The following is a 71,714-nucleotide window of genomic DNA, read 5'->3' on the forward strand; positions in this document are numbered from 1 at the left end:
CTCATCGCACCAATGATAACTTGTTACTTGAATTTGATTACGCGTCTTAACCTTTGGTTCAATCCAATATCGTACTGGATCTGAAAAATAGGACAGATGTCAGAAAGGTCGGAGTCCGGTAAACCCGCTCCGATGTCTCAACCAGTTTTATGATTGGATCGGATTGGAGGGTAAGAACAAGTTTAGAGATAATAGTTAACGTACTAAACCTTATGCTCATACTTGTCTATTTGTAGTGTTTGATTAGGTTAAGGTTGTCACCTCCTTGTGAATTCTTATAAGTTTAGAATTCCTAATGCCTAAAGGACTCTGAATCTTGAGAGGAATCTTTTATCTCGTAGGATTCTAGAAGTTTCTCTTGTGATTTGGCCCAAATCCATATGTGTTGGTTTTGGGCTTTGATTTTATGTGGCTAGGATGTTTATTGTTAGCTTGGGCTGCTGCTAATAGTTATGAGCCTTGCTTTAGGTATGACACGACCTTTTATTCCCAAAGGAGGGTGACCATGACGCCATCTGTATGATGTCATTCTGTATGATATCAACATGCTTTAAATAATCATGCTTTTGTAATGATTCAATAAAATTAGTATCTCTTTCACACTTTAATGCTTTTATTCAAATTAAATTCTAAAGCTTGTTTAGAATTGTTAGATTGATTAATGATAGTTAACGAATGTTTCTTAATTGCCCATTTTATGAGAAGAGATAAGTTGTTAAAACTTTTTGATAACCATATCTAATTTATCGAATCCAGTTGGAATTTATATTTTTCATGAGATATGATTGATTGATTCAATTCAAAATTTGAATCTAACCTCCAACTGCAATCACTTTCTTGCAGATTTACTTCCAATTTAATTGTTTTTACCTATTTACCGATTCAATTCAAAATTTGAATTTAACCTCCAACTGGAATCACTATCTTGCATATTTACTTCCAATATAATTGCTTTTGCCTATTTAATCATTTATGCTATTTTATTAAACCAACAAAAAACGTAATTTCATCGGTCTTTATAGATTTGATCATACTTCATATATAGATTTAATCATACTTCATATTTATTACAGTTTTTAGTTCTAAAAGTATGTATTTTATTTTTGGTGAGTTCAACACTGATAAACTGTTTAACTGAATAATATGTTTAACTAAATAATATATTCGCAACTAAGTAATTTGATGGGAAAAAGTTCAAGAATACTTAATGTGCCAAATTGTATGCCAAATTGAAAGATGGAGGGATAAATCAGTAAAAATTAAAAAGATAAAGGGCTTAAAATGTTTTTTCAAAAGAAAATTGGGAAGAGATAACATCATAGGGGGCTAATTAGCAAGAAGAAAACACCACAAGGACCAATTCACGATTTCTTCCCATATAAAAAAGCTGAGAAACGAAGATAATAAACCATTTAAAGCCATCGTCGTCATCCATCGAGGAAGAATCCCAATCAATCAAAACAGCAAAAACCCTAATATTTGAAGAAAATTAGAAAAAGAAGAACAAGCAGATTAGAACTTTTAAAACACACAAAAACAATGAACAACAAATCGAGAACCACATAATGATGACATGAAGAAATATTCATGGCTAAGGAACACGAAACTAGGGCGGAGGAAGCTTGGGGCACGCTAGAGGAACTATTGCTGGCTTGCGCCGTGAACCGCCACGGCACCAAAAGCTGGGACTCAATCGCCATGGAAGTACAGAACCGGTCCTCTATTTTCCCCTCCCTCACTTCTCAACACTGTATTGATAAGTTCAACGATCTTAAACGCCGGTTTAAGCCCCTTAACGACGCATCTGCTAGCCTTGTACCTATAATCGATGAACTCCGTAAGATTCGGGTCGAGGAGCTGCGACGTGAGGTTCAACGACGCGATGTTTCGATCTCGTAATTTTCGCGCTTGTTGTTGAAGATCAGATTCTAGATGGTCGGAGTTTGTTGAGATCTGAAACTTCCTTTTTCTCTGTTGCAGGTCTCTTGAATTGAAGGTGAAGAAATTGGAAGAGGAAAGAGACGGGTGCGTTAAAGAAGAGACAGATCTGGTGAGAGAGAAAAAATCGTCTCAAGATACAGTACCCGGAAAGACAACCGCCGGTGAAGAGTCAGGTGACGAGCGCGAGAATCGATCGTTTAATGAGTCTAATTCGACAGACCAACAAAAAGTTGAAGCAACAACGGCGAGGCTTCAAAACGACACCGTAGATGGTGAACCCGCTGTACAACCCGATCCACAAATTAAAATAGAAAACGAACCGGTTCGATCCGAATCCGACCCGAGATCTGGTCGGGATTGGTCCTGCAACGGTAAGTCGGAGGATGTTGAAGACGACGGCAATGGTAAAATAGAAAAGGATAAAAAGGAAGCCGGGTTAAAATTGAGTCAGACGACGGGTGGACTCGGTGAGTCGAACGAGTTAGGAGAGTCAGTTGGAGAGTCTAAGCGGGAAGAGAAAGAAAAGGAGAAACAGAACAGTGATGTGCAAAGCTCAGCCAGCTTATCTTTAAAGACTAAAAAACGGCGCCATAGAGGAGGAGGCAGTCGTAGAAGAGTAGGTAGTAGCAGCGGAGATAGTGGTGGCGGAAGCGGTTTGGGAATAGTGAGCAGCAGCGCTGAGGAGCCGGAGGGCGGTGACGAGGTTTCTCCCGCCACAAAGAAGCAGGTTAAAGCCGCCGTGAAATCTGAGCTGATGACTAAACTTATTGAGACAATTCGTTCTCATCGGCTTGGCTCCGTGTTCGAGCAGCGGCTTAGAAGCCAGGTACTTATTTTTCCAACTTTTACTCTTAATTTTTCCGTTTGGGATTTACAGGCAAAGGGGGAAAAATGGGGGGAAATTTTGGAGAAGAAACGGTGCGTATAGACCCCCCGTAATTAGAAACAAATTTGCTGTTCCATGCAATCGTTTTTCCTTCACCCCATTTGGGATTGTAACACGTGTCCCCATATCAGATTTTATGACACGTGTTACAATCAAAACGGGGCCTTAGAAGACCGCTTTTCTTGGAAAAAAAACCCACAGACATAGTCCATATAATAAGGAATATGGAATTTTTTTAATAAACATATCTAAAAAAAATAGAGTAATTGACTTTCTAGAGGTGCCTAGCCCCTCGATCGGCGGAATCACTGCTATATGGATGATTTCGGCCCTCCAGCCGGTGAAATTACCTACCATGGGTGATTTTGATCTTCTGTCTCCGTCGAATTAAAGTTGAAACTATTTAATTAACTCATATAATTTGTATTTAATTATAAAATCTAAATTCATTAATATATGATAAGAGAAATGAGAAGGGAACGATTAAATTTTATTTTTATAGTTAAAATCTACCTCAATTTTGAGATGTTTTATAGTAGTTCTGAAAAATAGTTCTGGATCACTAGATAGTAACATGTATATAAGGATAATAAAATTAAGTGAGTTTAATTTAGAAAAATAAAACATTTATAATACATAGATAGAATTGGTCCCAACGAAACAATCATATATTTACCGCTAGATACACATAATCATATTATAACAAAAGATGACACCCTGTAATCTATTTCGAACAACACAGCGATCAAGATCCGAAAAAATGAGGTAGCAGTTTTGATCTGGCTAGGGTAATTGATTTGTTTAGTTTTGCTTGCTTGCTTTATTACAATTATTGATTCATCCATTCATGTTGTTTTTTGTTGAAATTTTTAAAAAATATAAATTTAATTTTCATAAACCGGCACTTTCTGAATCTTTTTGACTAATAATTTACAAGCTATAACTAGGCTTGGGTTAGTACTCATTTCTGGTATGTCAATTTGGGCCCTTTTCGTTATTGCTTTTAAAATCAAATGGCCCAATTTTGCCCAATTACTCCATCATTGAGCTTGATTCACAAATTCAACAGTATTTTTCTTTAATGTTTCTTTTATTTTTAATAGAATACTCTCATCGTAATTATTATATGACTTTTTAGGTTTATTAATTTTTATTATATGACGTTTTCTACTACTACTTTTGGTGGGAAAAAATATTTTAATTTGTCTTTATTTATATTAAATTAGAGGTTTAATAGTAATGTAAATAATAATATAATTAAGCCTTAGAAGAAAAATAATTTTGGTATGAAAAATAAAGGTTTTAAGAGATAAATATTAATGGTAACAATCATTTTAATAGTTTAACTAGTTATGATAAAAAAAAAAACTTAAATGACATAGTGAGTACATTAGTAGTGTCTTTTCTGTCACAAATGATTATAATTTTAAAAAAAGTGGCACAAAATATGGTTTATCCTTGATGTAATTTATATTTATTTAGTATAAGGTATCAAAAATATGTCTATGGTTTTTGGAGAAATATCAATTTAGGCTCTACGTACAAAATAACATTAATATAGGCTTGGTACCAATCTAGGTCTCGATAACGGAACGAGACACGTCATTGATATTACTTCGTTAAGTTCTGTCAATTGTATGTGAATGGAGAAATCAGAACTTAACGGAATAATATGAATGATGTGTCTAATCTGTTCTCGATGTCTAAATTGATACATTTTTTAAACGTTAAATCTGTATTGATACTATTTTATACGTGGAGTCTAAATTGATACTTCCTTAAAAACCGTAGACCTATTTTGATACCTTACTCCTTATATTTATTAAATCGTAAGAAAAGATTCCAATTGAAAATTGTTATTATGCTATGCTATTTTATACATGAAATCTAAATTGATACTTTCCTAAAAACATAGACTTATTTTAATATTTTTTAAAAGCGTAAGAAAAGATTTCAATTGAAAATTGTTGTCGTGCTTTTCTATTGCATGACCCAACAGATACAAAAAAATCACATGTTTGATGTTTCTATTTTTAGAAGCGTGTGATGAATTAACTAGCTTGTGAAAATAGGTAAACCATTATCCAGAAAAATAATTCAAAAAAAGAAAGAAACCGATTTTAAGGAAATATTTATCTTTAATTAATTGAAGACCCGAAGAACATGAGACATCTTTGGACGTTTTCATAATTGAATAGTGGTTTATTTATAGTTTATTTAATGTGCCAAGTAGGGCCGTATTTGGAAATCGCACTCCAAAAGTAGCCTGAGGGGCGGCGGATTAGGGAGAAATTGTTGGGTAAATTAAATAATTTATAAATTCCAACTCCTTAAGTTAAAAGTAATTATTCTATTAGTTTGATATAAATTAAAATTAGGACTTGACTGATATAATTGTAGACAATTTTTTAATTGTGAATTTACACGTAAATTTCTCAATTAATAAGTTGTTCTTTTTTCTATTCTGGTATATAATTTTTAATTTTATATATATATAATTGTATAATTTTCAGTTTTGCATATATAAAAGTGTACAATTTTTTTTGATGACTTCTCATTAAAATGTACAACCGGTAATTGGGACCAGTTAAATTGAAATCAACATGCCACATCAGAATTTTTTATTCTACACATTTAAAAAAATGGGACCCTTTCCTCATGCAATTATTAGTATTACTCTTATCTTCTTCCTTGGTTTTCTACAATTCTTCTTTCTATCTTATGGAGAAACCCAAAGATAGAAAGTGGAGTTTGAGAAAATGAAGGAGTAAGATAATGGGATTTTAATAGTTGCATAAAGAATGAGTAGATGCATATGATGAAAAATGCTGATGTGGCATGCTGACTTCGAGTTGACTGGTTATAGTCACCGGCTGTATATTTTAGTAAGGGTCATTAAAAGGTTTTGTGTGCAAAATTGATTAAATATGAGAGAGGACAAATGTTATGCACACTTATGTACCTAAATTTTTTACTATCTGTCATGTCTAACACGTCATCTGGAGCCAGATCAATAATTTAATACCGTATCATATATTTTAAGATTTATAAACTTTATAATTTACATTTTTAGGTCTAGAATTTTATATTTTAAGATAATTTTATATAAATAATTAACATATATAATACTATAATTAATTACATGGTGTTTAATCCTAAAAAAAACCGTGATGTTTAATTTAAGTATATCTTTTTCTATTAACTTTCTTAGATCCTTCTTGCCACTAAACCTGCAATTATCTCTCAAAACTTGTAAAATATTCCAAATTTATATAAAAAGAAACATTAACATGTGTTGTTATTTATTATATACTTTTTAATTAATTAAAATATGAGTAAATTCTAATTTGTAAACTCTAGACTCTGAAACTGTTGTTAAATTATTAGGTCAGTGTATGGATTACGTGGTGGGTCGGTCTTGTAGACTAAAATGTCTCTGAATTTTATAATACTATTTTAAATCCATTTTACAGGAATCTCAAAGGTACAAAAACTCAATCCGACAGCACATAGACATCCAAACCATTCAATCTAGGCTTGATAAAGGGGTCTACTCTACTTCCATCCAAAAATTCTTCAGGGATCTCCTGCTTTTATTCAACAACGGCGTCGTTTTCTTCAGAAAGAATTCACCGGAAAACATTGCCTCTTCTGAACTCCGGGCTCTAGTGTTGAAGGAAATGACAAAAAAGCTTGGAAAAAAACGAAGACCTGAAACTACCACAACCGAACGTGAAACCAAACAAAAACCACAACCAACTTCATTTTCAAAGCCCAACAAATCCTCTTCTACCATAGTTGTCTGCGCCGGCAAGGGAAGTTCTGCCAAAACGACAGCGTCGGAGAGTGTCTCTAAGAAGGGTAGTAGCGGCGATAGGAAAGAGAAAGAAGTTGAAGAGAAACCCAAAGTGAACGTGAAAAAGATTGAAAGTAGCTCCTTTCCAAGAATTGAGGAAAAGGGTATAAGAAAGAAAAGAACAAAAGATCAGAGATCAGCCTCTAGTAATGGCAGAAACTCTAACAAAAATACAGAATCAAAACATAAATACGGCGGTAATGAGCTTAGTTCACACGACGCGTTGGAGATGAAGGTAGAAAGGAAAGGAAACAACACCAACAACAGCAACAGCAGCAAAAGACAAGGAGCAGCAAGCTTCTTGAAAAGAATGAAGCAGAACTCGCCGAGCCGTAACACGGTTAACGAAGACGGTGGTGGTTCTTCTTCTTCTGAAGAGGAGGCGGCGGAGGAAGAGGAAGAGGAAGAAGAGGAGAGGAGGAGTAAAGAGAGCAAAGGGAAAGAGGATAATAAAAGTAAAAAAGGGAGGAATAATAGAGAGGAGATTACAGAGAGGGTTACAAGAAGCTCAAGGGGAAGAAATGCAAAAGAAGAGAGTGGAAGAGGGAAAAGAGCGGTCGGAAGACCACCGAAGAAGCAAGAGAGTCCCCGTCCGGCCGCTGTGACGGGGAAGAGAGGGAGAGATAATGGTGGTTCTGATATAGGGAGTGGTGGCGGTGGTGGTGGTGGTGGAAGGGCAAGAAAGAGGTCTAGGAGGTAATTGTTGTAACTTGTGACTTATATTATATTTTCACTTCTTTTCTTTTGTTAGTATTTCCTCAAGATTAATTATTTTAGCTAGGAAGAGAAAGATGAGAGAAAACATAGGATGAGACCTCTAGTGTGAATTTCTTGAACAATGTTTTTGTGGTAGCCCTTGCATGTACACAACATCTGTAGAGATAACATGAATTATAGATTTTTTTTACTTGTTTTTGTAGATTCGGTAGGAGTAGACCTGTTTATGCGCCGCCTATTTGCTAGGCCCGTGTCTAATAGGCCGATTTGCATATGGTAAATAACATTAGTCCTGCCCGGTCCCGTCTAAGCCTGTTCATCTTTGCTTATTTTTGTGTTGGGTTTGAGATTTATAAGAGTAGGATAGATCGGGCTAATATGATCAATTAAATATTAATTATTATATACTAATATATTAAATGTTATATTGTATTATATATTTTATAATATAATTTAAAAATAAAAAACATACTAGGAGGTGACCTTATTTGGGGTGGGTTAAAGATTTTATTTTTAAGTTTGATAATACGGAGCCTGCTTAAATTGATTTTGGGCTTGATTGAGTGTTTTTAGGTGTAAGTCTGAACCATAAACATATCTAGTTAGGTGGAAAGGGAAAAGGAGAGACAAAGGAAGAACAGTGTTCCTATAAAATCAAAGGCTAAATGAGAAAAAGAATAATAATTAGTTGAAGATAGGAATAGTAACAAGTAAGATGATCTCTAACGGTCTTTTTAGTTGGGCTTTTAAGTTAAAATTTGAGGAGAGAGATAGAAACGAATTCCAACAGCCTTCCAGTGACTTCTCAAATTATTAAGAGTCTCTACATCTTTTCTATTATCGAGGAGTCTCTCTCCATTCTTAGTTCCTATCTTATTTCTTTTTTTTTTTTTGTTAATAATTTAATATTGAATACTCTCTCTCCTTTTATTATTGGTAAATATAACATCATTTAATAATTTTAATGATAAAATAATAAATAAGAAGTATTGTTGGAACCCAATGCAACTGGGGAAGTAGACAAGTGATGAAGGAAGCTTTTTTTAGTTACCTTATTGTTGACTAAGTTCTTCTTACCCAATAGCTAGATGATGGACTGGCAACCATGATACCTGAGCCAATGGCGATAAGTGAGTTAGCCTTAAGATGACGGTATGTCGAGCCAACGAACGAAGGAGCGAGCCACATGAAGAGATTTCATCCCTTTCATCTCCTACTCAAGCCAAGTCGACCTCCGTCCCATACTTGCCTTTCCTTGCTTTACTGGATTGATTGCTCTTTTGCGAGAAAAAAGATCGGGCAATAGCAAATTGGATTGATCTTATCCTAAATGTAGTCATGAACTATAGAGCTCTAACATTTGTTGATGATCTTATTGAGAGCTGCAGTTGATGGTGAATAAGTGGCGCATCGAGATTTGGTAAGTGTTCAATTAGGAGCTGCAGATATGATCGTAGAAGCTGGGAGTGAATCCCTAACCAATGATATTGAAGAAGCAATATATTCAACACACCACCTCTAGCTATCATACATACGAGATTACATGATGCGAGAGCGCATGGTCCAAATAGACCCCCCCCCCTCCCCCCCCCCCCCCCAAACTCATGCTCAAAGAAAAAGACTGGTGAAAGAAGCCCTCGTTCCCACTCTTCTTTCCTCCTTAGCGATTGTCGACTTGCCCCAACGAGCCTCGAAGAGCCTCAAGAAACGACTTCCATCTACCAATCAACAGACCGAATCGGAACTCTCAGGTTCTCACTATGTCTTTAGCTCCTTCAACATCTTCTATATGTTTTCCGCGTGAATCATTTAGAGTTCCTAGAGAAAGAGGTGTAATAGTCACTCTTCAAATTAGTAAGAATCTTCAACATCTACTATGTGTTTTTCGCGTGAATCATTTAGAGTTCCTAGGGAAAGAGGTGTAATAGTCACTCCTCAAATCAGTAAGAGTCAATTGTTTATATTATTTTTAGAGAGTGGACTAAGAGTCAATTGTTTATATTATTTTTGGAGAGTGGACTAAGAGTCTTTTAAAGATGCTCTAAGATATACGTGATTAATGTCTCCTTTCATATTTTGAATTAATGTCTCATCTCATCTTATTATTTTGATGAGTACACAATCTTATGACCCGTTTGGTTACTTGCTGTTACGGTTTGCTATTTGCTGATTGCAAAACCTAAAAAGAAGGGATTTCCTGCTATTGGAAAATGTTGTTTTTCATGTATAAAACATCAACAATAGTTTCCTAACCAAACACCTAAAGCACTCTTTTTTTTAGTATAAAAACGTAAACATGAGAGGAAAATGGAGTAAATATACACTCGTCAAACATAATTTACGTCAAACATAATTTACGTCAAACATAATTTACGGGTATCTGTCATATTCTTTCTAGTTTAAATATATAGAGTGAAATAAATAAATAAAACATACTTTTAATAAAACTTATATAAACTTAATGTTTCATAATTTTAGAAAAGTAAATTAAATTCTTAAAGTTCTATCATAATATACAATTCAAGTACAAATCATCAAATTTTTATATTAAAATTTTTCATTTTTTCTCTTCATTTATTTATTATTATGCATTCATTTACTTTTAAAATAGTAAATATAAATTAGCAAATACAATTTTGTGTAGTTGGTAATTTATGGGGTATTTATATTCTTGTCACATATTTGTGGCATCTACTTTTTTTTTTTAATCTCATTTCCGTCTCAAATCATTTTATACAGATTGGTGTAGTCTTATTAAAGTGGAGTAATAACGAGTATCCACAAAACATGTACTCGTTGCCATCCATAGTTAAAGATAGAAAATAATAAATTTTATTCTCAACGTTTTCAAGGTAGAGAAATTTTTGGTCTAGACAATGGTAACATCAATTTTTTTATTTATTATATAAAAAAAGGCTTAAGAACCACTTCAACAAGCTGAAAGAAAAGAGAAAGCCCAAGACTATATCATTTTGCCTCTATAAACTCCACACTGATCATTATCATGAATGTCTTGGATACATGCAAGAGACACATCACACTCGTTCACAATCTTAAACCCCAACTCCTGTGATAAATGTAAATGATCAAGATAAGCCTTATGTGCCTAAGTTTCCTATAATCATTACACACCCGTCGCCATGTTACCTTTCTTATGGGAATTAATTCCCTTTGATCATTTTCCGTTACCATAGTGCCATTTTTTTAGGGACGCATTAAACCGGACTCACCCACTGATCATTGGAGATAGGATAGATAATACATACATCGAGGAGTTTGATTACCTCGGCCTTCACTACCACTTTTATGTTGGGGTTCAACTGACATTTTGGTTGCATACTAGGTTTGACCTCATCCTCTATGAATATATGGTGAGTGTAAATAGTTGGCTAATACCTTTGATATCGTGGATCGTCCATCCAAAAGCCCCTTTGTGTTTCCTTAGCACCGTAAGCAACTTCTCCTCCATTTCCTCTGTCAGAAGAGAGCATATAACAACAGGTAAGAAGTTAGGGGTTGCAAATCAGCATACTTCAAGTTAAGAGGCAAAGGTGTAAGTTGCAAAGTTGGTGGTTCCTCTAGAGAGGACTTTGGTTTTGGCTTGTTGTCCCGGTCCAAACCCTCGGACTTGTTATTTACCCATAAACATCTCTCCATTTTGGAGAAGTATTCAAAAGGAATGTCGGTTGGCTCCTCCTCCTCGTGCTCGACTTGCTCTAGACTCGAAGATGTCTCCATTGGGTACCTATCACATATTTCCTCAACAAACATGTCAATAGAATCTATTGAATTTATGAAATTACAATCTCCCATATTATTAGACGGGAATTTCATAGAATTATACACATTGAACACTACCTCTTTGTCTTGCAATCGAAGTATCAATTTACCTTCTTAAACGTCTATTAGAGTTTTTTCGGTTGCAAAAAATGGTCTCCATAGGAGGATTGGTACCGTATCCTCTTCTGCCATGTCAAGCACTATAACGTCTACGGGGAGGATGAATTTTTCCACCTTCACTAAAACGTCCTCCACCACTCCTTTAGGTGGGGCGATCGATTGATCGGCCAACTAGAATGTCATGTTGGTAGGCTTTGGCTCCCCCAACCCAAGCTTCCTGAAAAACAGATGAAGGCATTAGATTTATACTAACACCTAGATCATATAAGTTCGACTAAATTCAACATTTTCAATTGAACATGTGATGGAAAATCTCCCTAAGCCCTTGAGCTTTGGTAGAAGTTTATTCATTATTATTGCGGAACATTCTTCCGTTAGCGCTACCGTTTCATTTTGTTCCAATTTCCTCTTCTTGGTAAGAATTTCCTTTAAATTTTTGTGTATGTTGGCATTTGTTCTAATGCCTCCACAAATGGAATGTTTATGTGGAGTTTCTTGAATATTTCCAAGAATTTAGAATATTGGTGATCCAATTTATCATTTTTCAATCTTTGTGGAAAAGGTAGTTTCGGTACGTAAGCTTTAATTGGATCATAAATTTCTTCGATTTTGTCCAAGGAAATTGGTGTTTTTCTGAACAGAAGTTGCTTACCTCTCTTGTTCGTTACTTACCTCTAGAGCAGATGTATATTAATTCGCCTTGGAAACCGATGGTTCCAAATCCTTACCACTGCGGAGTGTTACTGCTTGCGTAGACTCCCTGTTTTTGGGTCTTGATTTTTGCTTGGTGTTGGTTGGGAGAGACCCTTGTTGTCTCTCTTCTTGTTAGAGATTCAATTGGGTCACTTGGTGGCCCAAATACCTGCTCATTGACTCATTATTGAAACTGGATGGGGCTTCAACATGTTTTGATTATTGTCATGCGACAAGTTTTAGTGTTGGTGTCGAGGCCTCTATCCGTTGTTATTATTATTATTGCGGTGGTATGACTTACAGTTAGAGTAGTAGTTGTAGTTAGAATTATACCTTAGATTTCCTCTTACATAACTTACAGTTTCGGCATCACCGATGAATGGATTATGTGTTTGACAGTCACTACCGTGATGGTCGTTACCATAATGGTTGCACATTAGGACATGTGCAGTTTTATTGAGACTCATTTGTGTCATTAAGGCATCTAGCTTTCGGTTCATCTCAACCATGGAGTTCTTCGGAGCCTCATCCTCCACGGTGAATGTTGATATCTCGATGGTCTGGCAAGCTGATCAACTTGCAATGGACACTTTTCCTAGCAAGCTCATTTATTAAATCGTACACATCGCTTGATGACTTCCTAAACTAATCTCCACCTGCTGAATCTACAGTTTCATGGTTAGTGGAGGGTTAAACCATGGTAAAAGTACTTACCAAGTCGTGTTTAGGAATATCGTAATGCGGACAATTCCGGAGCAGATGTTATGTCGTTTCGTAACATAACCGTCTTGGAAGGTGGGAAGTAGTAGGAAAGGAACTCCTTCTCGAGACTTTCCCATGTAGTGATCGATCCCACTTTCAAGGACCGCAACCACTCCAATCCTTGTCCTATCAAAGAAAAGGGAAATAATTTCAGACAGACCCCGTCGGTAGGAACACCATTTTAGCGAGATGTATCAGCATATATAAAAAATTTATCAAGATGTTCATTAGGATTTTCGTGAAGTTCCCCTCCAAACTATCCACTTTGTTGGATCATCTAGATCATGCTTGTCTTAATTTCGTAGGTGTTGGATGGAATGGTTGGAGCGACGATGCCATGTGGAGTTAGGATCTCCATCATTGTTCGTGTATCGTTGCCTCCTCCATTTTCGGTGATGGTAGTTCTCGGGTTGGGTTTCGTTGTTGATTCCGGCCATTTTTTCTCTTCTTATCCTATACAAAGTACATTCAATTTCAAGATCAATAGGAATAAGAGTGTCACTCCGAGATCGGGTGTGCATAAACTAGGAAAAGAAAATATTAACAAAAAAGAATGAGGTTAGTGTATAGGTATATATATATATAAAAATTATTCACAAAAAATGCTTAGACTAACAATAGAACGTTTTGGTCTAATATTGCAAGAAAGTAAATACCCGACAATGGTGCCAAAAACTTGATGAGAGAATAGCCTGGGCTAATTCTCGAATCGCTCAACTTAGGGTAAGTGTACACTGTTGTTAATCAAGTAATAAATCTGGTTAAGCTCAGGTATCGAATCCAGGAGCTTTATACTCACATGTATCAAACTACTTGGCTTTACAACATTATCTAGACGGTGAATACTTTTGGTTTTATTTGTGTAACAACTATGAACTACTATTAAATTATAAGTGAGACAATTTTTAGCGTACAACCCCTTATGGGATGATACAGATTGCGTTAAGTTACAATATGTAATAAACAATATTTCATATTATACACAAGTAACAATTTAGTATTGCAAAAATGATTATATACAAACTGACCAACTCCATCAAGTATTTAGACCGTGATTTCCTCTTAACGTGATGCTAATTCTAATAGATTCAGAAACTAGGGCTCGTAAGTATCGTGCTTGTCAATTCCTACAGTTTTCGAGTTGTCAATCCCAGTGAGACAACACCTATATGAATCCTAATGAATTTCGGAGTTTGTAATCAACATACATAATAATCAATTATAAGAATCAAAGCAAAGAATAAATATCAACAAGTATAGTGAAACTGAAAATCGTAAATCATATATTGAAACTGTGAAAAGCATTAAAGCGGATTACAACCGAATCTAGCACATAGAAAGAATACAAACTAGTTAACAAGATAAAAGGGAAGAAGAATCATCCCTTAAAACTAGCTAACTGGACTCGAAGTCGTCACTTTGGATTCAAAGGTGGAACTCTCGAACTTGGGGAAAGAGCATGGAGGAAGTTTGCTACAACAAGATCTCAATGTATAAGGTGTTTTTATTGCATGAAAACTGAATATCTAATTGGGTGCCAAACACTCTTATTTATACAAAAATCAAGCTCATGGCATAATTGTAATTTATAGGATTATTTCAATTGTACATATTTGGCTAAAGACCTTTAGTCCACACGACGTGTGGAACATGTCACACGTTGTGTGAATTGATTTTCTTTGCAGAAGCGGCTTTCACACGCATGACTTGAGATGGCTTTTTGGTCTGATTTGGTCCACATGACGTGTAGACATATGATGTGCTATGCGGGTCTGCCATTGGTTAGAAATAATGTTTTGTGCGCATAATTGACCCTTTGTGAATGCGTTTCACACGACGTATGGGACATATCACATGTTGTTTGACTTGTCCTTGATTGGGGGACAATTTGCCGATTTCAGAGTTAAGGGTCTTCGTTTGTCAACTCTGGGCCACATGCCGCGTGGACTATGTGACACGATGTGTTGTCTAAATTACTGCCTTTGGATTTTTTTCTTACGTTGCCCCTTGCGTGCGTTCGATTGGCCTGTAAAACACCAACATAAATCCGAGATTACTTGATTTATTTATTTTATTTATGACGAAAAAAATTTTAAAATGACCGAAATTAACTAAACGTGCAGACTATTATTTTTGTTGTTTGATTGAAATATGCGTAAAATAAGTATTAAATATAATTATTTGCTCAAGAATGCATCGTAAATTATCTCAAAAGATAGGGATAAAACATTCATATTAGTTGTTAGATAGGATCTTTATTTGTCTATTTAAAGACGTTGGAATTGTCATTCCAAGAATCCAGTATTCATATCCAGTATTCATATGTTAAACTCTTTCTTCCCCCTTGAGAGCAGTCTGAATTTCTGCAATTTTCCATTTCCACATGCAAAAGCTTCCATCCTCCGTTGATACACAAGCAATCAAGGTTCTACCTCCAATTCAAGATGACAATTTGCTTGAGTCGACAAAGCTTCAGAGATGAATAATTTTTACTTTTTTTCTTGTCAACTTGTAAGATCTTTCTGGATTTTCTTGTCAACTTGTCAACTTGAGTCGACAATTTTCAATCTTTAATCTGAATTTTACTCCATTTTCATTCCTCTTTTTATGTTCTGATTATTGATTGTATTTGGGTATTTGATTAACTGTTTCATAAATTTGAATATTTTTCATGAGTTCATATTGCGAGTCTTAACGGTATTCCATTTCGAAAATTGAAGGTATTGACAACACCACGGTAAACAGACTCGAGTTTCTGAACCAATTGAGTTAGCTACATGGTTATCAAAACTGGACCGGTCAAAGAACCGGAAAAGACAAAGGGTCAAGGGTTTAAGATTCAATCGGGATTCAACCGTTATTAAAAAAATAATGTGAAAAATAATATTTTTATCCACATTTTACCTTAAAAAATTATATAAACAAAATTAAAAATATTAAATTTATAAATCAAATAGTAAATTAAAAATATAATAAAATGCAATGTATATAAAGACTAAAAAAAATATAAAATACATATTTTTTTAAACAAAATAATTAGCATTGTTATAAAAACCGGATCGGTTAGTCGGACCGGTCGAACTGAAAACCAGCCAGGAGTCTGGTCCGAGACAGTCCAGTTTGTTGAATCTTCAACAAACCGGACCGGTGCAACCCTGATTTTTTAAAGATTTATTTAAAAAAAGAGTAAAAAATAGAGATCCGATGGACAGAAACTGGAAGGCACAAAGAAATTATGGGATGAAATTGCATAGGAAATAGATGATGTGCGGCCAAAGGAGATCTGCAAAGAAAATGAAGAAATGGAGATCTGCTGCTTATGAATTTTTTTCTCAGCAAAAATCGAAAATATGGAAGTTAAGAGGAGAGAGGAAGAAGGAAAGGCTGGTTTAGAGCAACTCTAGTAGTCCTATTTTGGACCACTTTATAATTTTTAGGGAGTCTCCAACCAGTAGAGGGGAAGGCTGGAGACTCCCCAAATCCTAGCAGGTCGCTCAATCCAGCGTCCTGTTTGGAAAAAAAATGATTCATCACATGTTAAGAACAAAATTTGGAATTGTGATACACTTGCATGTGTTGTGAAGGAAAAAGTAGAAGCGTGGGTATCAATTCTGTAAAATGACGCGTTAAACTTTGAAAAGGAAAAGAAAGTGGCCGACAAACCTGCAGTGGCACATGTATGTTTCCTTTTAATCATGTTTTCTTTTAATTTAATGCATTTACCTTGTTCGTTTTTTTACTACTTGAACGTCGGAAAATTTTACTCTTTTAATCATGTTTTCCTTTTAATTTAATGCATTTACCTTGTTCGTTTTTTTCAAATGTATGTTTCCTTAATGTAATGCACTTTTGTTAATTACTAAAACCGATTAAAATTCGGAGAAAATAAATTATATTTACCTATTAATTTTTAAATCCAATTAAATAAATTATTCAAATTATATAAATTTATTCGATTAATATTAAATATTAGTAGATTTTTATTTTATTATTATTATAAAATAGGTTAATTGATTAAAAGTAATGAAAATTAAATATTATATGACGTGTGGGACCCGTGATTGTGACTAACCACTAGAGAGAATTTTTTTTGGAGTTGTTTTATTGAGAGGGTTGTTAGAAATTGGTGAGGTGGAGTGGTTGGAGGGTGTATAGTTACTCTTAGAGATGTGTGAAGTGTAAAAACTAAAGACATAAATAATGTTGTAGGACACGTAAATGAGAGTTCAAAACCACCAATTCTCTCTCATGCTCATCTTTCTCTCTCTTATTAAATTACTATCTTTATTATTTATTTTGAATAATAATACAATCAAAAAATTCAAAAAGTTATTCATTCAAATTTTTTAAAGAAAAAACTAAATAGAACAACCTTAATCATATGCCATTTTAATAAAAAAAAAATGAAGAGAAATAATTAGAACCATTTTATATTTAAAAAATATTTCCTTACATACTTAAATTTTAAATTGACCAAAAAAATAACAAGTCAAATTTTTTTATAATTTATTTTGGATATATAATTTTATAAAAATAAATTTAAATTAATTATATATATATATATATATATATATATATTATTTTTTATTTATTACGTCATTCGGTCTGATAAATCTGAACCATCCGGTCCGACTAAATGATTCGTGACCATTTTATAAATACGATTTAATATCCGGTCCGGTTCTGATAACATTGACAATTTTCTTCTATTATAATTATTAAAAGATTATTTTTAATTTTAACTAAACACTTTTATATTTACTAAAAAAAAAACAAATGGATACTAAGATTTTGTTTGATTAAACTATTGTTATTTACTATTTGATTTTATTGTTTTTTTATTGTTAAGTGTTAGACATTCATTGATTTTTCTTCCAAAATAAATGTAATAACTGATAAAACATTCTAAATCTTGTTTAGTAGAGCAATAAAAAATATATATTTACTTTATCAAAAAAATATATATATATTTACTTTATCCAAAAAAAATATATATATTTACATGCACCGTAATTTTTATCTGGTTAGTGACTAACTAAATGAATTTGGTCGGACACTCTTACATCTAGGCTTATTATAATCATAAGTTGTAGATAACTTTAATCCTAAGGATTAGTTGTTTTTTCGATACTAAAGGCTCATTTGGTTCACTTGTTCATGTTTCTTGTTGTTGTTAATTGTTTGTTATTGTTGATAGCTAACAATATTAGTTGATTTTTCTGTTAAAAGCACTTGTTTCGAATTTTTTATCAAACACTTCTTATCTCATATTTAGAATTAAAAGGTAAAAAATAATTCCGAAAAATGAAACCAAACAGACAGTAAGGTTTGGATTTAATAAGTCTAGATCTAACGATCATTGACAAATTCCTTTGGTCAGTTATTGACTAGGTGAAAAATATCGTATGTGTATAGAGGTTGGACAGCGGTCATAATATAAAATTACATATAAAAAATATTTTTTCATTAATGAAACTTGAAATTAGACGTCTGTTAAAAGTTAAGTTTAAGATTGCATTATTTGGTAACTGACGCAACATCCAACCTCTAACGAATAAGTTTCTACTTTAAACCATCTCCAACAGCCTATGGATTCTTAAGTTAAAATTTGAGGAGAGAATGTTAAAAACCAACTCAAAAGTCTCATAGTGACTCATCAAATCACTAAGGGCCCGTTTGGTAAGATGTAATGAGCTTTGTAATGGAATGCCCATTACATTGAAGGGTCATTACCATGTTTGGTTGCACTTTTAAAATTTTGTTGTAATGGAATGAGAAATCCATAGATTAAATTTTGTTTAACAACTATTGTAATCCCCATTACATAAAAAAATGGATTGAATTCTCATTACATCCAACAAGTAATCCTAATTTCTATCTTTAAAGTTTCATCTAACCTCTCATTTGTCAAATCTCACTTCTCATCATTCTCAAAAACGCAAAAACTAGAAAATCTAAAAACGAAAAAAAAGAAAAAAATGAAGAATGAAAAATAAGAAAATGAGAAAATAAATAAAAAACGGTGAAAATGGAAAATGAAAAACGAGAAAAATGTAAAAAAAATACTATGAAAACACGGAAAATTATATACTAATTTCACGATTTTCATGTTTTTTTGTTGATTTTAATTATGTAAATAAAATTTTACGATTATATTTAACTAAGCAAACATAAGTAATGTAATGCTAATTACATTTCATCATTTTTTTTAACCAAACATGGTAATGGAATCACCATTCCATTCCATTACATTACAAGTTTGATTACATTACAACTTTGATTACATTACATTGCATTACGTCATACCAAACGCACCCTAAGAGCATCTGATGTGATATTGGTTATGAAAGAGAAATAATAACCAAATCAACAAGTTTTCCCGATCTATCTCAAGGAATTAATATCATCAAATAACAAGCATAAATTGGTGATAACAAACCAATCCCAAAGAATTAAAGACAATGAAAGGAGATCTAACCTTACACCTTCGAATAATTAAATTGGAACCTGAGTGTTTGGCGATTCACAAGTACCTTACCAAAATACTTGTTCACGATCAAGATAATATTGCAAGAATGATGACCCGGTCTCTCAAGCTCACAATAAAGAATTCAATCCCGGATTGAAAATAATTCCCAAAGGAAAAGAAGAACTTTTGTTCATAAAAATATTGATGTATGATTGATGAAAATAATGAAGAATACAAGCCTTTATATAGGCTACAAAATAAACCTAAACCTAAACTAAAAAGGAAGTTGAATCCTAGTGCACCAAGATAAAAGAAATCCTAATTAGACAAGGAAAAACATTAAATTCGTTTTTGTCCTTTAGAGCCCAATTTCAGCCCACTAATTAACATTATTTGGGCCTTTTAATTAGCTAGAAATAAGCCCAATCAAACCTATAAGGTTATAGCATTAATTTTAACTAGTTTTTGACCCGTGCGATGCACGGATTCATCTTAATATATAAATATTAACAAAAATATAATTAATAATTACAATTAATGATATAAAAAAGGAGGAAATGACACCTCAGCTCCATCGTTACTGTTTTATATTATATATAGATATGCAAAGAAATAGAGAGATTTTAGGGACTAATTTAAATTATGTAGAACTTTTAAATATAGATATGCAGAGAATTAGAGAGATTTTAGAGATTAATTTAAATTCTGTAGAACTCTTAGATATAGTACGGATAAAATAATCTTTTTATAAATAAATATAATAATATAACTAAAGTTAATATATTATATTTTTTATTATATTTTTTATTAGTAAAAAAGGAGGGAGTGACACCTCAGCTCCATCGTTACTGTTTTATATTATATATAGATATGCAGAGAATTAGAGAGATTTTAGGGATTAATTTAAATTCTGTAGAACTCTTAGATATAATACGGATAAAATAATCTTTTTATAAATAAATATAATAATATAACTAAAGTTAATATATTATATTTTTTATTATATTTTTTATCAGTAAAAAAGGAGGAAGTGACACCTCAGCTCAATCGTTACTGTTTTATATAGAATATAGATATGCAGAGAATTAAAGGGATTTTAGGGATTAATTTAAATTATGTAGAACTTTTAGATATAGATATGCAGGGAATTAGAGATATTTTAGGGATTAATTTAAATTATATATAACTTTTAGATATAGATATGCAGAGAATTAGAGAGATTTTAGGGATTAATTTAAATTATGTAGATCTCTTAGATATAGTACAGATAAAATAATCTTTTTATAAATAAATATAATAATATAACTAAAGTTAATATATTATATTTTATATTATATTTTTTATCAGCAAAAAAGGAGGAAGTGACACCTCAGCTCCATCGTTACTGTTTTATATTATATATAGATATGCAGAGAATTAGAGAGATTTTAGGGAGTAATTTTAATTATGTAGAACTTTTAGATATAGATATGCAGAGAATTAGAGATATTTTAGGGATTAATTTAAATTATGTATAACTTTTAGATATAGATATGCAGAGAATTAGAGAGATTTTAGGGATTAATTTAAATTATGTAGATCTCTTAGATATAGTACAGATAAAATAATCTTTTTACAAATAAATATAATAATATAACTAAAGTTAATATATTATATTTTTTATCAGTACAAAAGGAGGAAGTGACACCTCAGCTCCATCGTTACTGTTTTATATTATATATATAGATATGCAGAGAATTAGAGATATTTTAGGGACTAATTTAAATTATGTAGAACTTTTAGATATAGATATGCAGAGAATTAGAGAGATTTTAGAGATTAATTTAAATTCTGTAAAACTCTTAGATATATTACGGATAAAATAATCTTTTTATAAATAAATATAATAATATAACTAAAGTTAATATATTATATTTTTTATCAGTAAAAAATGAGGAAGTGACACCTCAGCTCCATCGTTACTGTTTTATATTATATATATAGATGAGTCCCAATGGGTTTTGCACATGCCAAACACATGCAAGTCTAAAGCTTCTCTTAAAACATGATCAACCTTTTTACATATCACTATTATGGGCTTGGGCTTGGATACAACACAAAAACACACCATCTTTAATGACTTTGCTAGAATTCATTCCTTGCTTAAAGAAGCTCAAGATGAGTCCATTAAGCATTTGTTGGTCTTTCTTTGCACGATTCTTCGTCATAGGTCCAATTGACAGCTCCAATGGATCCCTCATGCTTCTACTGGGCTCCTTAACTCCAAGCTCCTTTGTTCCATGCTCTTGTGCTTTTGATATCACATCAGCATCTCAAACAGCTTCTTAGTTGGGCTATTAAGTTAAAATTTGAGGAGAGAAGGTTAAAAATCAACTCAACAACATCTTAGTGACTCATCAAATAAGCAGTGAATATGAGTATTATGCATTCGGTCTTCCATGTCACTCGGAGCACCCCCAATTCACATTTGGACACTTGTACTGTGGTCTCACTTGTTAATTAAAATAATGGAGCCTCTTATAATATGTGTGGATCCATGTTACACGTGTCCAAATATGTATTGGAAGTCCTCCATTTGACATGGGCGAATCGGGTGCTTCTAATAATGTCCCCTCCTCGAATCACTAAAAATCAATTGTTTATATTATTAAGCATTCGGTCTTCCATGTCACCTGGAGAACCCCAAATTCACATTTCGACACCTGTAATATGACTCCACTTAATAATTAAAATAAGGATTAAGGTGCAAAAATACCCCTAACGTTTTGGATCAGGAGCAATTTTACCCCTAACGTCTAAAATGGTGCAATTTTACCTCTAACGTTTGTAGCCACGAGCAATTTTACTCCCAATGTTGATAATTTGGATCAATTTTAGATACTATTATAAAACACAAATAATTATATTCCTTATTTTGCATTAATTGCATATCAATTCGTTAAAAAAAAAAATTCATGTTTTTTGTAATTTAATAATAGAATTGGAGATTAATATTTATACATTCGGTGAATTTTTTGAATTTTTTTTGTCTAATTCGTACAAAAGACAGTATATTTTTTTTATTTTTTTTTCACATTCCAACATATGTTTGTGATTTTTTACTGATAAAATGACGCACGTGTGAAGTGTAGATGACAAGATTCATGACCGAGAAGACAGTTTGATGAATTATTTCTCGAATTGACCCAATTTATTAATGTTAAGAGTAAAATTGCTATTGGCTTCCAACGTTAGGGGGTAAAATTGCACCATTTCAGATGTTATGGGTAAACTTGCTTCTGGCCCAAAACGTTAGGAATATTTTTGCACCTTAACCCTAATTAAAATAGTGGAGCCTCTTATAATGTGTGTGAGTCCATGTTACACGTGTCAAAATATGTATAGGAAGTCCTTCATTTGACATGGAGAACTGGGTACTTCTAATAATTTTCCCTCCTCGAATTACAAAAAATCAATTGGTTATATTATTAAGCACCTGGTCTTCTATGTCACTTAAAGAACCTCAAATTCACATTTCGACACTTATAGTGTAATTCCACTTAATATTTAAAATAATGAGACTTTTTATAATATGTGTAAGTACATGTTATATATAAACAAATATATATAGAAGGTCCTCTATTTAACGTGGAAAATCGAGTGTTTCTAGACAACTAGGGGTTACTAAATTTCTATTGGACCATTCTATTAGAACCGTGCCACATTAGAATTTCCTTTCTTTTTTTATTTGGTTTAATACATCATTCGCTACCTGAATTTGTTCTAAAATGTTGATTGACCCTCAGAACTTTCAACGTATCTTGATAACCCCCTGAACTTGCATAAATTCAGTTAGCTCTCTAAACTTGTGGAAAATATAATCAATTAATCACTCAGTTGTAAAAAAAAAAGGTAAGTTAAACGTGGAAGATGTATTGCACGCATCTTAAAAAATAAAAAAATAAAACGACCAAGGTCAGGCTATACGATTCTAATACTAGATAAAAAAATGTTTTATAGTTGAAAAAATAAGAACTTCATTTTTAATATATTTTAATATATTGTATAAATTATATAATAACATTAGTTTTTGACCCGTGCGATGCACGGATTCATCTTAATATATAAATATTAACAAAAATATAATTAATAATTACAATGAATGATATAAAAAAGGAGGAAGTGACACCTCAGCTCCATCGTTACTGTTTTATATTATATATAGATATGCAAAGAAATAGAGAGATTTTAGGGACTAATTTAAATTATGTAGAACTTTTAGATATAGATATGCAGAGAATTAGAGAGATTTTAGAGATTAATTTAAATTCTGTAAAACTCTTAGATATAGTACGGATAAAATAATCTTTTTATAAATAAATATAATAATATAACTAAAGTTAATATATTCTATTTTATATTATATTTTTTATCAGTAGAAAAGGAGGGAGTGACACCCCAGCTCCATCGTTACTGTTTTATAATCTTTTTATAAATAAATATAATAATATAACTCAAGTTAATATATTCTATTTTATATTATATTTTTTATCAGTAGAAAAGGAGGGAGTGACACCTCAGCTCCATCGTTACTGTTTTATATTATATATAGATTCTAAGACACGTGTAACACATATTCCGTATTTAACTTACTTTTTTATTTATAACCAGGTGATTAATAGATTATATTTTATGTAAATTTAGGAATTAATTAAATATTTTATGCAAATTGAAATGGTTAAACAAGGATTTTGAAAATTCATGGCCAATCAAAGATTCATTAAAAAGAGATTATTTTCCTAACCTTGCTTGAGAATGAGTTTAAATGGATGTTATTTTTCTAACATTGTTTGGGAAGGGGTTTAAGTTTAAATGAAGATTAAATGAAGGTTAAATGGAAATTCAAAAATCTTAAAATAACCTCAATTTCAATCCCACCAAATATTGATGGCGTCTGTATGTTCTCTAAATAATCTCCTCCCCCTTCCTCCTCTTTTTTAACGAACCTTATGAAACCTCCATCCAAACACACCCTTAGTTTTCATCCGTTTCATCCACCAGAAATCTATTTCTGCCAAACAACCAACTCCCAGACTTCTATGACCAAAGTCTTTAATACTTTCAATAGTTTTCTTCATCTTCATCTTCATCTTCATCTGCTTCAACCAACGAAATAAAATCATATCAAATCTCATTAATTCATCAATTACCCATTCCCGAGCTCTGTTCCCTCCCTTTCTAAAACATGTCTACATGTATAGTTGAGTCCACAACTGTAGATTCCAGTGACGGAGTGAAGCTGAAGACGAGGATTTTCAAACCCAAAGAAGACGATGAGATCAAAGACAAATTGGTCATCGTTCTCGTCCATCCGTATTCAATTCTCGGTGGCTGTCAAGCTCTCTTGAGAGGAATTGCAGTTTCCTTGGCAGAAAAGGGTTACAGGGCTGTTACTTTTGACATGAGAGGTGCTGGAAGATCCTCTGGAAGAGCTTCTCTTACTGGTTTTGCAGAAATCAAAGATGTGATTACTGTTTGTAGATGGGTTTCTGATAATCTTTCTACTGACAGGATTTTGCTTGTCGGTTCCTCTGCTGGTATGTGGGTTTGTTTTTTCTTCTTCTTTGTTCATGATTTGCAATTGAATGGATGTTATGTGAAGTTTTGTTAATTGGTTGGGAAATTGATTGAGTTTGTGGACATGATTTATGATTTGATGCCTTTGGTTAGATGATTTGATTAGATCTAGGAAATTGGTAATTCTTTCTTAATCTATCACAGCTATTGAACTTTTTTGTTCTGGAGAAAATGGGAAATTGTTCAGCTGATTAGATTTTGTGGATAGGGTTTGCTGTTTTCACATCTACCTAAAAACTTGTTAAATTTGGGCTAATTTGTCAAATATTACCAACTTCAAGAGTGTATTTGAATTGATACCTAAACTTCGATTCGGACTAAACTTAACCTATCTGCCAACTTTAGAGGCTAAATTGACCCTTAATTCGAATTTGCTGATTAGAGTTAGTCTGGAATTCTGTGCCCTTCGGTTCTCTTTTTTAGCTACTTTTTAGACAGAGAGTGCTCGGTTAAGATCGAGAAAATAAGTGCAAAGGGTGATAGTTATTTTGGAAGAAAAATTAACTATATTTATCGGCTACTAACAACAACAAATAGTAAACAGCAACAGTTGAACCTACTGTCTTATTTTTCCAATAGCTGTTGGTTGGGATTTGGTGTTTGTAGATGAACGAGCAACTGCTGTTTTGGGTATTCTTAGATGTTTTCATTATTTCCTCTGCTACAGTCATATAGATATTCTTGATGAACAGTGGTGATAGGTTTAGTTAAGTATGAGATTAGGCAGTTTTGGGGAAGAATACTTAGCAAGTTGGGTGTGAATCCCTTAAATATCATAAGGGAATACTCATATCCTTCTGAACCAAGAGAAATTTTGCTCTTAAAGTTACCTAAAATTAGCAAATTGACCTAATTTCAGACATCATTAATGGGACCATATCTTCAGTCATGAATCCATTATCTCTATTGTACCTGTATGCCATGTTATCACCATCGTTAACCAATAAAAACACAAACACGTGTACACGTGAACAATTTTTTTTAAAAAAAAAAAACTAAATATTCTGTCGAGCTTAAAGGAATTCCATCCCAAATCTATTTTGAAATCGGAAAACTATTGCTTTATGTACTAAATGATATGTAACTAGTGTAGAACATATGAACATAGCATATGGGTTTTTTTCTAATGATGTTTGAAATTGACCCAACTTATTAATGTTAGGCCCTTGATTATATCATTTATGACGTTACAGATAAAATTGTTCATGGTTGGCAATTGAAAGGGTATTTTAATATCTTATGCCATGTCATAATCTTTTCCCAGTTGAATATGTTTCTTTGAAGTGCATCATGTCATTGTCAATATTTGCCTGAATTGGTGATATAATTTGTTTGGGAAATAACACCTGAATATGTATATGACAGTTGGATGAGTTTGATAAGAAAAGACAGTATAAAACATTTCTTGCTTCATTGCTTTCACATGGCTCAACAAAATCAGTATAGAAAACTGAAAACTTAAGATCAGTTATCGTGTTATAATCATGTTATGTAAATCTATTTATCCTTATAATTATATATAATATAAATCACATAAAAATGATAATTGTGTCAAATGGGTCGTGTCAAGTCGATTGTCTTTGAAAATCATATTGTCATGTCAGAAATTGACAACTCTAAATAAAAAAATACGAAAAACACTCTCAACTTAACACATTTCTCGCTATGTCTTCTACTTCTAAACATGTCTAATCCATAGCAGTTGAATTCAGCTTTCGTAGCTTCTTTCTCACATTATAGTAGTTTTACTTCCTGTTATGCCTTCCATCTATGTCTCTTTCTTATCAGGTTTCTTGGGTAAAAATTAGAATGCACCAGTAGTCACTGAAATTTAGGGTATGTTTTAGAAAGTTCATTGAATTCATTTTCTTTCAATAAAATCACTGAACTTCACATTTGATTTCAATCCAGCCAATTTGTTTACAAAAACTCACCGGAATATTGACTTATCATAGAAGACAATTGACTATATACCAATTAAGCGTCATATCTGAATTTTACTGCAGATGCGTGGCACATCATGAACCACAAGAAGAATTTGAAAAAAATCACATTATTTGTCTAACATGACACTTACTTGGCCTATAATCAAAATTTTCTTTTGTGCCACGATATTCCAGTGAGTTTCTATACACAAATTGATCAGAATACAACAACAACAAAGTCTTAGTCCCGAAATGATTCGGGGTCGGCTAACATGAACCATCATATGAAACCGTGCAATCAAGTCGTGTCACACAAATTCTCTCCCTCCACTCTGTCCTATCCACTACCATATTCTCCTCAATCTCTAATAAACTCATATCACTCTCGATCACCCTTCTCCAAGTTTGCTAAGGTCTACCCCTACCCCTCACCACTACATCCCTTTGCCACTCTTTAGTCCTCCTAACCGGCGCATCAAGCGCTCTTCGTCTTACATGGCCAAACCACCTTAATCGGGTTTCCCTCATTTTATTCTCAATAGATGTAACCCCTACTTTTGTCCTAATTATTTCATTACTCACCCTATCCTTTCTCGTATGACCACGCATCCATCTCAACATACGCATCTCCGCCACCGACATCTTATGGATGTGACAGTGTTTCACTGCCCAACACTCCGTACCATATAACAATGCTGCTCTGATTGCCGTGCGGTAGAATTTTCCCTTCAATCTATTAGGCATGCGGGGGTCACAAAGGAACCCGTAGCACTCTTCCACTTCGCCCAACCAGATTTAATCCTATGAGCAACATCTCCATCTACTTCTCCATCTGTTTGGATAATAGATCCTAAATACCGGAAACACTCCGAGGCCTGAACAACTCTCCCATCTAGGGTGATTGTCCCTACCTCCCTACTCCTATCATTGCTAAACTTATACTCCAAATATTCTGTCTTACTTCGATTCAACTTAAAGCCTCTAGATTCTAAAGTTTGTCTCCATAGTTCCAACTTCCTCTCCACACCTTCTTTCGTCTCATCAACCAACACAATATCATCTGCAAACAACATGCACCATGGTATACCATCTTGAAGTGAACTCGTTATTTCATCCATAATGATGGCAAAAAGAAATGGGCTTAGTGCAGAACTTTGATGCACTCCAATCGTAACAGGGAACTCTTCAGTCTTCCCAACACTGGTACGTACACTCGTGCATGCTCCCTCATACATGTCCTTTATGATGTCAATATATTTCCGCGAAATGTCTTTCCTTATTAAGGTCCACCAAAGTACTTCCCTTGGTACCTTATCATATGCCTTCTCCAAGTCAAATATAAAGTTCAGTAATTTTATTGAAAGAAAATGAGTTCAGTGACCTTGTGAAATATACCCCGAACTTCAGTAACCTTTAGAACAATTTACCCTAGGTTTCTTGTAGCCTTCAAGAACATGGCCGCCAGGACCGTCTAGGCGCTCAAAATTGAGAATATGAGTGGCGATCAAAGCAAAAAAATGTTTTTTTTTTTGTTATTATTTTGATTTTTTTGCTTTATTATAATTCATTCTTGAATTTGTCGCATGGTTTTTGGTGAATTGTGTTTATTATTTTCGGATATTTTTTGTTTAATTGCATTCTCTACTTATTTCCATGATATGGTTGAAGACTTTAAGGATACTATTTCATATTTTTCGGTTAATTATATTACTTATGTACATTATTTTTTTACTTGTTTCAATGATATTGTTGTGTAAATGTTTTCTTACACGTTTTTTAAGAATACATGTTATAACTATACATGTTTTCCTATATTAAATCATTTTATATTATTATTTTTAGATAGTACAATGCATATTTTATTAGCATTTATATAAGAAAATGTAAAAATACAAATCCGATTAATGCCCAAGGCCCTGTCCGCCCGACTAGCGCCTAACGTTTCTTTACAACCTCGCTTGTTAGTCACCGACAAATGTCTATCACAGCTGTACATAATGCAGAGACTTCTGCTTGTTCCATCTTGTGCAGGTGCACCAATTGCAGGTTCTGCAGTAGATGAGATCAAGGAAGTAGTTGGATACGCAAGTCTTGGATACCCTTTTGGCTTGACAGCCTCAATTCTTTTCGGCCGGCATCACAAAACCATCTTACAGTCTCCAAAACCGAAACTCTTCGTAATGGGAACCCGAGACGGGTTTACGAGCGTTAAGCAACTGCAGAACAAGCTGCGTTCGGCTGCCGGAAGAGTTGAAACATATCTCATTGAAGGTGCAGGCCATTTCCAGATGGAAGGGCCTGCTTATGATGCTAAGATGGCAAATCTTATTATAACTTTTGTTGAATCATTACAGGACAATTAGGTTATTTCTATGTTGTGATTGTTTGATATGCTGATTGTTCTCTTTCTTTTTTTCAGTTTGCAGGATGTTCTTGACCTTGTTTATGCATACACTGTGCTGTCATTGTGAAAACGGAGCACCTAGACAGAAAAATATTGAATGCAATTAAATGGGAAAAGTTCAAAAAAGAAACTTGTGGTTTCATGCTTCGATACTTTGAGGACTATGGAAAATTTTCGCGGTAAATGGTACATATAGAATTAAAGTTAGAGGGCATTTTTTTTCCTCTAGGTATTATTACATCTAATATAGACCGTTTTTTTTACGGATTGAGAGCAGACAATAGATTTTTTCGGCTATTATTTTGAAAATCTTCTTCTCTTTCACTTTTTTTTTTTTTGTAAAGAGATCCTTCACTACATCAATTTTGATAGTGAGAAGGAATTTTTAGTAACATTGTTCAGACGGAGAGGAATTTTTTGGATAAAGCACACACAGTCACTAAATTAGAGAGTATTTTCACCTTCCTTTCCTTTCTTACCAAAAAAATAAAAAAGAGAGTATTTTCACCGGTGACCACTAAAGTAGCACATCTCTGTCAATAAAGTCAGTACATCTGAATCCGACGACGTGCTCCAGCAGAATGCTAACGACAGCGACATGTCATAAACATAATTAGAGTAGCCACGTGTGCCAACCACATGTCATCCATATGGTTGCTAAGTGTCTAAAAAGGAAAAAAAAAATCACATTAACTGACATTCAACAGCCATGTGAACAACATGTGGCTGTCACATGACTGCTTCTCCAATCATGTCTATAATGTGTCAATGAGCTGTCGTTAGCATTCTACTGGAGCACATCGCCGGATTCGGATGTAGTGACTTTAATGACTTAATGACCATGGACGCTTTTTACCTGGAATTTTTATATCACAAATGATTGGTAAAAGTATTTTTATTCCATCAATCTTTTCTCATTTAGAAAATAGGACAGTATATAAAAAATTCAAACGAACAAATTTGAATTACTGTAAAATTAGCAAAGCAAAATACTTGCGCAGATATTTTAATTGCATTATCGCAAATTCCTTCGAAAATCACAAAAAATTCATAATCCTCGATCGAAACACGAAACTACTAAGGATTTTTTCATTTTGAACTTTTCCCAAATTAAATAGGGACAGAGCTACACACTTCATTGACACATTCACACTTCTAACCAATAAACTTAGCAAGTCATTAAATTAGTAATATGATACAAATGAGGGTAAACATAAGTAATTAATTAAGCTCCTAATCATTACATGCCATCATCACCATTTTCTTGATGTTCAACAACTCTGCTTTCTCTTCCCATTTTATTGCCATTTGAGCCTTCAACCAACAATCTACTACTATCTCCACCACCCATCTCATCATATCCTCTTCTTCTCCATCCTCTTTCTTGGTCCATTGATTTTCCATGTGAAAATGGATGTTCTCCATCTGATTCAAAGCCAAAGGTGTGAAAAATAACAGAGCACATTACTAATTCTGTGCAGTTTTCTAGAGTAAAATCCATATCATGAGCAAATTGTGCCCAAAAATTCATAAAAAGGGCAGTCCGGTGCACTACGCGTCTCCGCTAAGCGAGGGTCCGGAAAGGGGTCCCCACCACAAAGGTGTATTGAGGGCAAGCCTTTCCCTACCATTTTTTTGACAAGAGGCCACACGGCGACAACGTTTACCGTTGCGCCAAAGCTCGCCCTCAAAAATTCATGTAGTTCATATCTCAGAAATATTATCAGCATTGGAGCTTAAAACAAGAAGTTAATTACAGTAACAGATACAAAAATTGGTGAACAATTTGGTAACATTCTCTTGCATTGAATTGAAACAAGACTAGCAAAATGGTATAACAGTAGAAAAATATTACAGGCTAATCTGAATGTCCATAAATAAATTGGATGATACAACATACTTCAAATTTGTCTATTTCAACGCTATAATATAAGCACAAAGATCGCTATAATATGATATTATAGCACAAAGATCGCTGAAGTTTGAGGTCTATTTTACAAATATCACTGAACTTCGTAGTCTTTCAATCAAATCACTGAAAGTACATTAAATTTCGATAAAAACATTTCGGTCAATTGTGTATAAAATCTCACCAACATGTTGACTTAGCATTGATAGCTAAATACGCGCCACGTCAAACAATGATGTAATTTTTATTTATTTTGTTATGGCATAGGATGTGCCACATTGCACAAATGTGGTTGTCAGATTTCAGCTATAAAAGTCAAACTTATCTGCCATGATACAGTCAATTTCTTCCGAGTCACGTTAACGTCAACATTCCAGTGAGCTTTTGTACAAATATTGGCCATAATGACAGTATTGAAACCAAAGGTGGAGTTTAGTGATTTTATTAAAAGAAAATGAAGTTCAGTGAACTTTGTGAAACAAACTCCAACTACAATGACCGTCAAGCACATTTTACCCATATAAACACGGTTATGTGCAGTTAGTTATTACCGCTTTCACCATCAGATGCATCTTCGAGCCTTGTAATGGCATCAAGCAGAGATTGTTCGTGATCCTGCATCAAAGAAAGCATAAGAATCCTGCAAGAGAAAGCCATATAATCAAACAAGATATTTCGTTCTCACTTTCAGCACTTTCTTTGCTTTCTCAATTTCCATTAGATCTGGATGGTTAGCACCAAAAATCTTTTCCACCTGCGGAAAAATTGCAATGTAAGTGACAAGTTACACAATTGCGAATTCATTGGAAAGCTCAGCCGTGCTCTCTCTTACCTCCTTGATCAGAGAATCTGTGTGAAGTATCTCAATATCACCTAATGCCTTCTTTCCAATACCATTTTGTGTTAAAGGGAATTCTTTTTTGGAGTGTCCTTTCATGGTTCCTCTACCTCGTCCTGAACCAAATATTGCTGCGGCCCGTGACATGGGCTTCTTATTCCCACGGCCCAGTCCAGGTTGGCCTCCTCTACGAGCAATTCCTGGATCCTCGCTGTCCCACCTAATATCTTCTGGAGATATCTGTTGAGTAACACAAATGTTTATGAAAAAGATAGTACCTTTTCAAAATGGAACATTTTCAAGATAAGTTGTTAATCACTAAACACGTGGGAGAGAAAATATTTCTTTTTAGTTTTTTGGTTCAAGGCTCTGATTAGTAATCACACTTGCAACCCCAGTCATAGAGACGACTTCCGTATCATTGAACCAAATGCCAATTAGTTGTGTGTGCAACACCAGTCATAGAGACGACTTCTGTATCATTGAACCAAATGCCAATTAGTTGTGTGTGCAACCCCAGTCGTAGAGACGACTTCCGTATCCTTGAACTCAGTGCTCCCCCATAAAATCAATACTTGGGAAGCCATATTACCAAGAAAAGATGACTAACCAACATGGAAGGTTTTATCCTGAAGATGCCACAGTGTAATTTACTATGCAAGGTAAAAGAGATCCATGGCCCCTGAACTATAGTGGCGCTACTAATATTATGAGCCTTAAAGTTCATTTCTTGACATAAAAATCATTGAACTTTATATTCTGTAACAGTGAAGTCCAAATCAACAAGAATCCATAAAAAAAGATTTAACAAAATGATGACATGGACAAGTTTGACTACATCATTAACTCTGTTTTTTATCCATGTCACCAAATAATGGTCAAATACCTAATTTTTCCTCATCATTTCGTTAATTGTTTAATGATGTTTTGTTGATTTGGAATTTAATGTTACAAAATGTAAAGTTCATGGATTTTTATGTCAAGAAATGAAGTTTAGGGGGCCAGAATGTTAGTAGCACTATAGTTCAGGAGCCATGAATGTAAGTTACCCTTACTATGCATCAAATTCCTCAAAAAAAAAATTATTGCCATATAAAAGTTAAAAATGCCCAAAAAATTATTGACATGTCAAAAGCTGTAGCAAAACTCAATATGAAATATGCATAGAGCTTGGGAAGCTGGGACCCAGGCAAGATCCAAACAACAAGGACCACTCAACTACTAGTCTAGTTTAGTAGTAGTTTTTTCTATTAGTTGCGATGCGAGGCTCCTTTCACTTCTCAACGCTAAACTTTCTTACAAAGAAACTAAAGCCTTTTAAGCTCCGTAAACCTGTATTCTTGCTTTTTCTTTTTTACCAAAGAGTTGAGAACAAAGTGGAAAACGGGTGCGTAATGCGTGGGAATCTGCCGAACAGTTCAGGCCAAATCCTAAAGAAAGCTAAATAATGCACAACAACTTTCATAAATGAACCTCCCTTGGTCGCACATAAAGAGAAATGCAGGGGGGGGCATGAAGTTTCATTTTAATAATTACTTTGGTCCAACTATTGTATTGTTTATGCCTTAGTATCATATCAGCACTCAGCACTCAGCAACAGCAAGTAATATAATAGTAGCAGTTTATCACAACAATTAGTTGTCCTGCATGGTAACTCTGGCAATAAATATGTACCATTAAGGCTTCATATAACATCATATCAGGTACGACCAATGATGATTGACATTTAATAGAACTTCGACTCAACTAAAGAACATATATAAATTCCAACACCCTACATGTTTACAAAAATCATCATTTATAGCTTATATTTACATGAGAACAACTTAAGTAAAACGAACCATGTAGAGTTATTACTATTAGCTTATAAGAAATGGCAATAACTTTACCTCTTTGAGATTAACCCATTCCCATGTCTCATCTGTCGTGTTCATGTCATAAACCAAAGCATGTCTTCCCTGTCAATAGGTGGAATATGATCATGTCAAAAAAATAACCATAATAAACTGATCGCTGAACTGTCAACAGGCAAATAAAATGCACCTCAATTGGATTGTAGTCGGTTATAACAGCTTGATAGAAGTGATTATCTTCAGGCCACCGTGTCCATACTTTCCTTCCAATCAATGGATCGTAACTGGTTGCCTCTGCAGGTTCATTACTTACAAATGCACCTGATGAATTTCGGTTGGGACCTTGAGCTCTCCCAGTCAAAACTGTAGAAGGGTACTGCATGGACTTCATTGAAGTTGCAGCAGACAACTTGTCATGTTAACCAAAAAAAATGAAGGTACTAATGGAGCAACATATGTAAATCAACTTGCTGTTTTCCTCATACTAAACAGCTATTTGACTTACTGATTTAGGTTTCTTCGTCCTAGGTCCTGGTGGAGGACCTCGTCTTAAAGCTGATGAAGATGGCTGCATAGATGGTAGTGCAGGAGATGGCGCACCCATGGACAATGAAGCTACTGATTGTGATGTTTTCTGTTTCTTCCGTGATGCTGAAACAGTTGGACTAGGAATGGGATCCAGAGCAGGCTGCACCGCGCTTGGCATACTGGATTGGAGCCCATTTTTCTTTCGCCATTCCCTAGCATCAGCAAATGTTAGATTATTTTTTTTAAAAGCTGCTCCAACTAACATACCATGAAATAATTAAACCTTATCCTCTGTATTATTTCATCAGCATTAACCCTGGACAGGAGCTCTCTGTGCTCCTCATCTGATACTCGTAGCTCTCTTCTAAGTTCTGTAATTAAACCCTCCTTGTCCTGGTTAGAAAAACAGTGGAGAATAATCAAACTTTAACATTTAATAGAAAGCAAATAGAACACATGAGAACTATACAATACCCAAGTGATAGCATCTGATTGAGCTTTAAATGCCCGTAAAACTGAAGCATATGCTTCTTGCTCGATGTTGTGTATTTGTGTCTCCATATCACCATGCATCCTAGGTAATGGAGCAGAACCAACACCTGCTCTTCCATTTCCAGGAGGTCGTACCCCACTCTGGAATCTATTTCGATGTGTTGGTGGAAGGTCATCATCAGTTCCTGCGATTACAATGAAGAAAACAAGCTATATCATAAATGAAAATGCACCAGTGAAACAAGAGGATACAAATGTAATTGAGAACTATTACAATTTAAAAGAACAAAAATCAAATAATACATAACTTAAGCAACTGAACCTCATGCTCTCCATACGACAGTCAGCACAACTATTCTATGCTTATGATTATTTGCGTAAATGTAAGTCCAAAATGCCTGGTGACCTTTGATACAGCTATATATGCTAACAAATATTGTAACTGATGACTTCAACAGTTCAATGTGCATGAAAGTGCGACTCATTATTACTTGACAATGTTCTTCTTTCCAAGTCACCATTCAATGCTTTTTCTATATGAGGTATCTCCCGAGAAAAAACTTCCTTTTGGAAGTGGTATGTGAAAATTTGTGACTGTAAACTGATGATATCACATCATTTACTACTTGAGCCAAAACATAGGATAACTTAATTCCCATATTGACATCAGACATAACATAACTACAATGATTTACAAGCTATTAACATCCCGGTTTAAGAAATAACTTCAAACATAACGGACACCTCTTATTCCTATAATACAATCAACAACAACGTCACCCAAAGAATAACCTGTGGAGTACTCTGAAACAAACTTTCGAGTCTATGAATTCAAGCTTGGAAGTATAATTACTAGTTTCTCCTCTTTACTTTGAATAATGAAACAAACCTCACATTAACGGTAAACAATGATCTGTGAAATTTTCCAGAGCCCACAACCAAACTACATTAAAAGATTAAAAAAAACTGTTAACTTACCGCTGCTATCAGAAAGCTCGTAGTCCATTGCTACAGGTCAGAACCAAGCCCTCAAAACTTGCAAGTAAACTCACCAAATATTAAAAATGAAAAAACGCCAATCAACTCCTTCAAATATAAGCAACAAAAGACCTGAAAGATAAACCAAGCACAAAATTCATGAATTTCCCATTTAAACTTCAATAGTAAATCTCAAGTATTTAAGCTCCAGGGAACTATAAACGATAAAAAAAATTACTAACAGCCAAATGCAAAACTAAGTCTCGCCAATCTTGTCAAATAGTATTCCATTTAAATACAAACATATACCTTATGAGCAGAACTTGAAAACAAATTCAAGAACTTAGGAGCATAATTCACAACATGAACCTCCTAAAATCTCGAAAAAAAGACCCACCAATAGAAGCTATGAACAAAGGCCAGAAAGTCCATAAAATACCTCCTACACTAAAAAGGCTTCAATAACCTCATTGAGCACTGAAATTGATCTATTGCTTCAAAACAAACACGAGCTACTGGCAGTTCAAGGAAGTCAAGGACCGTAATTTTCACCATACCTCTTCGACTTTGGAGCTTAAATGTGTCGCATTACTTCGATGCTTGCAAACCCTTGCAAAGAGACTCCAACTATGAGCTCCCCGGAGCAAGCAGAATGATCAATTTAAAGCCAATTCCACGTTATTCAAGCCAGACTCCAATTCCAAAGCTGCAAAGAGAGGCCGGCGCCGTCTTCAAAAACACCAATTGGGCGTTTAGTATGTGCCCTCGGCAGCGATCTCGAGATGGGTCTAGAACTTCAAATTTTGAGCTTGAATCGTAGTTCTAAGGATTGTGCCGAGTAATTTTGACGGGAAATTAAGGGATTAATGGAGGAATTGAGTGTGAATTGGCTTGATAAATTATTAGAGATTTGATCACACGGCGAGAACGATGAGTGTAGGTTGAATGAGAGGGAATGCGGACTTCAAATTCCTTATCGCGCTTAATTTTTTTTCGTTAATGATTGAGTTTGAGTTCCGCAACGACTACCAAAATGACGCCGTTTTGACTTTCTTTTCATTGTCTTCGATATTTCTTACAACGGTCAAATATGAATAATATATTTATGGGTTAAGGTGCAAAAATACCCCTAACATTTTAGGCCAGGAGCAATTTTACCCCTAACGTTGGAAGCCAAGAACAATTTTACCCCTAACGTTAATAAATTGGATCAATTTGAGAAATAATTCATCAAACTATCTTCTCAGTCATGAATCTCGTTATCTACGCTTCATATGTGTGTTATTTTATCAGTAACAAATCACAAACATTCGTTGGGATGTGAAAAAAATAAAAAAAATATACCATTTTTTTGTACGGATTAGACAAAAAAATTCAAAAAATCCACCGAATTTATAAATATTAATCTCAAATTCCATTATTAAATTATAAAAAACATGAAATCATTTTTTAGAACGAATTATTATGCAATTGGCATAGAATAATGAATAAAAATATCTGTGTTTTATAATAGTGTCTGAAATTGACCCAATTTATCAACGTTAGGGGTAAAATTGCTCTTGACTTCTAACGTTAGGGGTAAAACTGCACCATTTTAGACGTTAAGGGTAAAATTGCTCCTGACCCAAAACGTTAGGGGTATTTTTGCACCTTAACCCTATATTTATCGAATATATTTTTTTTCTCAAAGAATGTATGAAATATATTTGGGATATTTATCCTTGACATTTTAAGAAAACTATATGTTATGAAATTGTGTAAATTTAGTTTTAATGTTTTAAAGCAAGATCAATTTTAATCGTACATCATCAAAAATTAGAAAAAACTAGTTCGATTGGTATTTATCTACTACTTCAGACCTTCCAAATATTAATTATATCTAAGATATTTATTGTATTACTAACAAATTAAAAAAAAAGAATTGTTAAAATGCTAAAAGCTAAATATGCTATAGATAAGTTAATCACAAATTTTGTTGTTAAACTGTCTCAAATATTTACTGTGTTTTTTTGAAACATTTACTGTGTTATTAATATAGTTACACAAAACTTGTTTAGAATGTTCAATGTGACAGTTAAATAATAGTCAACCCAGTATTTTCTAATTTTTAATAATACAGTGTTAAAATTGATCTTACTTAGAAACATTAAGATTAAATTTACATTATTTTATACGTTAGGATAAATCTACACTTTAAATTTAGTCATTATCCCAATATATAAATCTACCTTAGCATTGCGTTCTAGTATGGATTGGGCTATACAACAGGGCTACAACTCTGTTATTTTCGAAACAGACGCAAAGGTAGTGGTGGGTAACGTAAAACAAAGGAAGCGCGATCTATCTGAATATGGCTCGGTAATAGAAGAGGTTAGAAATTTTATTCATAACCACCAAAATTGTTCGGTGGAGTTTACTCCGAGGTTAGCGAACGAGGCGGCACATGTTTTGGCTCGTAATGCTCGTTTCTATGCTAATTATTGTCGCTACCGGATTTTTCAAGCACGAACACCGGAAGCTATATCGGTTAATAGTTTTTTCTAATTAAAACTATTTTTTAGAGTCGCCACCAATCAGAATTAAGGCGTGATTGGACACCGGAAATGGTTGAATTTTAATGGATAAGGGGGTCTGCGAAATAGTGATTTTTGGTTCGTTTGTCGGTTACGTGTAGGGAAGAAGAACTTGATTAATCACCCTACCCCGCCCAAATATTAGTACTAGAAAGATGTGGTTTTTGTGTTAATTGTTTGTTATATTTTGGATTGTTGATGCAAGCCGAGTACTCGTGTGCTTTTTAAAGTTATTGGGTTAAGGTTTTTTTATTTTATTTAGAATTACGTATATAAAATACACGTAATTGTATTTAGCGAATTAAAAATCTAATCTCACCATAGTATATCACATATACCATAAGTAAAATATGAATTTTAATAAGGAATACTTTAAATGTATTATTGAATTCGAATGACATTTTTATATCGATTTAAATTAATTTGATTAATTGATTCGAGATAACATCTCGAATTGGATTGTTTTTTGTTTGGAGTTACGTGTATCACATATACGTAATCATGTTGGATTAAGATTCAAATTTATTTTACATATATCACATATACGCGAAATAAAATATGAACTCTAGTAAAGAACATTTTAAATATTCTTAATAGATCTGAACAAGGTTTTCTCATCGATTTGGACTGGATTTGATTTATAAAAATTCAAGATATTCATCTTGAGTCGATTTATTTTGGTTTTAGAATCAGGTATATCACATATACACAATATATTTATATTATTTAACGAATTAAACTAATTATGCGCGCATAAATTTATAAAATAAAATTAACGTGAAGAATCTAATCCTAAGACATGGTATTTGGCAATGAAAATAATTTAGGAGATATTTAAGTAATTAATATATCTATGATTAAATTTAACAAAATAAATTATATATGAAAAATTAACCTTATAATAAAATAAATAACATTCATAACTCGTAAAATTTATATAATGCGCTATGTTAATCGCCATAAAATACACGTGCATGAAAATAAATAGATTGAGCCATAAAAATAGTTAATTCCAAACTATTGGGATTTGAAGCAGTCCATAGAAATTAAAACTCAACTAGATAAATTAATCCATTAATTAAATTGGAACCAATTATTTAGATTTAATGCAGTGAAAATAAAAGAAAAATGGGCCTGAACTTTTTTACCTCAAACCTGAGAGGAGCGAAGTTGGGCTTGCCTCAGCCCATTTAATTTGGATTAAGGGATTTGATTGAAAACTTAAAACAAAAGGGGTTGCATTCACAAATTAATAAAAAATGGGGAGTGATAGGTAATTAATAAGGACTTGATTGAACTTACTCTAAACAAGTAGAAACCTAATTAAAACGTGGAGGGACTTTATCGAAGCAATTAAAATAATAGGGGGGCCGAATTCATAAAGCAATAAATGAGAGGGGGGTAAGTGTGATTCGGAGGGACTCGATTGAACTTAGTTAAAAATGTTAGGGGCCTGATCAGAACACGGAGGGGTTAGTTTTTAACACAACGATAAATTAAGGGGTCCGAATGAAAATAAAGAGTATAATTTTGGATTTAGGGTTTTACTTTCTCATTTGTTCCAGCAGCCACCATCGTTCATCTTCTTCCTCTTCCCTTTCAAAACCGAAACCGGAGCTCCCATGGCTTCCGGTGAGTTCTTTGCCCCGGCCACCTCTCTTCTTCTTGTTTCCTTCTCTTTTTCTTCCTCTCGATATTTGGAGACAGACCTCGCGGCAGCCGACGCCATCTTCTCGACCTCCGCCGCCTCCAACTGTCCGTCATTCCGGTCCGCTCCTCTTCGCGGTGCCATTGTTAGTTACATGGTAAGGATCCCGCTTCTCATCTCCTCTATGACTTTTATTTCTTGCTATTTATTTTTCGTTTTTCGTTTTATTGCTTACCTTTTCTCTGATCTATACTCTTTCGTTTAGATCTGCTCGGAATGAACGATCATGGAGTTGGTGTGACAGCGGTTCGTTCCTCCTCCATCTGAATCGCGAGTAACTCGGATCGGATGAAGACGATCTGCGGTGACGGTCTTAGAGGCGGCAGATGGTTGTCCATTCCGACGTAGACTCCCTTAGAGGTAAGATTGCATTGATTCAGTATAGTTATATTTCATTTTAGAACAGAAATGAGATTTTCGTAATCTCACTAAAAAAACTCAGATCTTGCATTTTTCTGGTGTGAAATGTAGCCATTGACAGGGACCAAGCTTCCCTTGGCTTTTGTATTTGCTGGAACAATAAAAGGTTCCTTTTTTGTTTGATTGTATTGGCTGGTATTGATTTATTTTTACAGGGATTGGAGTTTGATGAGGGTCAAATGGGTGCAAGAGAGAAAAGAAAGATTTTGCCCTGTTTTTGGTAGAACTCATCTTGAAAAAACAGATCCTGGGTTAAAGACAGCTTAGAAGAAAGAAAAGAGGAAAATTTAAGAATGAGAAACAGAAATTCTACTCAAAACCAGAACCGGGCTTGAAGATAGATTAGGAAGAAGAAAATGGTGAATGATGGATGTTTAGGAATAGAGAAAAAGAAAGTTACTACTCTGTCTTCTCCTCAAAACCAGGACCTGGCCTTGAGAGGAAGACAAAACTCCTCCAAACCAGAAGCAGAAGCAGAAAGATTGAAGAAGGAGAAGAGCAGAAAGCAGAAAGAATAAGAAAGAAGAAAAATCAGAACTCAAACCTGGTGTGAAGAAGAAAGACACGAAGGAAGGAAGTTGAGAATGGAGAAGTCCCTCCCTCTCTTGTCTGTTTTGCCTCTCTATTTATAGAAAAACAACAATAGAACTTGTTGGCTAAGTAGTATATTTTATTTGTATTATTACATTTTTAGTATGTATTTGAGCTTGTATTTTTTTTGGTATTTCTGTTGTATTGTTACTTTGTATCTCGTATTCGGGCTTGTAATGGAATTGTTGATCATTGGAAATGGTCTTTTAAATTGGGTTTGAGCCTTTGAACTTGTTAGAATGGATATGGGTTTCAGCTCTTTATAATTCTGGGTGATAAAATATTGTACATACTCCTATTTCAAAAATCAAATGTTTATCACATAAACATCTTAGATTTCTCTTTATCTTTAAAATATATAAAATTTATCCAATTAAATCTCATTATAAACATATTAACGTAAAAATAACATTCACTTAATTAATAACTAATATCTTAATTGATTGATTAAATCCTTATAACATAAACATTTAACCAATTTTATGACTATTAAGAATATTTCTCTTCTCTTTTGTAAAATATGATTAACTACAATTTACTCACTATATTTAGTAAATAAATATTTATAAAATAAGAATGTGTTATAAAAACGTAAAATTACAAAAAAAATGAGAAATTACCCCGGGCAAAATGGATATCTACAATTATTTCATTCATTTATTCATTCCTGTATTTCTTGATGACATTCTTTTTCGGGATCGATTAAGTCCCTAATAAGATTTCTACAGTTTGCCTTAAAAAAAGTCCAATTAAATCATAAAAGAATTAACTAAAATACAGTACACGGAACAGGAAACCAATGCAAGCTAGACCCATAATACCAAGTTGGGAAACAATACTTATAACTAGAAAGTAAGGCTGGGCATGGATCTCAGAGATTCTTGAACTAGACTGAATACCAAAAAAAAAGCTTCAAAATTGGATTGAATTGTTGACTTTTTCTATAGGACCGAACTGAATTGTACGTTGACATTAATTAGGTACAATTTTGGAAATTTTCAAATACCTAATATTACTTAGTAAATATGTTCGAGATTCTAGTCCAGACCGAATATCAGAAAAAAAAAGATCCAAAATCGGGTTGAACCGTTGACTTTTTTTGTAGGACCGAACCGAATTGTACCGTTAACTTTATGAGATACAATTCTGGAGATTTTCAAATCCCCAAATTATACCGAACCGTACTCACCCTTACTAGAAAGTACCAAATGGGATGCAAATCTTGTGTCCATTTGGGTCCAAAGTCATTCAAATCTCATCGTCTCAACCTAGAATCTATAAATACCATTAGATGGTATTCAAATAGGGATTTGTTTTTGTCTTTCCGCACTCTTTATCATAACACTAACTTGATCGACGAAATGTATTCAATGACTCCTCCACGACACAAGATAGAATAACTCGTCAAAAGATCCCCGAATATTAGCGATATCTCATCATTTAATACAGTGAGTGTGGAATGAAATACTGATCTCTCTATATAAAATGGAAAGGAATCATGGTAGGAACTTCTCTCCCAATACTTACTCAACAAAGCATGTCATTAGCAACACCGAATAGTCCAAATCCAAAGACAAAGAGGGAACTTCGCTTATCAAAAACTTGGAAGATACTGTATTCATCAATGACGAGTCGGATCCAGAAAATACAGACCCTGCAGTGATACTAATGGATACTCTCCGAAGTTTCCAAGTCACTCAGCCCAATATACTACTAATTGTCAAATAAGTTTTTATTTTATGTTAACAAAAAAATATATGATAAATATTGTATTATCATATAAATTATTATTTTCTCTGCCCCTCATGTTTTCTACTGTACTTTAAGAAATTTAATTTAATTAAAATTATACTTGTTTTTATTATTTGGTTATTTTCCTTTATTTTTCTTTACCTCACTATTTGTTTTTCTTTTCCTCTATTTTTTTCCCTCCCTTTTTCTCCTATCATTCACGTTTATCTGTTATACTTTTGAGGGGTGATTGCAATCTATTGAGATTTGGGATATAATTTACAGTTTAAAGATGAGGTTGGTTTGAACTTGTATTTAGAATCAGGTTGATCATGATTTGGGCAAAATCTGACTGAGATTGTGTCGTTGGTATTAGCGTGAAGAGCCAAATACGCTTGGTAGAATTTTATGCCTATTTTCTTGGTATTTTCTAGTTGTGTTTACTTTTATTTTAGTAGAATTTGTTGCTACAATTTGTATTCAAATTCTGTGTAATTGATTTGTTTCACAGGTCAGGGATTTCTTCCCCATTGTTGTTACTTAAAGGTCTCCATCTGGGTGTCTTTGTTTTTCACTCTTTGCTTATGCCCTCAATATATTGTATGATTGATCCTTGTATTAATATGTCAATTAATTGAATTCCTTAATGATGTTTCTACTTCTACACGATATCCCTTCACCATTTTCTAATTTGGGTTTCAATCAATACATCATTTTCTAATTTGGATTGCAATAGATAAAGAGATGGGGTTTTCTTCTGTTTTGCTGCTTGAAAATGGAGTAAAAAATGGTTATGAGATGGTGGGAGAAGGAGTGGGTTTATGTAGGGATGAAGAGAAAAGTTGTTTAATGCCTAAATTAAGGCAATGGGTAGAGGAAGCTGAGTGGTTGGCTTCTCTCTATCTTTAGGGGGCGTTTGGTTCGGGATCTTTAGGAATGTGAATGGGAATGGGAGGGTTTCATTCCATTTGTTCTTGTTTGTTTAGGAAAAAAATTTCATTCCCTTTACCCATTTTAGATTATGGGTTTACCCCACTTTAGGTTTGCCCATTACCCCAAGCCCATTAAGGAATTGGATTCCCTTTCCTAGGTAAAACATGCCTCTTTGACAACATCCTTAGATTTGGGTCCAAAAAACTTCACTCACTTCACTCCATTGTCGAAAACTTCATTCCATGCCCTCGCCGTCGTCGCGGTCTTGCTTTTTCAAAGTTCCATCGTCCCATTTTCTGACTTGAAAAGGTAAGCTTCCAATTACAAATTCCATCTTGTTCCATTTTCTGACTTGAATTTTTCACCCATTATGTGTGATTTCAAATCATTGCTTTATGGTATTATCTGATATTTCATCCCAAATTGATAAGTCCAATGTATTGCTTTATGGCATTATCTGATATTTCATCCCAAATCGATAAGTCTAATGTCATGTTTTCATATTTGATCTTTGATTAGAATTGTTTTTGCTGCTATTTGGATTTGGGTTCTCTAATTTGATTCTTACAATTGTTTTCTGGTTTGGGTTATTTGTTTGTAGAGCTATTTGTTCTTTCTCTTTATAAGAATCAAGGATTTTATCTCTTTGTGTGATTTCTATATTTTTATTAGAGTTATATGCCATATTAAAGCACCTTAATTATGTATTATTTTACTAAATTGGTTAATAGTGTTATATATTTCTTCTAATGATATTTTTATCAAGTAGTAGTAGAAAACTTGTAATGCTATGTTTCTTCTCTTTGTTGTATCTCTCACTTTTTCTAAGTAAGATAGTGTTATATGTTTTTCTAACTATACATGATAGTGTTATGTGTTTTTGTATATTATGATAGCCTTATTATTTGATTGAAAGTCTTATTGATGTTTTATTGTACAGAAATGGCACGTATTGCTCATTCCTTGAGAAGGAGAAGAGTTTACGAGTTTATTCGATATGTCGTTACATTAATTAATTGTATTGTATCGGTCCATTTGATGTTGTACAGAATTAGAAAAACATTACATAATAGTCAACGTCTAGGACTAGATAAACAAACTAGAAGAAAAATGAGATTGCGCAACTTAAATAGAATGATTAGAGAAAGTGACACATTGTGTAGAAACTTTCTTCGTGTTAATCGGTGAACATTTGGTGCACTTCTTGAATTGGTTAGAGATATTGGTGGTTTGAGTGAGACAAGAAATACGTGTTTAGAAGAGATTGTTGCATGCTTCTTGTACACACTAGCCCACCATAAAAAGAATAGAATGGTTGGTGCACTTTTTTATAGAAGTGGTGAGACGGTTAGTTGACAATTTCATGCTTATTTAATGGAAATCTTGAAGCTACATGTTGTATTGCTTAAGAAACCTACCCCAATACCATAGGATTGCAATGATGATAGGTGGAAGTATTTCAAGGTACAACAATTTAACACTTATTGCATTACAATAATATAAACATTACATGATCTAAAGTTCCTTTTTTTTTATAGAATTGTTTAGGTGCACTTGATGGTACAATGATTAGTGTAAATGTACCTTCTGAGGATCGTTCTAAATATCATACGAGAAAAGGTAACCTAGCAATGAATGTATTAGGAGTGTGCTCGCCTGAAATGGAATTTATATATGTCTTACCTGGTTGGGAGGGATCAGCACATGATGGTCGTATTCTTCGAGATGATATCTCTAGACCTAATGGTTTAAAAGTTCCAAAAGGTAATTTACTTGATAAAAATGTTTCATTGAGTCCAATTTAAATGAGTGAGTGTATAATAAATAGTTCTTTAATGTGCAAAGGTTGTTATTACTTATGTGATGGTGGATATACTAATGGAGAGAGATTCCTTGCACCATATAGAGGACATCTTTATCATCTTAGGGAGTGGACTAGTGGTCCGCATCAACCTCAAAGCGTTGAGGAGTATTACAACTTAAGGCATGCATCGGCTAGAAACGTGATTGAACGATGCTTCGGGTTACTCAAGGGCAGATGGGGAATACTTAGAAGCCCTTCTTGGTTTAGTTTAGAAACACATGGTCGCATTGTACTTGCATGTGCTTTACTACATAACTTGGTCAAGAGATACATGCCTTCATTTGATGACAATGAAATGTTTGAAGAGGTTGTTAGTGATGGTGATGACAGTGATGAAGACGATGAGGAGGAATACATAACCTCCATTGATGTATCCGATCCATGGACAACTTTCAGAAATACATTGGCACAAAACATGTTCAACAACTGGAGAGCTAGAAATCATTAAGTTGAACTTGTGATATCCTATTATATTTGAACTTATATTGTCTTGTTTTATTTGTATTTGTTCTTTTTATTTGGACTTGTATTAGTATGTTTTCTTTAACTTGAACTGTATTAGTTATACTTGGACTTAAACTAGTGTGTTTACTTGGACTTGAACTAGTGTGTTAATTTAATTTTGTATATTTTAATTAGATGGATGAAAGTATGTCAAGTGGAGGTGGGAGAGGCAAGAACAAACGTTTTTGGAGTTCAGATGAAGATAATGCACTTGTAGCTACTTTGTCTGAATTGTCTACTGATCCACATTGGAAGTGTGATAATGGGTTCAGAAATGGATATATGATTCGCTTGGAAGAGATGATTGGAAAGACCCTTCCTAATTGTGGTTTGAAAGCTTCACCACATATTGACTCAAGGATCAAAACACTTGTTACCAAATTTAGAGCTATGGCTCAAATGCTAAATACAAGTGGTTTCAAGTGGGATGATGAAAAACACATTATTTCTGTAGAGAGGAACGTATACGATGAGTATTGCAAGGTATGATTATTTTGTATTAGTTATATTTTTTTAATTAACATTATAAATATTTGTTGACAAATGTTTCCTTATAAGCGATTAATTATTTGAATTGACATTTATTAATTTGTTAGGGTCATCCTAGTTGTAAGAATTTGTATGGAAAAGCTTTTCCTCACTTGAACATTTTGATGGAGATTTATGGCAAAGATTATGCCACTGGCAAATCAGCTGAGGGTTTTGTTGATGCGGTTGACAATATGGAAAAAATTGTTATACCCAATCAAGTTGTGCTTGATTCAAGTGATGAGGAAGATACTAATGCTAGTGATAATGTTAGTGAAATGGCGGAATCTGCCCCTCCATCAAAGAAAATGAAAATAGAGAACACTTCAAAGCATAAGGGAGGTAAGAAGAAAGTTAGTGCTGGTAATTCTGAATTAGCAAGCTTACAAAGTTTTATGAAAGATATGAATGCACATCTTTCAACCATGGCTAATGTAATGACCCGTACTGATGAACGTGAGCAATATGCTTATTAACGTGAGCAATATGTAATTCAGAAAGGGGAAAAGGTGTTGGATGAGCTGCTTGTTTTGGAAGGTATAACTAAAAAACAAGCTTTGAAAGTAGCAAAGGAATTCATAGACACTTCTACCTGACCGCTCGTCTGAGGGTGGTAGGGTGTTGCAACCCTATGAGCTACGCCATACTTTTGGAGCAACATGTCAAATTGTCTATTGCAGAAATGGGACCCCCCATCACTGATAATGGTCCGGGGGGTGCCGAATCTGGTAAAAATATTCTTTTTCAAAAATCTCATCACCATTCGAGAATCGTTTGTGGGTAGAGCTTCTGCTTCTACCCATTTGGAAACATAGTCAACCGCCACAAGAATGTATTGGTTGTTGTGGGACATGGGGAAGGGTCCCATGAAATCTATGCCCCAAACATCAAATAGCTCACACACGAGTATGCCCTGTTGAAGCATCTCATTCCTCCTAGAGATATTCCCTACTCTCTGATATGCATCACAATATTTAATATAGTTACTAACATCTTTATGCATTTGTGGCCACCAAAACCCACTTTGGAGGATTTTTGCCACTGTCCTATCTGGCCCGAAGTGGCCACCTGGTTCCCTAGAATGACACATATTAATCACTGAATCTACCTCCTCTTCAGGTATACATCTCCTAATTATGCCATCAGTGCAGAATCGAAACAGATATGGTTCTTCCCAAAAATATTGTTTGTTCTCAAACATAAACTTACGTTTTTTGCTTGCATCTAAATCAGGGGGAAGAATGTTACCGACTTTGTAGTTCGCGATATCTGCAAACCAGGGGAGAGATCGTACCGAATACAATGTTTCGTCCGGGAATACCTCATTGATTGCCTCATGTTCTAAGGCTTGCTGATCTGACTCTAACCTGGATAGGTGGTCTGCTATCACGTTTTCCACCCCTTTCTTGTCTCTGATCTCGATGTCAAATTCTTGGAGTAGTAAGATCCAACGAATCAGCCTAGGTTTTGCATCTTGCTTGCTCATCAAGTATCTTAAGGCTGCATGGTCAGTAAAAACAATTACCTTAGATAGCACCAAATAAGATCTAAATTTGTCAAAAGCAAAAACCACGACTAGCAATTCCTTTTCAGTTATTGAATAATTCTGCTGTGCATCATTTAAGGTTTTGTTAGCATAGAAGATTGGGCGAAAAAGTTTATCTACCCTCTGCCCATGACAGGCTCCTACAACCAAATCACTGGCATCGCACATTAACTCAAAGGGAAGGGACCAATCCGGGCTTACCATAAACTCAAGTTTAATATCACATGCCTTCAATTCTTAAGTTATCTACCTAAGTAATGATTTTAGCATTTCTTCAAAAGTAGGGTCTAAATGCAAACTTTAGCTCATGCTTTTACAGATACAAGGATTGTGTCCTACACCTAAACTAGTTGTCATGCAATCTTAGATTCGGCTCTCAGCCCTCAAGGACAAATAACGAAGTTTAGATTCGAAGGAGGTTCACGGTTTTAGGTCCTAAACATGCAAAACATAAATAAAACCCGAAAAACGCAAAACTAAACTAGACACGACGCAACAAAAATTTAAAAATTATACAAATTTTTGTAAGTTTGTCTACCCCTCCTCCTCACACTAAAAATATGCAATAAGTTCCAACATTGCATCACAAACCATAAAGTACAAGTGCAAAAAGTTAGGGTGGAGAAGACAACTTATTGACCGGCAGGGGGGTATGTAATTGTCTGCAGGCGCAAAACTTGTACGTCCGAATTATCTTTGCCAAGATAAATCTTAAGACGGTGCCCGTTTACTTTCTGGGTGGTCCCATCCTTCCCCTCGATTTCGACCATTCCGGAGGGGTGCGCGTTGATGACTGAAAATGGCCCATACCATCTACTTTTGAGTTTGCCAGGGAAGAATCTCAATCGGGAGTTGTATAAAAGTACTTGATCGCCTATTTGAAAGGTTTTCTTTTGTACTTTCCTATCATGCACCCTTTTGGTCCGCTCTTTGTATAGCTTGGCGTTCTCGTAGGAATTGTACCAGAGCTCATCCAGTTTGTGCAGCTGAGTTAACCGTAGTTCACCTGAAAGCTTAGGGTCAAAATTTAGATATTTCAATGCCCAGTATGCCTTATGTTCTAATTCAACAGGTAGGTGACAAGATTTACCGAAAACTAAACGATAGGGGGACATTCCTATGGGAGTCTTAAAAGCTGTCCGATATGCCCAAAGGGCATCATCCAGCTTAAGGATCCAGTCTTTTCTAGCATTCCCTACTGTTTTCTCAAGAATACGTTTTGAAGGCTATTGGATATTGGCTTTTGTTTTTTTTTTTTTTTTAATTTGTATGAACTTTGTTAAGTTTAAATTTTAACTTTTATGAACTTTATGTTATTTTCAATAAGGGTAGCAAGTGAGTGACGTTTTGGATTGTTTGGGATTATATATGAAGTTATTTTACGTTTTATGGAAACTGTCGCAACCGGAATTTTTTCGGGCGCGGACGTCGGACATTAAAATTTGAATTAATTAATAGTTTTTCCATTTTTTAAAACTATTTTTTAGAGTCGCCACCAATCAAAACTAAGGCGTGATTGGACGCCGAAATTGGGTATATTTTAATGGATAAGGGGGGGGTCTGCGAAATGGAGATTTTAGGTTCGTTTATCGGTTACGTGTAAGGAAGAAAACTTGGAGTAATCACCCTACCCCGTCCAAAATTGGTACTAAAAGATGTGATTTTTATATTAAACTTATTTGATTTATCCGATTCATTTCTCTTTATTTTATGTATTTTTATATAATAAAGGCGTATAAGTTTGGACCATTTAATTTGAGTTAGTTATATTTTGACTACTTTCATACCCCTATAACATAGGTGTATAAATTGGAGCCATTCCATTAATTTTAATTTTATTTTGACCGGTTCCATACCCCTATAACATAGACGTATGGATTGAGCCGTTTCGTTAAAATTAACTTGATTTTGACCGTTTTCATACCCATATAGCATAGATGTATGAATTGAGCCGTTTCGTTAAAATTAACTTAATTTTGACCGCTTTCATACCCCTATAACATAGACGTATGAATTGAGCCGTTTCATTTTAATTAATTTTGTTTTGACCGACTTTGTACCCCTATGACATAGACGTACAAAGTAAGTCGTTTATTTCGATTAATTTGATTTTGACTGCTTTCATACCCCAATAACATAGACGTACGAATTGAGCCGTTTTGTGTTATTTTAATTAATTTCATTTTTGACCGACTTCATACCCTTATAGCATAGACGTATGAGTTGAGCCGTTCTAAATTATTTATTTATTTAAACCGACTTTATACCCCTATGACATAGACGCATAAAGTAAATCGTTAATTTCTATGAATTTAAAGACCTCTAATATATATTTTCCTACGACATAATAATTTTGATATACTTTCAAAGTTTTAGTATAAACTAATTCATTTGTCTTCATCATTATTTTCATATGCATATAATTATTGAACTTATTTGGAAGCATCATTTAAAAGAAAAAGCATATATGCTGTTGAAATTAAATACAAACATCACATAACATCCCTAAATAACACCTACACCATGGACAATTAAACTAAATAAGCAAATGTCTAATTAATACTAGATGATAACCAGACTTTATTTTTGGGATAAATAATGAATTAGAGAATGGACATGAGGAGGGGTTGGGCTTGAACGAATCATTAGTAATCCAAAACCCATTAACTTCAAGGCATCTCCTTCCTAATAAACCCTAAGTCCCTATTTCCCCAAATTACAGAAACCTCTCTTGCGCGTTCATCCAACTCCACCTTCCTAAATCGTCTCTCAATCTCTTTAAAAGTGACAGATTCCATTCTACCTAAAGCTCCTCAGGCGTCGCCCGTTAACTCAGGAGATAACTCCCTAATGGTGGTTACTCTCAACTATGATGGTGACTCTAGAGGCGATCCTCCACCTGGTTATCGCAAACCTACTCTCTCTCCTTCTTTCTCGTTTAAATCGATTGTGGTTCTTAGGGGTATAGATTCTTTGCATGTCCGATTTTTACGTCTTTCCTTCATCCGGTTAGCGTTTTTCTTTGATTATTAGTCTCTTTTACTTCTTCGTATGCTCTCCCTGAAAACTAATCCTATTGTAATTTGTTTGATTTTAGTTTATAGATGGAGGGAGGATGAAATGTAGCTCTCATTCACTATTCTAACTGAACCACATTCTGTTGGAGTTTGAAACTTCTAGGCAATTAAATTCAAGATTAAACCAGAGGTAATTTAACCCATAACCATTTTGGCTTTGATTGGATGGAGAGTTTGGGAGGGTAAATAAAGGAATGGAATGGAAGGGAAGGGAGAGGAAGGGGAAGGAAGGGGAAGGGAAGCACTAACCTTACCCTTGTTTGGTTGGATGGTAAGGGTTTATAAAGGTTTGTACCTTTCCCTTGTTTGAAATGAAGGGTTTGTAAGGTAATGAAATATTATAAAATGACTAACTTGTCCCACTCAATTAATTATGTATATTAGATACTTTCCATGTAATTAAACCATATTACTTACAATTGTTTTTAATAACATATCTAAATCAATTATCCAATTTCATATATTATCATGGGTTTATTACTTTTATTATCTTGGATTATGGTGGTTTTTTTAATCTTGTAGCAACTGTAACTCAAATTAATCGAACTTGAAAATCTCAAAGTTGAGAGCTTTATTAGCAAATAAAATATTACCCATGTTCTTTCCAGCAAACAAATTCTAGGATTCCTATAAAATTACACAAGTAATAACACAAGTCTGTGAAAAATTTAAACACTGAATTCATAAAACAGTTTAAAATAACTTGTTCCAAAATGGCATGATCCATGGCAAAAAGCACGTCCAATATGATTTGATCCAAAATGACATGATCCATGGCAAAAAGCACGTTCAATATGATTTGATCCAAAATGACATGATCCATGGCAAAAAGTACGTCCAATATGATTTGATCACATATCAAGAACCTACAAACAAAAATAAAAAGGTTAAATTGAATTTTGTATTATAAAAATGAAACTAAAATGAAATCTCTTTAACCAACCTTGATCAATCCACAACATCAACAAATTCTTTCGATGAGCTATAGGTGTTGAATTCAAGAAGTCCAACCTTTGTGGATTGTCCAAAAGATAGGTACAAGCAACATAATATAGACGTGAGTCTATTCCAATCTCCTCTACATATTTCCACATATCAAAATCCTTCGTAAGCTCATTGGGTTTGAAAATACGTACCAAATCATCACTCGATTTAGCTATAGCTTTAGCCACATTGTCCATTGATTTAGTCATAGAAGCAATATCATCAATTTCAGTTTTTTTTTCCTTTTTTTGATCTAGATGAAGTTGGATTTTCAAATAATTCTTGCTCCCTTATCCCGCTAGGAGTTGAGAATTCTTCAACCACATTTTCATGTTCACCTACATTCACACTATCACCCATATTATCCATAGAATTGTCCAATGATATCTCATTTTGAGAAACCATAAAGTCAATCCCATCAATTGTGGTTGTCGAATGTGCATCTCTCACTCTTTTTCGCCTAATATCTGCTGCACATTCAACATGCTCTCCGGATGCTCTATATTGCCCATAAAGACTAACCAACTTATCATAATTCCTAACACGTTTGTTTTTCCATTCACTAGCACTTGGGTGAGCCTATAATGAACAAAATAAAACATGAAAAAAATGAATTAAATAAATCTCTGATTGACCGAGTGAATAATAATGTTACCTCAATTAATTTTTGCCAAACTTCGGGTTCGGCATCCCACATTTCTAGAACCGGATTCCACGAAAAGCCACTCATTCCGTTCTTAAAGATATCATAGCAACGATTGAATGTCTTCTTGATAGTTTTCATGCGATTTTGAGTTTTCTCCTTATCAATAGGCTTATCAGGGAACTTACGCTTTAACTCATTAACAATGTCTGCCAATGCACGGGTAATGTACGTTCCACCAATTCTATTTCATATTTTATCTTGATGGACATACTCATCAATTAGAGCATCATCCATTTCAACCGTCCAATTACAAACAATTTGAGCCTTTGGAGCACGTGGCATTTTGGCAACTACATAAAAAATAATAAGTATAATAAATGTATTAAACAAATGTAAAAAGAAAGATAAATCATATTCAAACAACTTAAAATTGAATAACACCAACTTAAAATTCAATAACACCAATCATATCCAAGACAACTTATGAGTTACTACAACAATTTAAAAACTAAACACTCATCGAATATAATCAACCCACATATCAGCTGCTATTAAATCTCTCACTATCTCTCCTTGTCTAGTTTCTTCATTATTTTCCCTTGCATTATGTTGTTCATCTTCTGAATTGTTCCAATTGAGAATTTCCTCATCCACTTGTTCAAGTATTGCATCGTTTGGGTCCACACCAATCATATAATTATGCAAAATACAACATGCAACAATTATCTTATTTTGTGTATTGACACAATAATTTGGCTCTGTTCCGCTTCCTATTATAGGGAATCGCTTCTTAAGTACTCCAAAACACCGCTCAATAGCATTACGCAAAGATGCATGTCGTAGATTGAACAGCTCACGTGCATTTCGCGGTGCATTTCTTGAATACTCTTTCAAGTGATATCGTTCCCCTCGATACGGTGTAATAAGTCCTCTCCTCAACATGAATCCAGCATCGACAAGATAATATTTTCCTAAACATGTAATGAATTTTGTCACAAGTGTATTTAAACTATATAAATAAAAGCCTAACAAAAAAATTATTTTGAGAATCACCTTCAGGCATTTTTAAGGGAAATTCTCTGCTTAATGCATGTTTAATTATCCTGGAATCGGATGCTGTCCCTTCCCACCCAGCTAGCACATAAGTAAATTTCAAATCAAATGTGCACGCAGCCAAAACATTTTGTGTTGGGTATTCTTTCCTCCCACGATATCTAGGAGCTTCTGTATTCGACACCTTCACTCGAACATGTGTTCCATCAATAGCACCAACACAATCCTACATTAAATTTTTGACTTAACACTTAAAGAATAATATACTAATATGTAATTTTATAAAAAGTTAATGGATAATTTGGTCACCTTAAAATATGGGTAGAATTTGCTGTGGCTGAATATTTCAAAGGGAATGTGTGTACCATCAGGTTGTTTGAAAAAAAGTTCGATTATAGCATCTAACACATTATGAAAATGTCGACTTACTGTCTCAGATGAACGGCGAAAGATGAGTGCAAGTTCGCGTTGAGATACATTGTGTCCTAGTAACCAAAGTGTTTTTATAACTTGTTCTTCAACGCTTGCTTGTATAGTTGGTCTAAGACCGCCCTCTCTAATTAATAAATCACACAACCCAGTAAACCCACTATAACTTATTCTTATCACATTATGACAGAGGTTGCTTGAAGATAGATGATCCAATATTTCACCTCGTACTCGTTCACTTTCAAGCTTAATTTCATGTGTCATATGAGCTATATTGTTCCTAAGTAGACGTCTACGTCTCATATACCAACAAGCATCAACACAAACAACTTGAGCTCCGGCTAATTTATATAAATGATGCATTAATATGATAAGTTTCACTTTGTCATCCATCTTAATAAAATAGATAATCATTACTTGAGCACTAGCATAAAAATATTGACAACAAGAAAATTCCATGAAACAATAAACTTAATCCTGTAAATGCCATGAAAAAATACTTAATTTGTTATTAAAACAATAAAAAAAGATGGATATTCAAAAAGGGTCAAAGCAGTCAAGAAACAGTAATATATTGTTAGTTCATATACAATTAGTCCCTCACCAAAAACACAACTTGCAACTATCCCTTTCTCTCCTAGTAAATCACAGGTAAAGACAATCAATTACGAAAACAAAGGCATGGAGTAAAAACTGTTGTTAAGGACATTAAAACGAATATTTAGTTCATTTGTGCAAATTTTGTTACACAGAAGTAAAGCTTACAGAATAGCAAAAATTGACACCAAATACAATCTAACAAATTGACACCAAGTACCTGGAGCTAAAAATCTTGTTGCTGAGAGGAAAAGAAGAAAAATGCTTAATGGAAGGTTGTATGATCTTAGAGATTGGTTCCCAAAATTACAAGTGTAATTTTATGCTTACCAATTTTCAATGAATATTCTGGATAGAAGTTCTTCTTAAGACATTTATAAGTCCATGGTTATGATCATTTATATATTGACCTTTTTCTTTATCTAGTTTATATAATATGTGTATGTATGTGACCCTTTGATTAAATTGTCTGCTTAATTACAGAAGAATTAGGAGCTGCATATATAATACTCAAATCACATGGACCTAATTATTATCAAATTTCATTAACTTATTATGACTATAATATGATATGATATCATAATAAGAACTGCTTGCTTAACTACAAATTTAGCCATGTTAATTAATCTCTACAACCCACTATTCGAATGTGGATTAATTTAACTGTCATATATTTTTAAAATAAATAAATAAATAACAAAACAGCTTAGCTATCATAGCTAAGAGCTTGGCATTTAGGTCCTGTTTCTCTATTCAATAAACACACAGATGATAAACTTAAAAGAGGGGAAAAAACAGCAAGCAAGCATAGCTGCCTTCATTGGCTTGATTCAAGAAAACCCAATTCTGTAATCTATGTATGTTTTGGAAGCTTGAATAGATTTAGCAAGGATCAAACTTTAGAGATTGCTTGTGCACTTGAAAATTCAGGCCACTCATTCATCTGGGTTGTAGGAAAAGTTGTAAAATCGAATAAGGAGAATGTAAACAATAAGGAAGAATGGTGGTTGCCTGAGGGATTTGAGGATAAATTGAAGAAAGAAGGCCAGGGAATGATCATAAAAGGATGGGCTCCTCAAGTGCTAATATTATTTATTTATTTATAACATAAAAGTTTTAAGTAAACAAAACCATTTGCAATTAAGGAAGTTACTAAAATACAAGAAAAACATCCCCATCTAAATCTATTAACTAGAAAACAGAAAACACTAATTTACCTTCTAGAAGAAGAACTAAAGTAACTATATGTATGAGAAGCTAAAGCAGTAATGCAGGCATGGATGTCCTGAGTCAGTTTAGCCAAATATCTATGGTTAAAACCCATAACAGTATCAGCAAAATAGCAAGTATCTTCCGGACAACTACCTGAAGGTATATCAACAACGTAAGACTCAATCAAAATAGTCTTTTTAAATCCATACTCTCAACCAACCAACCATTTGAAAATCATGAAGAATAATTTCCAATATTCAATTCAATTCAAACCCCCCAATAAATGAAGATTTCACGAACTTACTTCATTTCCCTGCTAAGAAGATGGCTTTTTGTGACTATCATCCTTTTTCCCACAATAATTTGAACCCATTTCAAGTTTCTATTTCTACATATGAAATTTAATTTATGGCAGCTAACCTAAGCTTGATCCCTGCTTACACTTATCCGATTTGAAGCAGAACTGAAATTGAAGCAGAAACAGAGAAAATAGCAAGTACACAGCCAACCAGAAAACACAGATCTAAACACAGCCAACCATAAATTAAACACAGCCAAGTAGATAGCAACCATTGAGGAAGAGAGAAAGCACAAAAAATGGAAGCGAACTGACCTGTGATGGAGTTCCGCTGGTGAGAGATGAGAAATCGGGAGGAGGAAGTGAGCAGAAATCGAACAAATAAATACTGGTTTAGTTTGTAATTATGTAATTTTAGTAAGGATAATAATGGAAATAGAAATTTAAACCCTCCTAAACCCTCCAAATCGGTGGGTTTGATAATTGAAACAAAAGCATATAAATCAAACCCTTCCAAACCCTTTCCAAACCCTTCCAAACCCTTACCCTTCTAAATTAATTTCCTCCAAACAAGGGTTTCCACAAACCCTCCCAAACCCTTCCCTTATTAACCCTCCCAAACCCCCCATCCAATCAAGGCCTTTATCTTTTTCCATTTTTTAGATTTTTTATTTGTGTAGAACATGGTTTTGGTATTTTCAATTTACCTTATCATTTGAATGGGATGCTTCAGGGCATATACATTGATAAACTAAGTTCCACATTGTTAGACGTTAGAAATTTGACTCTGGCAGATTGCTTGCACACTTCTGTATGATATTATTATTGAAATGCAAGTTAGTAATTAATATGCTAATTTTCTATGGCTCATATCTGGTTCATTAGGGTATTTCACGTTTTCCTTGAGTATGAAGATGGTGGAGGGACTTGAGTCTAAGTGTAAGATAACTAGCTAAAGGTTTTCATTTATGTTAGATAGAAATGAAATCTGTAAAATGTATTGTTGGTGTTATGAATGCGGAGTTGAAGGTTTTAAGTGAGGTGGAAGAATGTAGCACATCCTTCCACCCATTTAAAGACCTTCTGGGAAAAGTCAGTTTGTCCCAAATAGCATAGGAACTCCCCAAAAATTATCATTAACGTGCTTCTTAACGACAATACATATGATTGAAGAAAATTCTGAGAAAAGTCGGTTTGTCCCTATAGCATAGGAACTCCCCGAATATCCTCGTTTTCTTGAATGACACGTGATGAACAAATGTTACAGAGACTTAGGGTTGTATATAAAGAACAAAATTTACCTGAAAAAGAAGAACGATGAATTGTTGCTCTAGGTCTGTTTGATGTTACGGTCATTCTCTTTGTTGTTCCTTTCGTCTGTACCTTTCCTTCCTTTGTTTGATTGTATTTCCTGTACTGGTTCTCTCGCTTCCATTATTATTGATGATATTGGCTTTATTTTGATAGGGTTGTAGTGTCTGATGAGGAAAAAAAGGGTGTAATAGAGAAAATCTACGAATGGAGAAAAAGGGAGGCACTGCTCTATCTTCCTCTCAAAACCAGCCAGAACCTGAAGTTTAGTTGGAGAAGTCTGATGAAGGCCAAAAGTGCTTGAAAGAGAGTAGATGGAGGAGTCATCAGACACCCCTCCATCCTCTCTGTCTCTTTTTCAGATTAAGAAGTCAATAGGGTGAAGATGATGAAGAAAAAATAAGAAGGTCCACATTGGACAAGTCTTAGGAAAAAAAACCCCTCTGTTGTCTGCTTTTGGCTCTCTAAATAGAGAGCCAACCCCTTGGGCTGCAATGGCGTGGCTCTCTAAATAGAGAGCCAACAAAGCTGCTACTTGGTGGCCAAGCAGTGCGATGTGGCCACTGCCTTGGCCACCAGGAAATTATTTCTTTTCTTTTTTTATATATTTTTTGTATTTTCATATATTAAGTGTGTTGTATCCCTGTATTTTGTCTTCGGTGGGCTTGCTGGAATTCTGAGCCACTTGAACCTTTTTAGTTCTATAATTAATAAAAAAAATCAATTTTTGCTTTCCTTTTTTTGTCTAGTTAATTTTTTTTTATCTTAATAACTTAAATCAAACTAATTAAATGCTTATCACAATCATTACTTATTAACAATGTCTCTATTGTTTGCGATTATCCGTTTAAATGTCAACATTAATTTGTACATTAACATCATTTCAAACGTATTAAAAAAATATAAAAAATATAAGTAACATTTTTTTAAATTAATAATTAATATCTGATTCAATATAAATATTTAACTAATTTTATGAACCATTAGAATACTACTTTTCTTTCTTTTTATTGTAAAAATGTAATTGACGACAATCTATAGTGAAATATTAATATATCTAGTAAATATAACAAAGTATCAGTATATTTAACGAAATATCTGCAATATAAATATTTACGACATTTATTGGTTAAAAAGGTAAAAATTATAAAAATAAAAATTTACCCCGGACAAAATGGGTATCTACAGAAACTATAGTAAAAGAGTTGAATTTTTTTTATTATATATGAAGTTAAAAACAATAGTTTTTGATTCAAAAAAAAAATACAATAGTTTTGATTCCCTATTTGAACCAAACATTCACAAAGGGAATGTGGGTGGAATTGCATCCTCTTTCCTAAACATAACCAAACACATAGGAGAATTAATGGTTATTCATTTCCTTTCATTTAGTTTCTCTTTCTTCATTCCTTTTTCCTTACCCCTTGTGAACCAAACGCCCCCTTAATATTTACTTTGAAAACTCCAATACCTTTAACTTTGTTCTTTTCATTGTCCAGGAAGCATATACTATAATTGATCAGCTGATTTTCCTTTTTTGTTAGACAAGTTGTTGGATTTTTAGGAGTTGTAAATTATGAAAGTCCAAAATGAATTGGATTGAACCACTGGTGTCTTTTTAGAATTATCTGAATCATCAAATGATTGTCCAAATCTTTTTTTCATTACAAATTTGTTATTTATGAGCTTGAAACAACACTGCTTGTTTTATGGGATTTAGTTAAATTTCCTACTAACACTTTTAGAGCTCTATAACTTAAAGAAAAAAAAAAGATAAAATGTATCCTTAACTTTTATTTTGAGCAATTATAGTTGGTATGGATTTAATATAGTTTTATGTGTTCAATGGGCCATTTCTTTGTTTCATAGGTAAATATCCCCTTATGTGTTAATCAGATTCTGCAAAATTATAGTAAAACTAGTCATATACATCTATCTAACATTGAATGTATAAGTTTTCGATACAACGAGTTTAGTGTTAATAGAAATATAATATTGGGTAATTGCTTGATTTTACATAGCATAAGGAATTTTTCAGTTTCTCTATTTCACATGTCATAGTTTTGTTCTCCATTATTGTTTTTTCGAATTCTTGAAGTTCTTCAACAGGTTAGTGTATTATCTCTGTTTTTCAGTATTTTATTTGGCTCCTTAATATTATTGATCTGCTATATTTCTTATTAATCGATATTGCTATGCATTCTGAACATAATTATTTTATGTTTTAATGGTTCACTGATATTTTAATTTGAGCTTTTTAATTATCAAAGGTTGTGAGATTATAAATACTATTGAGCTTGCTAGCATTAGTGTTGTACATAAGATGAAAATTTAAAGCATTTTTCTTTTTAGACCTTGAGTGAAATAGCCATTTAATAAATTCAGCAATTGAAATATTAAATAAATTAGTAACGAATTAAGAAGAATGATGTGCATGCTCATTTGCAAAATAAATAATACCTTAATTAAATTAGCAAATATATGTCAATTTTGTAGCCACTGTTGTCTCAAATCAACAATAATAAAGCTGATTTAAGATTATAAAATAATAGGAATAATCACAAGATTAGATCAAATAATAAAAATCAACTTCTGCAAAAAAGTTACAACATTAACACAATCAAAGAGATTCTGTCAATGTTATGTTGTAGAAATTCCACTAGCAAGCTTACTATCACTGATATTGAATCTCGAAAACAGAACTCTTGACTTAACCAATTTTTTAAACTATTGCCATATAATCCAAATCCACATTTTCTGAATTTCTTTCCTTATACTACCCAAAGCACAAACAAGGAAGCTTCTATTTTAAGATGGCTAAATCAAACTATTTGATCATCTTGTATCTTTTACAAATTCACTTGCGTGGAGCTTGGATTAGCTGCTTGTAATCTTCTACAAATGCCTCCATTACCTAATCTGCCTAAACCAGCAACAATACCACCACTGCGCACTATTCCAACATTTTCATGTTCGCTTAAACCAACTTGATTACAAATTCACTTGCATTTTTGTATTTTGTTTCTTGTTCTCCTACTTCCAGCTCTCATATTTAAAATTTCAGCTTCAGACCTCATTATGAGTTTTCTTCTTTTATTAAGAACCAGGGGTTGAGTGCTATTTTTTGCTAACCACTATATATTGAAATTCTAACTACATAACTTCAATTACAACCTTAGTTTCATAATAAGAGCATCAAACTTGGTTTGTTTATTGTCTAATATACTAACATAGCTTAAATAGCAAAGAGGCTTTAATGAATTAAAACTTGGTTTCATGTCAGTACATGCATAATGAATTAATTCAACAGTTAAATTATACTATTATATTATATATGTTGTGATTAGTTGATTGTTGGCATCTCAATGATGTTATTTTGTAGATTTCTTATCATTCACACATGTTTGGGTTTTGAAGGTGTAAGTTGGGGCTAATGGTATGCATTTAAAAATGGACAAAATGGGATATTATAGCATATTTGAACGTTGGAAAAGAAGAGCCCTTAAGTCCAGGGAACTATTGTTTTGGTCATTTATAATTATATATCAAATGTTCTTGTGCAAGGAATAAAACAAGAAAGTTTAATAATATATATGATATATAAATTTCTATAGAAAAAGAAAAAAAAAAGTGTAGCAGTATACGCAGTTGCTTGTTGCTTTCTCTTATCCTAATTAACTAATGTTTTGATCCCACTTAGCTGATGTTTCTTTTGTTAATTATATTGATTTGTTCACTTCTCATGTCAACACTAAAAAATTTAGGAAATAAAAAAAGTCAAAACAGAAAAGAATAAGAAATCAAACAGAACCACCAGCAAAAAAGAAAGAAAGAACTAAACTAAACTGAATTTTATTTTGGAATCTTTTATGTTATTGGATCCTTTTGAAGTATTAACACAACTTATATTTTAGCAAAGGTTTTAGGAGATCCATATCCTACTTTGCAAATTCTCTAGCCCGTCTCACGAGGATTGAGAATGTTTTGGGTGGATGAGTTGTGAGCTCTTTTGATAGATCCTTACTTTTGTAGTTTGAGGCCATGACGTCAATGACTCGATCCACATTAAGGTGTCGAATCTGAATTATCATACTTTGGAATCTTTCAACCCACTCTCGAAGATTCTCATGTGGTTCTTGAACTAAATAGTTCAGATATTGCATGGTCTTGCTCTCCAGTATTGATGTGACGAATTGTTAAGCAAATTCATTCGCCATTTGGTAGAAGTTCTAAATAGATTCAGGCAATAGTTGTTTATATTGGTAAATTGCGACATCCTTAAGTGTGGTGGGAGTCTGCACATGATAACATTTGTAGCCATCATAGCCTCTACGGATCTGCCAGTGTTTTTTAGGTGGACAATGGGATACTCGAGTCCATTATATTCTTTAAGCGAAAGATATTTGAATGGCCTTAGAATAGGCCTAGTCAATATATCTGCGTATAGTGGCGAGCTGGTGTTTGTTACCTCGGGGATCCTAGAATCGACACCAGCATCAGCCATGCCATTCCATAGCTCATTTTGAATGAGATTGTACATCTTCTCATTGTCTAGAGAAGCTTCGATGTCACTATGTCTTTAAGCTGACTACTCTTTTTTGACTTGCCATCAATCCTTATATCTTGGCCCTGAAGCTCTTCTTTGATCTTCATTTTGATATTGGTAATAAGATTCAGGTGAGTTCTGTCTAACAAGATTCGTAGACTTCGGAGATCTTGATTCGTCAAAGTAAACTCAACGACGTATTTGAGGCGGTCTTCTAGGGGAAGGAGAGTATGTCTCCTCAGGTCTTATGAGGATCTCTAGAGGGAGTCATGGAATGATGGCACCTTCAAAAATGAGGGTTGTGCTAATTTCCTATAAATCTGCCACTCGTTCCTTCTTGTTGAGAATCTATGGAGCACTCCCTCATCTGTGGGCAACTTCAGACGATGTGGTGTCCGGCAGAGCAAACAAGAGAGTCCTATCCATTTGGACGCTTATTGGTCTTCCTTGCCTCTTTTAGAGTTGCCACCTCTGTTGCCTATTCGGCCCTGGGAATATTTATTGATTCTTGGATGGATCCCACGCTGTATATGAGCTATTTAGTAAGTTCGCCCATGAACTTCCTCTATTATGGATCCAAAAAATTCAAACATGCTTCCATACGCATGCCAAACTCCGGAGTAGTTTGTAGAGGTTCGAGCGGGTTGTGATTTGCGTCTATAAGGACTTTGTTACTTAGGGGTTGGTTTGATGATGAAGGGATGTCGAATGATGCAAGGATCACAACATTGTTCAACCAAATCATGGTTTTGATCTTTCTGATCCACCCTCATTAGACTAATTTGATCTGTGATAATCTGTAGTGAGCTTCTTGGCGTCCTATTAATGTGACATAAGAAAAAAAAAGATCAAGGAGGAGCTGGAGACTGGTGACCTCACTCTGATGGCTAAGTCAACTAAAGAAGAACAATACTTAAAAGCATATAGCTGAAACGAGCAAGAAGAGTGTTACCTTTTAGTCTATTGTGTACTTTTTATTTATATGAGGATTGGACTATGTGCCCTAGATGAGCTAGAGCTCCATGTGTCAACTGCTTAATAGTGGGAGTCCGCTGTCAACCTAAAACAGTTGTACGATAATTAATTATGATTCCGTAAATCAAGACGCAAGATCCGAATAGAATGTGCTTGACCCCGAGTCTTTTTTAACTGATCCACGCGTCATTGGACGATTACAGTTTGGGAAAGGAATTTTTTTATTATAGCACGTATAATATGATTGATTGTGTATTATATCCAACTACTATGGAAAATGTTGTAAATGAAGGAAATCAATAGATAATTTCAAATTAGATTGCTAAGGAGATGTTTCTAGACCAAAGAAGAGCTAACCCATGATGTATATTCTAAAGCCTATCAAGAGATTGAGGTATTTTTATACTTATCCCTTCTTAAAACGGTACTCCAAAAATCAAAACCCAAAGGTTTATATTTTTATTTATTTTATTTTTATTTTTATATTTATTATTTTCATTTATTTTACCAGTCAAAAGTACGAAATCAAAATCATGCTTCCTCTGCTTTCTCATTTCTCCCCCAAATCCCCACTCTGTTCCTCACTCCGCCCTCTCCTCTCCGCCTCTTCTACGCCTTCTTCCTCATTTTTCAACTACCGTTTTTGCCCTTCATCCTTCCTCAAATCTCATCTTTATCCTCAACGTTCCCTTATATGTGGCATTAGCCGCAGTACTAGTAGCTCTTCCAGCGGCAGCGTTTCCATGGACTCTTCTTCGCCGGTGGCTGCCTTGTCTGTCGACTCCGTTACGGATGATTTTAAGAATCAGAGTTTAGTTTCCGATGATGTCACCGATGTTGATAACGTTAATGGTAAGACCAAATTGGGGCTTGAGGATCTGAATTGGGATAACTCTTTTGTTAGAGAACTACCTGGTGATTCTAGAACCGATTCGATTCCTCGTCAGGTAATTTTTTTATTGGGCTCAGTTTTTTAATTGGAAAAATTGTCTTGATGCTTAGTTTTATTTTAAATTTGACAGTTGCTTGCTTCAATCTGCGTATACCGAGTTTAATCAATTTCAGTTATGTGCATTTTATTTCTAGGGTTTGCCTGATGATTTTTATTTTTTTTTCCGATTTTAATTGTTTTGTTCATGCACTGGAGTTCATTTTCTGTTTATTGGCTAGGTATTCCGTGCTTGTTATTCAAAAGTTTCCCCATCAACTGAAGTCGAGAATCCTCAGCTCGTGGCATGGTCAGAATCAGTAGCTGAACTGCTTGATTTGGATCCTAAAGAGTGAGTTTCTTTTTTGTTATCTGCATATTGGGAGGTCATCTATTGGAATGTTAACCTAATCCTTATTGATTTCAGTTCTATAGAACTTCATTTTTTTTAGTGTTGGCTATCTCATTTTCATATTCCTATTATGCTATCAATAGGACTAACGCCTAATTTTTATGTTGGAATTGCAGATTTGAAAGACAGGATTTTCCCCTCTTTTTTTCTGGGGCGACTCCTTTACCCGGAGCGTAAGTGTTGAAATTCACAAGAACGACAGCCAAATTACTTAGCTTTGATGGATTTTTGTTTATTTACTTATTGATGCCTTGCAGTTGTTTTTTCCTTTCATGCTTTGCTTCTTTCATTCTTTATTGACCTTCGTCTCTCTTGCAGGTTGACCTATGCTCAATGCTATGGAGGACATCAATTTGGCATGTGGGCTGGTCAGCTGGGTGATGGACGTGCTATTACACTGGGTGAAGTTCTAAACAGCAAGTCTCAAAGGTGGGAACTGCAGCTTAAAGGTGCTGGAAAAACTCCATACAGCCGATTTGCAGATGGGCTTGCGGTGTTACGTAGTAGCATTCGAGAGTTCCTCTGTAGTGAAGCAATGCACCATCTAGGAATTCCAACTACTCGTGCACTTTGTCTTGTTACAACAGGAAAAAATGTCACTAGAGACATGTTTTACGAGTACGTAAAGCACTTACCTTTTTTTGGTTAAACATGTTTGTCACTTAATAATATCCCTTTTTTTACCTATATGCCACCTTGTGATGCTCTGATGAAGTTGTCTGATCTGGTAGATCATTTCTCTTTATGCTCATAGTTTGGGAAATAAACTTACTAATTGCCACAAGAAGCATAATCTGTTTTAGCATCAAAATTGCATGCAAGATATGTACATGTAGTATAAGTGGGTACCTATGTTGCATAGAAATGGAAACAGAAACTGAAATGGAAACAAAAGCTGACACCGGGAAACATTATTTAAAAAAACTATAGCTAGGAAACAGAAACTGAAACGGACACGAAATGCGGAAACGCTAGTGAAGAAGAGTTTCTGTGCAACATAGGTGGGTACTATACTGTTACTAGAAAATTATGAGAACTATTTATGAACCCAATAATATGGTCAATGGCTTCAGATGATTTCAGGATGCTCTTCAGTGAATGCTGACTGCAGGTTTGTTTTTGTGCTTATTCAGTGGCAATCCAAAGGAAGAACCTGGTGCTATTGTTTGTAGAGTTGCACAGTCCTTTCTTCGGTTTGGTTCCTATCAAATACATGCTTCTAGAGGGAAAGAAGACCTTGAAATTGTTCGTGCTTTAGCAGACTATGCAATTAAACATCATTTTCCTCATATTGAGAACATGAGTAAAAGTGAAAGCTTATCTTTTACCACAGGCGATGAAGATGATTCAGTTGTAGATCTAACTTCAAACAAGTATGCAGGTAAACTTCAACTTCTAAAAAATATAACAACACGATATCATGGAGATGCAGAGTGTAGTTTGTCATTAGGTGTTAGGATGAGAGCAGATTGCATAAGTTGCATTTGATTGTCTTCCTGAATTTTATAGCGAGACTCTCCTATACCCTTATACTTGCATTTATTGGTTTCCTTTTTAACATCATGAACCTGTAAAACATTGAGCGGTGTTTTATTTTGCCAAATTATGTGGGAATTACTGATGCCTTGCCCCTTTTGCTTTGTCTTGTTGGATTTTACAGCTTGGATAGTGGAGATTGCTGAACGTACTGCTTCTGTAATTGCAAAGTGGCAAGGGGTTGGCTTTACTCATGGTGTGATGAACACTGACAATATGAGTGTACTTGGTCTTACTATTGATTATGGCCCATTTGGATTTTTGGACGCTTTCGATCCAAGTTATACTCCAAATACCACAGATCTTCCTGGTAGAAGATATTGTTTTGCAAATCAGCCTGACATAGGTTTATGGAATATCGCACAATTCACAACTTCTCTAGCGGCTGCTGAGTTGATTAATGATAAGGAGGCGAATTATGCAATGGAAAGGTATCCTATATATATATATGTAGGAGTAAATTACATCAAAGGTACCTGAATTATACCTCAGTTCACACTTTGGTTCCTGGATTACATTTTGTCTCAAAAATATACCTGAAGTAACGATGACCGGACCATTTAGTACATTTTGCCGGTCAATGATTGGTTAACATGAGTTTGACCAATTTTAGGACCCACAATACAATCAACTAACAATAAAATTACAATAATACCCTTCAATCTTTTCACTGCCAATTTCTAATTCGCTCTCTCCTTCCTTGTTCTTGTTACTTTCTCTCACCTATCAACAATGTCAGTTTTTGTTACTTTCTCTCACTTATCAACAATGGCATCCAACATTTTCGTTGCTTGTTTCCATTCAATATTTTCTCACCTAAATTACTAAACTATCATTTCTCTTCTCTATCACAACTATTGCAATCCCTAACATCTCACTCTTATCAGCATATTGAATCCCTAACCAGCTCTTCTTCATCGTCTTCGTCATCTTCCCCTAATTTCAGTAATTCACCTGCTTTGGTTGCCTCCATTGCTGATCATTATTCGAATCGCCGCCAGAGTTATTAGGCCTAGATTGATCGACAGAATTCGTCGTGGTTGTACTTTGATTGTCTGTGTTATCTGCAACTTCCACTTTCACCCTCTTTGCTTCCTTTTGTGTAACATGCGACTTCAATTCATCATTCTTCGCCTTCAATTCATCAATCTGAATGCTCCAAACCGATATACGATTTCCCAGCTTTAAAAACAGTAGTTGTAGTAGTGGCGGCGGCGGCGTTGCTTCTTGTTCCACTTTCTTTTGCTCTTTCTTCTTGACTTCCAACAGTAGTTGTAGTAGGCTCCCTCTTCTCAGCAGCCCCGGTCTAAAAGAAGCAACAAATATGATCTGCCCAGGGAACAAATATGGAGTTGGTGAAGCTGGTGGAGTTGCTGTTTCTTAATTATTTGTCCCTCTTATCTTTTTGTAGCCAAATTCTTCTAATTTTTTGCAGGTAGATCATTATTAACTTCATCATCCGTTTCTAAAAAAAGAAAGAGAGAGAAACAAATTTGAGGAGAGAGAAAGAGAGAGGAGAGAAACACTAAGAGAGAGAGATAGGATTTTAAGGAGATTGAGTGGGTCTTCTACTTTTAATTAAAAATTGTCAAATAAATAGTCAAACTTTTAAAAATGGTCAAATATTTGGCTGGCTAGTGCCTGTTAAAATTATTAAATTGTCCAGTCATTCATATTTAAGGTATATTTTGGTGACAAAATGTAATCCAGATACCAAAGTGTGAACTGAGTTATAATGTAGGTACCTTTGGTATAATTTACTCATATATATAGACAGAAATTTAGTAATGGACAGTTATATTTCTCTGTTATTACTTTTACAGATATAGTATGAAATTCATGGATGAGTATCAAGCAATAATGACTAGAAAACTTGGCCTCCCAAAGTACAATAAACAGATGATTGGAAAACTGCTCAACAATATGGCTGTAGATAAAGTTGACTACACGAATTTCTTCCGGTTACTTTCCAACATCAAAGCGGACCTTAACATACCAGAGGATGAGTTGCTAGTTCCCCTAAAGGCTGTTCTATTAGATATCGGTAAAGAGCGCAAAGAGGCATGGATCAGCTGGGTGAAATCTTACATGCAAGAGGTACGATTTGTACGCATATACTTCGTCTTGGATGTTGATTGCTCTACCTTGAAACTTTTCCCTTCATTTTCTTCCTCCTCTCTATCCTTTTTTTCCTTGTCAGTCTTTGTGGATCTAAATTGTTTATCCCGTTTAATCATACATGTTGAGATTATTCTTTGCATGAAGTATTTAATTTCATGATTAGGTGTTAGCATAGAATATCAATTTGATGAATAACTTGAGCTGACTGTCACTGAAGTATTTAGTTTCATGATTAGTTACTAGACTTCAGTTCCTTCCAATAAAATCACTTAACTTCACATTTAATTTCAATAAAGCCCTTTCGGCCAATATATATGTGTTTAAAAACTTACCTGAATGTTGACGTGACACGGATGGCAGTTGACTACATGCCAACTAAACGCCATGTCGGACTACAAGGATGTGATTCTGTGTGGCTTATAATGTGTCACGTGGCATACACGTGAGTGATGAAACTGCCATATTTTTTCCTTGTCAGGCATCTATAGTCATATTTATTCTGCATTGCGCTTAGTTGGCATAACTGTTTTATGTGTTGCGTCAATATTCTAATGAGTTTTCGTACACAAATTGAATGCAACTACTTTATTGAAATAAGGTGTGAAGTTTAGTGATTTTATCGAAAGAAAATGAAGTTCAGTAATCTTTGTGAAACTGGTTCAGTGACCATTGGTGTCAGGTGTCACCCTCTAATCTGATCCCCACAATCTCCAATTGTTGGAAAACTACCCATATTTAGGGTAAAATATACACATGGCTTTTCTTTATTGCTCTTGAACTTCAAAACCGGATATAAATGGGTTAAATGCACTGTTGGTCACTGAACTTTGGGGTTTGTCTCAAAGTGGTCACTGAACTTCAATTTGTCTCAATAAAGTCATCCAACTTTGGTTTTTGTTGCAATAAAGTCACTCCTGTGATTTTAGATGAAAAGAAGTACTGGAATCGTGACGTGGCGTCCACGTTAGAACTTTACCAACTAGATTAAAGCTTATAATATCAAAAGAAATCATATAATTACACACAATTTAGCTGTGATGGAATTTCAGAGACACCAAATCATTGTGTATTGCATCCATGATCAACAAAATTTTGCTGATTGGCATAAATTGTGAGTGAAATTTGCAAAACAAACACAGTAGTTAACACCAAAACAAATATAGTAGTGAAATCCGAATGCAAATAATCAAACACATTAAAATACAGTTAAAGAGGGATTCCGGTAGTCATTTTCGTCTGAAGCTACCGGAGTGACTTTATTGAAACAAAAAACCAAAGTTAAATAACTTTATTGAAACAAAAAACCAAAGTTAAATAACTTTATTGAGACAAATTGAAGTCCAGTGACCATTTTGAGACAACCCCCAAAACTCAGTGACCAACAGTGCAGTTAACCTGGATATAAAGCCCTTGAACTTTGCCATCTACTAGCAAAAGATCACTTTTTACCGCTGCCCAAGCCAAAATGACGGTTGACCACTAGAAAATCGAAAAATCCAAAAATTAAAATTGTTTAGGACCACATTTTTCGATTTGAAATCACAATTTGGGGAGCTTTTTCTTTCTAAACGATCACTTTCACTCTCCTGACCTCAAAACCAAAAACTTTAAAAATCAAAGTTGCTTAGAATATCATTTTTATCAACTCTTCAATGAAGGGTTACCCTTAGGAGTCGACAGTAAAAGGGGTTTCTATGTCTGCTTTTGGAGGGTTAATAGCAAAGTTGAAACCTTCCCGTGTTTCTCTCCGTTCTGCTTCTGCAGGTAGCTGGCAGTGGCATTTCAGATGAACAGAGAAAAGCTGAAATGGATGCAGTAAATCCGAGATATGTTCTTCGGAATTATTTATGCCAAACAGCCATTGATGCAGCTGAACAAGGCGATTTTGGGGTGGCAAGGAGGATGCTTAAATTGTTAGAGCGGCCATATGATGAACAACCAGGGATGGAAAAATATGCTCGCCTTCCACCAGCTTGGGCTTACCGACCAGGTGTGTGTATGCTTTCTTGTTCTTCCTGAATAACACCTTTACTATTTATTTTACTTTGCTTGTACTGAGAAAAAAAAAATCACCAGAATGTTTTATTTAATTTTGTATATAATATAGTTGAATATGTACTCTTTTGTTTGTATGTTGTACAATCAATCTACCACTTGGAAATATTTTTATTTATTCATTTTTTGAATTTTCGTCTCACTATCTTTTCTGTCAAAGGGATAAAGGATCAATCTTGGTCTATAATTTAGGGTTTAAGGATCAATTTGGTTATTGTATCCAAATACTTTGATATCTATATTTTGGAGTTAAACAAGGAGCTATAGAAGGAGAACCAACAAAACACATCTTAATAATGAATTGATCCATTATTTGATCGAGAACTAGAATTTCTTTATGGGTATAAGGTACCAAAGAAGGTTAATGGTTTTTGGGGAGTATCAATTTAGATCACGTATAAAATAACACTAATATGTGGTTAATATTTAAAAAAGGTACTAATTTAGGTCTCGACAACGGAACGTAACACGTAATTTATATTATTCCGTTAAGTTCTGTCAATTGTACGTGGAGAGAAAAATCAGAACTTAACGAAGTAATATGAATGACATGTCACGTTCCGTTGTCGCCATTTTTTAATTGTTAAGCCTATACTGGTGTTATTCTTTACGTGGAGCTAATTGATACTTCCTCAAAAGTTATAATCAACGTAGGAGACATATCAAATCTGAAATAATAGAATGCTAAGTTTTTGGTATTCTTTCTGTAACTTGTTTTTGTTGTGTTATGGCAAATAATGAGTATTTGATTAGAATTGGGATTAGTCAAAATTTCATTTTCCACATCTCCTTTCTTTATTTTATTTACCCAAACAAAATCATTTTTATGCTTTTTAAGGTAGTTTGATATCAATTTAAATCTAACGGTGAATTAAATTTATGTGGTCAACAAGGTCCATGTGAATGCAATATATGATATAATTTTTGAAAGTCAAGGAAAAGGAAAAAAAATATATGTTATGTTATTTTTGTCTAAAAAATTTAGTATCACATTTTTTTTCTAATAATTTGTGAAAGCTATTAAAAAATAATTTGTGAAAGCTATTTTCTCTCAAAAGTTACGTGCAATTTTTTTTTGCCTTTTATGTTTTAGCAATCGTTGCTTTTAGTTGGAAAAACTGCTTTTAGATTTATTAATTGGTGACATTTGTTAGCTAGCCTATCAAAATTAGTAAAATCTTACCAATTTGGATGATAAGTTAACATATATATCAATTCTCCTATGACATAAATTCGATTCACGAGTTGTTACTAGAACTATTTTTTTTTTTGAAACCAACGAATCAATGAATTAATGAGCCAATAAATGGCAAGAAAGAAGTACACTTGGTGAAATAAAACTCGGTAAAGAATTAAAGAATAACGGACA

General features: G+C 34.0%; 5 protein-coding genes and 1 long non-coding RNA gene across 15 annotated transcripts; 4 read left to right on the forward strand and 2 right to left on the reverse strand.

The window, feature by feature from the left end:
* The first annotated feature begins 1,401 nt into the window (after window positions 1-1,401).
* On the forward strand, window positions 1,402-8,507 carry LOC136222027 (uncharacterized). Of its 2 annotated transcripts, none has more exons than XM_066009514.1 (4): window positions 1,402-1,895; window positions 1,981-2,767; window positions 6,301-7,379; window positions 8,489-8,507. In XM_066009514.1, the coding sequence occupies exons 1-4, from the start codon at window positions 1,588-1,590 to the stop codon at window positions 8,490-8,492; spliced, it is 2,178 nt and encodes a 725-aa protein (XP_065865586.1). In that variant the 5' UTR covers window positions 1,402-1,587; the 3' UTR covers window positions 8,493-8,507. The 2 variants fall into 2 exon arrangements, with proteins under 2 accessions (XP_065865586.1, XP_065865579.1); XM_066009507.1 differs by having other exon boundaries at window positions 8,485-8,503.
* Window positions 8,508-24,181: 15,674 nt separating this feature from the next.
* On the forward strand, window positions 24,182-29,215 carry LOC136222067 (uncharacterized). Its single transcript, XM_066009548.1, has 2 exons — window positions 24,182-24,800; window positions 28,797-29,215. Exons 1-2 carry the CDS (start codon window positions 24,449-24,451, stop codon window positions 29,126-29,128), a joined length of 684 nt encoding a protein of 227 aa, XP_065865620.1. The 5' UTR covers window positions 24,182-24,448; the 3' UTR covers window positions 29,129-29,215.
* Window positions 29,216-30,234: 1,019 nt separating this feature from the next.
* LOC136222044 (protein EMSY-LIKE 3) lies at window positions 30,235-36,765 on the reverse strand. 4 transcript variants are annotated; one of them, XM_066009539.1, is made up of 11 exons: window positions 36,325-36,765; window positions 35,768-35,899; window positions 34,772-34,974; window positions 34,581-34,690; window positions 34,275-34,509; window positions 33,960-34,145; window positions 33,806-33,874; window positions 31,911-32,156; window positions 31,764-31,832; window positions 31,630-31,693; window positions 30,235-30,594 (listed from the first exon to the last, which is right to left on the reverse strand). In XM_066009539.1, the coding sequence occupies exons 2-11, from the start codon at window positions 35,793-35,795 to the stop codon at window positions 30,410-30,412; spliced, it is 1,395 nt and encodes a 464-aa protein (XP_065865611.1). In that variant the 5' UTR covers window positions 35,796-35,899; window positions 36,325-36,765; the 3' UTR covers window positions 30,235-30,409. The 4 variants fall into 4 exon arrangements, with proteins under 4 accessions (XP_065865611.1, XP_065865594.1, XP_065865598.1 ...); XM_066009522.1 differs by having other exon boundaries at window positions 33,960-34,154; window positions 36,325-36,761; XM_066009526.1 differs by having other exon boundaries at window positions 33,960-34,154; window positions 36,207-36,761.
* Window positions 36,766-39,742: 2,977 nt separating this feature from the next.
* Window positions 39,743-41,349, forward strand: LOC136222077 (uncharacterized). Its single transcript, XR_010685494.1, has 2 exons — window positions 39,743-40,408; window positions 40,624-41,349. It is a non-coding gene; the product is annotated as an uncharacterized lncRNA (long non-coding RNA).
* An 11,947-nt stretch (window positions 41,350-53,296) lies between these two features.
* Window positions 53,297-58,216, reverse strand: LOC136222086 (protein ALP1-like). Of its 6 annotated transcripts, none has more exons than XM_066009565.1 (5): window positions 57,763-58,216; window positions 56,777-56,792; window positions 54,235-56,316; window positions 53,926-54,151; window positions 53,297-53,843 (listed from the first exon to the last, which is right to left on the reverse strand). In XM_066009565.1, exons 3-5 carry the CDS (start codon window positions 54,811-54,813, stop codon window positions 53,389-53,391), a joined length of 1,260 nt encoding a protein of 419 aa, XP_065865637.1. In that variant the 5' UTR covers window positions 54,814-56,316; window positions 56,777-56,792; window positions 57,763-58,216; the 3' UTR covers window positions 53,297-53,388. The 6 variants fall into 6 exon arrangements, 5 of the variants coding, with proteins under 5 accessions (XP_065865637.1, XP_065865652.1, XP_065865661.1 ...); XM_066009580.1 differs by having other exon boundaries at window positions 54,235-54,481; window positions 57,763-58,215; XM_066009589.1 differs by having other exon boundaries at window positions 54,235-54,262; window positions 57,763-58,214.
* Window positions 58,217-63,776: 5,560 nt separating this feature from the next.
* On the forward strand, window positions 63,777-70,476 carry LOC136222112 (uncharacterized). The gene is made up of 8 exons (XM_066009603.1): window positions 63,777-64,240; window positions 64,464-64,573; window positions 64,750-64,806; window positions 64,952-65,251; window positions 65,767-66,014; window positions 66,294-66,600; window positions 67,993-68,266; window positions 70,055-70,476. Exons 1-8 carry the CDS (start codon window positions 63,827-63,829, stop codon window positions 70,307-70,309), a joined length of 1,965 nt encoding a protein of 654 aa, XP_065865675.1. The 5' UTR covers window positions 63,777-63,826; the 3' UTR covers window positions 70,310-70,476.
* Window positions 70,477-71,714: the final 1,238 nt, after the last annotated feature.

The sequence above is a fragment of the Euphorbia lathyris genome, chromosome 1 (assembly GCF_963576675.1).
Source record: "Euphorbia lathyris chromosome 1, ddEupLath1.1, whole genome shotgun sequence".
In the NCBI taxonomy this organism is placed as follows: Eukaryota; Viridiplantae; Streptophyta; class Magnoliopsida; order Malpighiales; family Euphorbiaceae; genus Euphorbia; species Euphorbia lathyris.

What these genes read in the sequence shown, in the direction of transcription:
- LOC136222027 (XM_066009514.1), top strand. Translation starts at nt 1,588, where the DNA reads ATGGCTAAGGAACACGAAACTAGGGCGGAGGAAGCTTGGGGCACGCTA. An exon ending in CGACGCGATGTTTCGATCTC is followed by an intron (nt 1,896 to 1,980) that starts GTAATTTTCGCG and finishes TCTCTGTTGCAG; the next exon opens with GTCTCTTGAATTGAAGGTGA. An exon ending in AGCAGCGGCTTAGAAGCCAG is followed by an intron (nt 2,768 to 6,300) that starts GTACTTATTTTT and finishes TCCATTTTACAG; the next exon opens with GAATCTCAAAGGTACAAAAA.
- LOC136222067 (XM_066009548.1), top strand. Translation starts at nt 24,449, where the DNA reads ATGTCTACATGTATAGTTGAGTCCACAACTGTAGATTCCAGTGACGGA. An exon ending in GCTTGTCGGTTCCTCTGCTG is followed by an intron (nt 24,801 to 28,796) that starts GTATGTGGGTTT and finishes CATCTTGTGCAG; the next exon opens with GTGCACCAATTGCAGGTTCT.
- LOC136222044 (XM_066009522.1), bottom strand. Translation starts at nt 35,795, where the DNA reads ATGGACTACGAGCTTTCTGATAGCAGCG. An exon ending in CGAGCTTTCTGATAGCAGCG is followed by an intron (nt 34,975 to 35,767) that starts GTAAGTTAACAG and finishes TTGTAATCGCAG; the next exon opens with GAACTGATGATGACCTTCCA. An exon ending in AAGCAAAGAAAGTGCTGAAA is followed by an intron (nt 31,694 to 31,763) that starts GTGAGAACGAAA and finishes TCTTTGATGCAG; the next exon opens with GATCACGAACAATCTCTGCT.
- LOC136222086 (XM_066009565.1), bottom strand. Translation starts at nt 54,813, where the DNA reads ATGGAATTTTCTTGTTGTCAATATTTTTATGCTAGTGCTCAAGTAATG. An exon ending in AATTCTACCCATATTTTAAG is followed by an intron (nt 54,152 to 54,234) that starts GTGACCAAATTA and finishes AATTTAATGTAG; the next exon opens with GATTGTGTTGGTGCTATTGA. An exon ending in TCCCTTAAAAATGCCTGAAG is followed by an intron (nt 53,844 to 53,925) that starts GTGATTCTCAAA and finishes TTACATGTTTAG; the next exon opens with GAAAATATTATCTTGTCGAT.
- LOC136222112 (XM_066009603.1), top strand. Translation starts at nt 63,827, where the DNA reads ATGCTTCCTCTGCTTTCTCATTTCTCCCCCAAATCCCCACTCTGTTCC. An exon ending in CTTGATTTGGATCCTAAAGA is followed by an intron (nt 64,574 to 64,749) that starts GTGAGTTTCTTT and finishes TTGGAATTGCAG; the next exon opens with ATTTGAAAGACAGGATTTTC. An exon ending in TGAAATCTTACATGCAAGAG is followed by an intron (nt 68,267 to 70,054) that starts GTACGATTTGTA and finishes CTGCTTCTGCAG; the next exon opens with GTAGCTGGCAGTGGCATTTC.